The following is a 72,089-nucleotide window of genomic DNA, read 5'->3' as shown; positions in this document are numbered from 1 at the left end:
AAGAGTTTCGTTGTATCTGCATGTGTGAGGTAGCAAAAGAGGCTTGGGACATTCTTGAAACGATTCACGAAGGTACTACTTCTGTCAAAAGGTCAAAACTTCAACGTCTCACCTTCGCCTTTGAAACCCTTTTTATGCGCGATGATGAGACGTTTGATGATTTCTATGCAAAACATAGTGATATCGTGAATTCCTGTTTCACACTCGGTAAAAAAATCCCTGAAGCTAAAGTTGTTGGAAAAATCTTGAGGTCTTTACCCGAGAGGTTCCAATCAAAAGTGACAGCCATTGAGGAGGCTCAGAATGTTGATACCCTCAAGCTTGATCAGTTGGTTGGAAATTTGCAGACTTATGAAGCCCACCAGATTTCAAAGAAAAAACAAAAAGATAATGTGGCTTTCACTAGTGCTCATGCGACTGCAAAAACTCCGGAGACTGAATTTGATTTAGAGTCTGAGATGACGGCTATGTTTACTAAATAGTTTTAAAAAAATTTGAAGAAAAAGAAGCATAATTTCAGATACCCTATTTCAAAAGACAAGAGTAATGAAAAACCCAAAACTTTTCCACTAAAACTTGCTCCAAAAACTGAAAAGAAGATTGTAAAGGAGCAAGGGGTCAAGTGCTATGAATGTCAAGGGTTTGGTCATATTGCCCTTGAATGCCCTTCGAAAAAGAATCGAAAGAAAGTCTACATTGTGACTTGGGATGATGAAAGCGGGTCGGAGCAAGAACTCGAAGAACCTAAATCCGGTGAAGACGGGGATAGTGCTTTCATGGCATTTTGGTCCACTTTCACTCAACTTCTTCCAAAGCCAGCGGAATTAGCTCATGGTCAAAACCTGCATCATGCTCCCATCTTTGATGGGAATAACTACCTGTATTGGAAGATCAAAATGAGGGCGTTTCTGAAAGCGTTTCTGAGAGCTTTTGACCCAGAAAGCTGGCAAGCCATTGAAGAAGATACAGAAAGTGCTAACAATCCGAGCAATCAGAGAGCCTTGATTACTATTTGTGGAGCAATTTCTGATGAAGAACAGCAACGGGTTGCTCATTGCACAAAGGCTAAAGATGCATGGGAAATTATGAGCCAATTTCATGAAAGAGGAGATTCACCTTCACCACTATCCAGCAACTTTCTTGCCTTAGTTGCTAGATTGGATGAGGTCAAGGAGAATGAGGAGCAAAAAGAGGATGATGAAACATCAGAAGACAATGAGGAGATTAATGGTGATGAACTACAACAAGCTTACGAAAAGCTTTTATGAGGAATTTCTGAATTTGTCCAAAATCAATGACAAACTCTCTCTCAAGCTCAAAGCATGTGAAAGTGAGAATGTCAAGCTAAAAGGAGAAAGCAGAATGTCATCAAGATCTCAAGTGACAGGCAAGACTTATATGGAAAACTTCTATCCTGTGAAACTGAAAGGAATGAACTTCTGAAAATGTACTCCACATATGATGAGAAGCTTGAAAGCCTTGAGATGTCACAAGCTACATTGGAAGAGATAATCTGTCAGAAAGATAAAGAACTCCGTATTGCTAGAGCCACAATTGCCATGTGGAACAAAGGTTCCAAATCTTTAGAAGACATCCTCGGGTCTCAACAAATGGGTTGTGACAAAAGTGGCCTAGGCTATGGTGCGACAGCCCACAAGGGACAGGCCTCTACTTCACATGACCTGAAGACTCAAGTAAAGGGAAAGTTGAAGGTAGACCAGGGTGATCCCTCTCTTCATCTACCTAAAGGGGGTAAGATCAACAAAAGGGAGGTAAAACCTATTTTTATTTGTCATCACTGTGGTAGGTATGGCCACATTCGTCCTTATTGCTTTGAATTGTTTGATAAGGTGTCTCAAAAGGGTAGAAATTCGAATACTTTTTGGGTTAGGAGACAACCTTACATGTCTAGGCGGAATACCAAGATTCATGAGGGTGTTCACAACGCCAAGAAATTTACCAAGACCAAAAAGATTTGGGTGAGAAAAGATGATTTGACTTGTTTAGTTGTTCACACTGCTTTAAAAGCACGTGACTCACACATGTGGTATCTTGATAGTGGGTGCTCTCGTCACATGTCCGGTAAAAAATCCTACTTCACCTCCCTTGAAAAATATGAAGGAGAAATTGTTACCTTTGGAGATGGCGACACTTCTAGAGTCATTGGTAAGGGCTCTATAAGTTTTGCTGGTCTTCCCAAGCTGGAAAATGCTCTACTTGTTGATGGTCTTAAAGCAAATCTTTTGAGCATTAGTCAAATGTGTGATTCCCATCATGAAGTATTGTTTTCAAAAAATAAATGTGAAATTTTGGATAAAAAGGGAAATACTGTCTTGCATGGAGTTCGCACATCTGATAACTGCTAATGATCTCACTTGTCACTCAGCCATCATAAGTAACATTGATTTGTGGCATCAAAGATTAGGTCACATGAATTTCAAAGACCTAACTAAGATAGCCAACAAAAAGCTTGTGAGAGGAGTACCTAAATTGGGTAAGAATCTGAATCATATGTGTGAACCATGTCAACTTGGGAAACAAACCCGTGCCCTTCATAAAAAGGTGAACAGCTTTACAACCAAACGTCCTCTTGAATTGGTTCACATGGACTTAATGGGACCTACTCGCACTAAAAGTATTGGAGGTAAAAGATACATTTTTTTAACTGTTGATGATTTTACTCGTTTTTCGTGCATACATTTTTTAAGGGAAAATCTGATACGTTTGATGCTTTCCAGGCCTTAGTCCTTAAAATCCAAAATGAACAGGGTGTTTCCATTGGGCGTATCATAAGAATCCGAACTGATCATGGTCGTGAGTTTGAAAATAGTTCGTTTTCGGATTTTTGTGATATGCATGGAATTAAGCATGAATTTTATGCACCTATTACTCCACAACAAAATGGAGTTGTTGAGAGAAAGAACAGGGTTGTTCAAGAGATGGCTAGGGTCATGCTCCTTAGTAAGAAACTTCCTCCAAAGTTTTGGGCTGAAACCCTAAATACTGTTGTTTGTGTCATAAATTGCATGTATTTAAGGCCCGGCACTTTACAAACTCCATATGAATTGTGGAAGGGATTGAAACCTAATATAAAATACTTCAAACCTTTTGGGAGTAAGTGTTACGTTTTCAAAGATAGAGAGCCTTTGGGCAAATTTGACTCCCGATGTGATGAAGGTATTTTTCTAGGGTATTCAACCACTAGTAGGGCTTTTCGAGTCTATAACCTGCAAACTTCTTCTTTAATGGAATCTATCAATGTGGTTATAGATGACACAGGTTCACCTACTCCAGCAACAAATGAGGATGACAATGGTGAGTCTCCAATCCTGGATACTGAACCACAAAGTCAAAGAGAAGCTGAGGTCCAAGCACAAAAAGTTGAGACAGCACCATCCTCACAGGTAACTCAAAGTCCAAAGAGTGCACAAAGAGACATCACTCCTGATGCTTCTGTCACCGCAAGTCCTGTGTTCAAACCATCAGCAAGGGTGAAACCAAATCATCTAGCTCAACAAGTGATTGGAAGTGTATCGGATCGAATGAAAACCCGAAGACAGATTCGAGATGAGGTATCACATATGTGTTATGTTTCATTAATTGAACCTAAGAATTTCAAAGAGGCCTTGCTAGATGATAGTTGGGTCAATGCTATGCATGAAGAATTAGGTCAATTTGAACGTAACAATGTTTGGACTCTAGTTCCCAGACCTAGAGACATGAATGTGATAGGTACCAAGTGGATCTTTAAAAGGAATAAAGCCAGGTTGGTTGCTCAAGGCTACACACAAGTAGAGGGTGTTGACTATGATGAGATATTTGCCCCAGTTGCACGTCTCGAATCTATTCGTATTTTACTTGGTGTTGCATGTTTTTTTGGTTTCAAATTGTTTCAAATGGATGTGAAAAGTGCTTTTCTGAATGGGTACTTGAAAGAAGAGACATATGTTGAGCAACCAAAAGGGTTTGAGGATCCTAAATGTCCAAACCATGTCTACAAGTTGGACAAGGCATTGTATGGGTTGAAACAAGCCCCTCGGGCTTGGTATGATAGACTTACTACATTTCTTCTTGATAATGATTTTCAAAGGGGTAGTGTGGATAAGACCTTATTTGTGAAACATACTAAGTCTCATATTCTTGTTGCTCAGATTTATGTTGATGATATTGTATTTGGATCCACTGTTGATCATCTTGTGAAATATTTTTCGGATTGCATGACACGAGTTTGAGATGAGCATGATGGAAGAGTTGTCTTATTTTTTGGGTCTTCAAATTAAACAGTCTCCTTCAGGTATGTTTGTTTCTCAGTCTAAGTATGCCAAAAATCTTGTGTCAAAGTTTGGTCTTGAGTCTGCCAAACATGCACGTACTCCCATGAGCACCAGTCTTCACCTTTCCAAAGATTCCTCTGGTACTGATGTTGATCCTACCCTGTATAGGAGTATGATAGGGAGTCTTCTTTACCTCACAGCCAGTCGTCCTGATATTGCTTTCAGTGTAGGTGTTTGTGCCCGTTACCAAGCCAGTCCTAAAGAGTCTCATCTTCTGCAGTCAAACGCATCATCAAATATGTTAATGGGACTTTGGGGTATGGGGTTTGGTTTTCTACTGATACTACAGCTGAAATTACTGGTTTTTCTGATGCCGACTGGGCAGGGTGTGCTGATGATAGGAAGAGTACATCCGGGGGGTGTTTTTACCTTGGGAATAATTTGGTTTCCTAGCATAGTAAAAAGAAAAATGACATCTCGCTTTCGACTGTTGAGGCTGAGTACATTGCTGCAGAGAGTTGTTGTGCACAAATGCTATGGATGAAGCAAATGCTTCATGATTATGGGATAGAACAGAACACTCTCACACTTTTCTGTGATAACACAAGTGCCATAAACATTTCAAAAAATCATGTCCAACACTCTCGCACCAAACACATTGACATTCGTCATCATTTTATTCGAGAGTTAGTGGAAGATGGCCTTGTTGTTCTTGAACATGTTCCCATTGAGCATCAAAAAGTTGATATTTTTACAAAACCCCTTGATCTTCTTCGGTTTGAGTTCCTTAGAAAGACCTTGGGTGTCATGCTCGATCACTAGAGTGTTACTTGTTCCTTGAGTAGGTGTGAGTGTTTGGTTTTATGTGTCCTTGGATGCTATAATCTCATTGTCATCGATATATGTTTTTCTTGCATCCATCTTTATATGTACACTACTCATGCTGCTTACAAAATCACATTGTTCTTTGTTCATAGCTCATTTTGAATGCCCATGCTCATTAACCTCATGATCTCATTCTGTACACATTCTTGAGATAAATTGTTGCAGGGGTTTCCGCACAAGTGATCAAAGTTCTCTATGGACTACTAACAGTGTTTCTTGTACTTTTACAGTGGAATTGACCTATATTAATATATCATGGGTGATGTTGAGTCTCTTAACCATCTATCATCATTTTTCACTTCCACGATTTCTCCCTCAGTTCCTTGAAGTCTAGGCATTAGGAAAGGGCTACCTCAGAGGCACCAACCAGGCCATCCTTTTTTATTTCATTCTTCTCTGGTTTGGTTTCCATACTCTTGAGCGTGAATGCCACCAGTGAGTGCCCACAAGAAAGAAAAAAAAAATTGAAAAAAAATGAAAAATAAAGGACTCATTGATTGAGGGGGATCCTCCGCATTTACTCAACAAATACCCCGTGATTTCTAGTGGTTTGACTTTCCTCTATGATGTTCAGTTACTCTTACCGGAGGTCCAGCCATCCGATCACTACGAGGATTAACTCTAGCTCAGTGGACTCTCATGGATTGCACACACACACCTTCATGTTGTGAGCTCTCATGTTGGATTTTGAGTTGTACATTCTCATGTAGCTTATGATCACTGATATATTTTATCTGCTTTGCTCATGATTTCAGGTGTCATTTTTCAAAATTGTAAGTTTACAGGCTTCATGATGTGCGAATTATTTCATCTTAGTATCAATTTTGGCTAAATGTGATCATCTACTTATGTTCCAGGTCTCACTCCATGATATTAAGTATAGTGTTGTTTGCTTTAAAAAAAAAAAAAACAAACAAACAAACAAACAAACAAACAAAAGTTTTTTTGGGGGTTTTGTTTTTTCTCTTCTTGGCTCGAGCAATGGAGTCCTCGCTCGAGCGTGCTTCTGCTACTGAATTAGACCTGAGAGAGCGTGTGTTTTTGGCTCGAGCGACAAGTTCTTGGCCCGAGCGAACCCTTGTGCATTATTGTACTCACTCGAGCGAGAGAGTCGTCGCTCGAGCGACCTACCGAGGTTCAAATTCTGCAACTATGTCTCTTTAGTTCATTTTTTTCTCACCTCTTTGTGTTTCCCCTCTCTCTCCCCTAGGGTTTTCGTGGTCTTCATTGCTACTTTCTTCAAGTTGTTTCTCTCTTGGTTTTGGGGCATTTTTCCTTTCCTTCATCTGCATTCTCCGAAGTTGGTAAGTTTTTCTTTTCTCTTTGTTTTTTTTTACTTCTTCGTTTGCAATATGATTGTGACTATGCTCTGCTATCATCTAGGGTTCATTCTTGTTGTTTTTTCTTTTTCCTCATGTTTTCGAGTCTCTCTTGCATCTAGGGTTCATGATTTCGCCTATTGTACTCTGCATTTTGCTAGGGTTTACATTCGGGATGTTTTTTAGAGTTTAACATTGGGGATTTCTTTTTCGTATACATATTTTGCCTTGTGAGCATGTAATCTGTTTTCATTATCTTGCTCCATACATTACTGGATTCCATACATTGCTGATTTTTGTTTTTGTTGGACTAATGCGTGCTTGTTGGACTAATGGACTAATGTTTTTACTGTGCTCCTTGGTTTGGATTTGGGGATTTGGGTCTTTTCTGTTGTGGGTTGGTTTTGTTTATGTGTTTGTCTGGATTCTGTGGTTATCTTGCTCTGTTTGGGTTGTTTTAGACATGGCTGAATCATCCAAGCATCGTAAAACTACGGTTTCCCGTCCTTCATTCAACACTGACAAATTCGAGTCTAAAGACAAGTCTAAGTTGTTTAGGGAGTTGTTTGCCACTCGTAAAGTTCATTTAGAGCGCAATGTCCTCCCAAGTGCTTTTGAGGTTCTTACCATTCGGTCTTTATTTGATTCACTAGACGGTAATCAAGTGTTACATTTTTCGGGGCCACAAAATCTAAGTCTTATCCGGGAATTTTATTGCAACATCCATTCCATTCGAAAAGAAATTTCGGCCTCCTTTACCACTTGGGTTAGGAAGAAGTCTCTAGTTATCACTGGTGATGTTTTTCGGATTTTTCTTGATCTTCCTGAAGTTGGTAATTTTCATTTTCTGTTTCTTACTCGATCAGGTGTTTATTTTGATCATGTTGCATTTGAATTATGTGGTGTTGACCGGACTTGGCTTGCTGGGGCACTCATTCAGCAAAATGAGTTGCTTCCTCGGTTCCGTCTTATGAATATCATTGTGTGTGCGAATCTGCATGTCACCACCCATTCCTCGCACATTACCCAGGACCAGGGATATGTGTTGTATTGTATGCATCATAGACTTCCCATTGATCTTTCCGAGATGATCGTTTCCAAAATGATTGGGGTCTTTGAGGGTAGAACTAGGATTACTTTTCAGATCTATTTTGAGGTTTTCTAAGGTTTTCTTCTGAAGGGTTTTTGTGAGTTTTCCTTGATAAAATTGAATGAGTATTAAACTCATGAATTGAGAAGCACATATCAAGGAGGTTGATCGAATACATACAAGAGTATTATTCTTCGGTGGATTCCGAAGATTCAAACGTAGAGTTTCAAAGGCATTTGATTATGTACGTAGTCGTTGATTCGACAAGTGAAGCTGTGGATTCAACTTCAGGTTGATCAGTTCTGAGACGAAGACTTGGTGAAAGAGTTACAGAAGGTTTGAAGACAAATTGACTAAGTTGGGTAATTTGTGTGTTATCTTTGTAATCTTTCTTTCTTCAGTAGTGGATTGATTAGTGGCGTTTCGCCCGTGATTTTTTATTACAATTGAAGGTTCTTCAATTGTGATTTTTCTACGAAAAAATCGTTTGTGTTGATTTATTGTTTATTCCGAAAACAACAATCTAAATCACTTTCGTAAGTGCTTGATGATTTAGATTGTGTGTTTTGAATATTTGGGAATTGGAATATTTTAATCCTGATCTAATCACGAATCACTTAGGATTTTCAATTACATATTTGCCCTCATGCAAGAGAGTCGGAATATGAGAAATGCTAAGTAAACATGATGTTCTATGCTACCATTATAAGCGAGTAAATAAAAGAGAGAAAGAAATGAAAATTGAAAGATATACACAATTATTAAGTATTTGCCATCATGCAAGAGGGTCTAAATAAGTGTCCGAATGTCCGAATCTTAATGCATGTGAGACAAGTAGATGCAAACTCTATTAAATGGATTACCAACAAGGCATATGAGTGTGGAGTCACACACATGTAGAGTTCATATTCATGTGTTGTCTTGATAATTAATTCAATAAGTTTGAGAATATAAAAATTAAATATAAGATTAGACGTAAAAAAATAAATGGATAGATTGATTTTTTTAAAAGTGAGCCCTACGACCAATTTTATAAAATCTTGTTAGTTTATATATTTTTATGTTTGATTTTGTATTTGATTTTTGTGTTCTTAATACTATTATAATTAATTTGAAAATTTTCTCGATATACTTACCTTTTTATTGTTTAAATTTGAATTAATGAATTAGGAGTTGCGCAAAACATGTCAGTATTATTTTGCACACTCATTCAAGATTTGTAAAATGAAAAAAGAAAATATTGAGTGTAATGGCGTGTTACCGATCAATAAAAAGTTGCAAATGAATTAGTTGGACAAACTTTTTTTTCCACTAACTCAACAATATTGCACAAATCAAAATTGATTATTGGATTGATAATATCATTATTACATCTAATATTCACCCTTAAAAAGAGTGATGACAATTTTTAAAATTTGTTAATTATATTGTTGAAGTAGATCTTGGTTTACGTTTTAAAATGTCATTATTGAGTGACAGATCAATTAAAAAAATTAATAAAATTTATTAGTATGCTTATTAATTAATTTCCTTTTTCTCCTCTGTTACTCTAGAAAACGTTTGGTGAGCTTTCCATCATGATGCATGGGGATTTAGCAATTGCATTTTTAAGTAGTTTTTTTTATTTTTATTTTTATTTTTATTTTATCATCTTTAATGTTTATTTTTATTTTTATTTTTTTTAAAAAATTAAAAAAATTTACATTATTAAGTTTTACTAGATTAGATAAACTTGAAAAAAAAAATCAAAGAAATTCATTGAAGACAAAAAATAATATTTGACTTTTTTTTTTCTTTGGTGATATTTTTTGGGATTTTGTTTTTAAATATATTTTTTGATTCTTCTAAATTAGATCAAACTCAAGTAATTTCTTTGACATAAATTTTTAAAAAAACTTAAAAAATGTGATTTTTTTATATTTTTATTATTTATTATTGCCAAAGGGAATAGTTATTGAGGGTAATTATTCAACAATTTCGAAATATGGACACGTAGTATTCTATAGTATTATAATTGGTGAGGAATGTATATAGATGGGATATATAAGAAGACATATTGAATGATAATTAATTAAAAAATATATACACGTGATTCTCCAAAAATATTGAATGATTTCTCTAGTTATTAATGCTCCTCTTATGGGAAAAAACAGGTCAAATTAATATCAACAACGAAGTTACTGTTGTGCATGGTCAACAGTCATTATGCTTTGCTTAATTTTATTACTTATTTTTCTCTCATGGGAAAGAAACAGGTCAAACTGAGTCAAAGAAAGTCTAATATATTATTCACGACAAAATTAATGTTCCATTGATAGTTTTTACATTTAATTTTCCCTGAAATTTTATTTAAAAAACATATATATATAATATGTAATGTTAACAAGTTAATTAAAAATTGGGCCCGGATGTGGACTAAAGGGTATTGTTCATTCGATGATTCAAATTATTCATTTTGTAAGACTTTTTATGTATATTATGCACATAAAAATTAGGTTGATCCGATAATCATAACTTATTCAATTTATAACGTTTGTCACCAAAAAAACGAATGATTTGTTTTCAAACATACTTGCCATTCATTTTTATTGGAAACAAATCAATAAATTAAATATATTATGATTATTTGATCAACTTAATTTTTTTAAAGGTAATATATACACGAATGGTCTTACAAATTAAATGATTCAGATCATCGAAATAGGATTGTGGTGTAGCCTTTTGTCATTATTTTTTATCGTCGTGCTAGGGCTCGCGGCGCCCATCACGAGTCTTGTTTCGATAATCTGAATCATTAATTTTATTGAACCTTCCGTGTATATTAAACACACTACAAAAATAATCGAGCAATATTAATAACATTGTCTTTGTTCTCGTCTGTGTATCATCAGCTCAAATTTAACTTTTTTTTATATGTGATTATTACATAAAATATTTAATAATTGATTTAGAATCCCTAATATTAATATGACGAAGTAGATCCCTCCATATCAATTAGATGAGCGCCAGGCCAGCTTGAGTGTTGTTTTGATATATCCAAATCCCCACACTATTACACCCATTAGGTGGTTTTTGGGTACATCTGTCTGAGTCTCTAGGTTGCTAAGACGGTTGTTGTAAATGGATTGGACTGGGATCTGAAAATGAGAAAATGCGAAAATGCGAGCTCACTACCAATCTTCTTGTAATTTAATGTTCAAATTCAATAGAAAAACCATGTTCTTCCTTCCCCAGCATCAATAGCCCCCATTATTAACTCCCTTTTAAAGACTTCACCACTCATGCATCGCACCCAACTGAATACAACCAAACCCCCCCCCCCCCCCCCCCCCCCCCAGTCTGCAAACCCGCATCAATAATGTATGATGCAATGCTCGACTGACCAAACTTATGTCACCCTATATGTTACATCGATTCGGATATGAGTATTGGACATGGGTATATATCCAAGTGTCAAATTTTCATAAATTTAAATTTTAGGACCTTGGGATCACTACAAGAAATCGCAGTTTTACTGACTAAAAATTTGGTCAGCAAAAGTCCATTTTTAATCGGCAAAAGCTATTCGCGGCCAATTTTTTTGGTCGCCACTTTAATCGTCAATTGAGGGTCAGCAAAAGTAATTAGCGACCAAAACTTTGGTTAATCGAGAAAAAGTTGGATTTGCCAACTAAATTTTTGATCGCTAAATATATTGTTACTGCGACTAATCCATTTAGTCGCTAAAACACTTTAGTTGCAAAAAGTGACATTCCTGACCAAACATGTTAATCGCCAATTGTGACATTCCACGACCAAAAAATTTGGTCGCCAATTGTGACATTCTACGACCTCTAGTTTGGTAGCCAATTGTCACATTCTACGATCAAAAAGTTTGGTTGCCAAAAGGAATGTTTGCGCCAACATGCAACAAAATAAACCTGTACTTCATAATAATCTATCTAATCCATTCAATAAAATCTGTAATTTACAATAATCAATCAGACCAACAATTCACCTAAACCATGAACATTCAACAAAATATATAAATCATTAAATTCTGAACCTGTTTAATTAAAGTTAGCAACTATTATAAGTTTTCATCAACAAATAATTCCAAACTACATATTCCTTCACTTAAAAATCCGCTTGTAATCTATATAATCATCCAATTTACATCCATCTAGCATTAAAATTTAAAACATATTCCTTCAGTGAAGAATGGAACTCTCTTCACAGAGCATCAATAGCTTTCATTGATTGAGCAGAAAGAAAATTCTTCCAGTAGTATTCATATCTAGCTACATCTCTTTCAACTTCTTTTCAGCCCTCATATGCCCGAACAAGAGCAAGGTGATCATTGTAATCATGTGAAAATTGTGCTTTTGCTGCTTTTGCTAGCCGCAAAGAGAAAGACACATAAATCAATTAGTGAACAGATAAGATAATGAGAGGGTAATTTTTGGAGAGAATTGGACCGAGCTGTAAGATGGACTTTATGGCCCAAAGTGTGAAGGACTCAGTAAAAGGCCGTAATGATATTCCGGCCCAGAAGAAGCATAGTTACTCCGGCCCAAGAGAGGTATGGTTACTCCGGGTTAGGAGAGGTGTAATTGCTTCGGCCCAAGATGGTGTAAAGCTACTCCGGTCTGGAGGTAACTTGATGTTAGTCCGGCCTCACGGTTAGTTCATAACTAGAGTTAGTCCGGTCTCGGAGTTAATCCGGTCGCGGTGTATTGTGGTTAGATCGGCCAGAGCTTGCTACTCAGAAGCTTGGTCTAAACGCATCATGGTTGAACCGGGGAAAGCCGAGATAAGGAGTTGGAGGAGAAAACCGAGCTAATGATAGTTCGGTCTTCTCTGTGGCTCAGCATAGCCAGTGTTACTTCGGTCAAATGGTGATTCGGCCATGGAGAAAACCATCCCACTTGGTTTAAGCAGTGGGGGAGGGTGTAAAAGGATAAGCATTATCCTTAGGAGTATGAATCCTAGGAGGACTCTGCATGGAGAAATACAAGTCCTACTAGGATTGTGCCACGGGAAACTTATAAAAGCTCACAAACATCACCTTGGAGGAGGTAATTGAACACAATTCTTTCTGAGAACATAAAACTTTGTCTATTTGTCAAGCTTACTGACTTAGGCATCGGAGAGGTTTCCAGCACACACCCGCCGGCTAGCTCACGTTTGTGTTTTCAGGTGATAAAGCGACGTCGTACGGAGGAGCGTGGACTTGGTCAACAGGATTATACGAGGAGAATTATTTCTTCCCCGTACAATTGGCGCCGTCTGTGGGAAGAAACAGACAAGAACAAAAACCTCTTGACTAAGCTTCTCCTTTTCTCAATCAATGGCACACATTGAAGAACTACCGCAGTCCGCCGTCGACGGGCTAACTCCAGACGGGGGCGCAAGGCGAGAAGTATTACCCTCTGTCCCTCCTATGGCAGATCTGGAGCCCCAACAACATAACTCCAGGATGAGTGGCAGGGGAAGGCGGAATAGCAGCCCTCGTCACTCTCAAAGTCCTGACAGGCAAAGGAGGAGGATTGATCCTCAAGCCCTGGAAGATCGCGTGAAGGAACAAGATGAACTAATTCGGAAGATGGCGGCGGACATGGAAGCATTAAAACGCCAGATGAAGACTAAAGATGTGGCGACAGGAGAGGGGCGCAAGCACAAGACGCCCCCTCGCCACTCAGAGAATCGTAGTAGGAATACCACACCGTCCCAAGGAGAGAGCAGAAGCCTCAGGACAGGCGACACTCATTCCTTATCTTCCAGGACTCGTCACTCCAGGTCTGAGAGGACGAGATCCGAAAGATCATACACTGAAGGAAGCACGTATTGGCCTTCACATTCACACCAAACCAGATCTAGACAAACAGAGCTGCCCAGGTCATCCGACTTACGAACCGTGCTCGAAGAAAAAGCACGATGCAAGGAGGATGCCAGGGCAAGGGATCCACACCGAGTTTCGGCCTTACAACGGTTGGCTCCTCGGACGCATGGAAGCGTCGAGGTTGGAATGCCAATACCGCGACCGGCCTACGAACCAACGGGCAAGGCATTGGCAAGACTACAGACTTCGCCGTTTGTTCCAGCAATCGAAAACGCGCCCCTACCATCAGGCTTCCTTCAGCCGAAATTCACTACATATGAAGGGAAGATGGACCCGTATTCACACCTGAGCCACTTTCGCCAAGTCATGGCTGTGTACAGGTGAAATGAGGCCTTAATGTGCATACTCTTCCCGTCAAGTCTTGGTGACCTAGGCTTGACTTGGTTCGAAAAGCTCCCAGAGGGCATCATAGCCTCCTGGGCCCAATTGGCAGAAGTGTTCGTAACGAGGTTTCGAACAAACACTAAAACACCGGTGGAGATAGACCAGTTACTCTCCATCGACATGGGTGAAAAAGAGACCCTCAGATCTTACAACAGTCGCTACTGGGAGACATTCAACCAGATTGGAGACTGCCCCACCAATCTAGCCATTGCGCAGTATAAAAGAGGCCTTCCAGTCGGAAACAGACTAAGGGACTCTATCACCATGACGCCACCCCTTACCATGGAAGCCCTGATGGAGAGAGTGCATCAGCACATCAGGGTAGAAGAGGATGGCGCACGTGCCAAAGCAAAATCTAGTGCAACCGCAGTACCAGAAAAGAAGACCTCAGCAAAGGTCAATACAGTAGATCGGCAGAATAAAAACGGGCGTGGCAGACGAGATAACGGAGAAGACCCAGACAAAAGATGGTTGAGAATCCGCACTGCCATAACAACGGTGTTCAACAAACCAATATATCGGATTCTGAGCGAAATAAAAGATGAGCCTTTTGTCAAGTGGCCAGCCAAGCTAGGGGAAGCTCAGAATAATTACGACGACAGATCACGGTGCACCTTCCACAAAGAAAAGGGGCACCGAACTGAGAATTGCATGCCACTGAGACAGCACTTGGAAGAATTGGTGGCAGCAGGCCACTTGGACAAATACATTGAAGGCGGGACGCAACCGGCCCCCCAAGATCATAATAACCATCCCAACAGAATGCCAATCGACGCCCCACCACAAGGCATCATCAATGTAATACATGGAGTCTTTGAACCTGAGCGTGTATGTGAGCTCAGGGGATCAATCAAGAAGGCTGAGCACTTCAGAGAAGTATTAAGTGCCCAACCTGCCACCAAGAAGGGGAAGACAGAGGCAACAAATGTCATGTCCTTTTCGGATAAGGACTTGGATCGAATATACTGCCCTCACAATGATGCGCTGGTCGTCACTCTCCGAGTCAAAGATTTTGACGTCAAGCGGATTCTGATTGACCAGGGTAGTTCATGTGAGATCATGTACTACGACACATTCAAGCAACTGAAGCTGCAAGACAAAGACTTGGCGCCTGCAGTTTCTCCCCTGATTGGATTCAACTCCATGCCAGAGTGGCCTGTCGGCAAAATAATCCTTCCAGTCAGAGCAGGGAGTGTAACAAAACAAGTGGAGTTCTGGGTATTGAAGGTCCCCTCCACATACAACATCATCTTGGGCAGAACATGGCTGCATGCCATGCGTTCGGTAGCGTCATCATACCATCAAGTAATGCGGTTCCCCAACGACACCGGCATAATTGAAGAAGTCTATGGCGATCAGATCATGTCAAAACAATGCTTCGCCACAGCGAATGGAAGCCGAGCTGCCAAAGGATACGTTCATTCGGTGAAAGAACCAGAAAGTAATGAACTATTCGCAGACGTCGGCAAAGAGGCTGATCAGAAAGCGGTGGAGGACTTGGTGGAGGTAAAAATAGATGAGAAGAACCCGGATAAGTTCTTCTTGCTTGGCTCATCGTTGTCCAGCACTGAGAGATTAGAGGTCTTGGAATTCTTGACCTCTAATATCGAAGTGTTTGCCTGGACACCCTACGACATGCCAGGTATTGACCCAAACTTCATCAGTCACCAACTCAATGTCCACCCATCCACCAGACCAGTCATCCAACGCACACGCAGATCGGCACTCCACCACGCCGAAATAGTGGCAGAAGAGGTAGGCAACCTGCTGGAGGCAGGAGCAATAAGAGAAGTGCACTACCCAAGATGGATCTCCAACACAGTAGTAGTGCCAAAAAAGAATGGTAAATGGCGTGTCTGCGTCGACTACAAAACAGTCAACAAGGCGTGCCCAAAAGATAGCTTTCCTCTACCAAGGATAGATCAACTAGTGGACCTAACGGCAGGGCATAACCGACTTAGCTTTCTGGATGCATACAGAGGTTACCACCAGATCGCCATGCATGAACCAGACCAGGAGGTCACATCCTTCACAACACCAAGGGGGTTATATTGCTACAAGGTCATGCCCTTTGGCCTAAAGAACGCAGGGGCGACATTCCAACGGATGGTCACCAAGATGTTTGAACCATTGTTAGGCAAAACAATGGAGGCTTACATCGACGACATGGTGGTCAAGAGCAAGGATGAGAATGACCATCTTAAAGATCTAGGCGAGATGTTCCAGATCCTGAAGAAACACAGGTTGCGCCTCAATGCGTCCAAATGCGCATTCGGAGTTGGATCTGGCAAATTCTTGGGCTTCCTGGTGACCAACCGAGGTATAGAAGCAGACCCCTCTCAGATTAAAGCAATCCAGGAATTGGAGAGACCAAACTCAGTCAAAAAAGTGCAGCATCTCACTGGTATGGCAGCTGCGCTCAACCGGTTCATAAGCAGGTCATCAGACAGACTACGACCGTTCTTCCAAGCTTTAAAAGCCAAATTTGAGTGGGATGAAGAATGCGACCGAGCCCTGGAAAGCTTGAAGGAGTACATGTCTTCCCCACCACTACTTGTTACTCCAGTACCTGGTGAAGAACTCTTTTTGTACCTGGCAGTCTCTCAGCACGCAGTCAGCGCAGTGTTGGTTCATGCAGAAGGAATACAACACTTGCCTATCTTTTATGTCAGCAAGACATTGTTGGGAGCCGAAACAAGGTACTTGCCCCTGGAGAAACTAGCATTAGCATTAATGATGGCATCTAGAAAATTGACGCACTACTTTCACGCCCACACCATAGTCGTCCTCACAGCCTTTCCACTAAAAGCTCTGTTTGAAAGGGCGACCTTTAGTGGGCGAATTTTGAAGTGGGCAGTAGAGTTGGGACAATTCGACATCAAGTTCCAACCCAAGACCGCAATAAAAGCCCAGTCTTTGGCAGACTTCGTCGCAGAGTTTACTCCTAGAAGTCATCATATCTGCCCAGTCGACCTAACTGACACAACCGAACTAGGGACGGAAGTTGACGCCGGAATAGCGCAACCCCTAGTAGAAGGTAGTCAATCAAGCACCAAGGCAGACCATACTAAGGACAACAAGGAAGAGACAAACAAAGGCTCACCAACAGTTCAAACAGAGGACGAAGGACAGATAGCCAACATGGACCTTGAAGAAAACACCATTCTAGACCCCACGACATCATCTGATCCTTCCGCTTGCTGGAAGTTATTCGTTGGAGAAATGTGGAAGCTCTTTGTCGATGGAGCATCCAACCGACATGGTGCAGGGCTTGGCATAGTCCTCATCTCTCCAGACGGCCTGGTTGTAGAGCAAGCAATCAACCTTGGCTTCCCAGCATCCAACAATGAAGCGGAGTATGAGGCGCTTCTCGCAGGACTCAAGTCGGCATACTACATGAAGGCCACCGAACTAATGGTATACAGTGACTCTCTGCTGGTGGTAAACCAAATTTCTGGCGAATACGAAGCAAAGGATGACAGAATGGCCAAGTACCAAGAGTTAGTCAGAACAGAGATCAAGAAGTTTGATGTAGTACGGATAGAACAAATTGGCAGGGAGGAAAACTGCCGAGCGGACGAACTAGCAGGCCTGGCCTCAATGGCAGATACATCAATCCCTCATCCATTACTCATCGACTTCTTACCAAGACCAAGCATAGAAGACCCCGAAGCAGAAGAAGTATGCTGCACAGAATTAGGCCCTTCATGGATGGATCCCATCATCCTATTTCTGAAAGACGGCATCCTACCAGAAGAGAAAAAAGAAACCAACAGAATAAGGGCAAAGTCACAGCGATTTTGGCTATCTCCATCCTTGGCATTATACAAGAAGTCATTCTCTGGGCCTTACCTCAAGTGCGTTCATCCCAGCAAAGTAGAAGCATTCTTGTTCGAAATACACAAAGGGGTGTGTGGAAGTCATCAAGGGGGAAGGTCGCTCGCTTACAGGGCCATTTCACAAGGATATTGGTGGCCATATATGCAAGCAGACTCAGAGAAATATGCGAAGAAGTGTGAGAAATGCCAAAAATTCGCGCACCAAATACATCAACCAGCAAGAGAACTCCTACCATTAACTAGCCCATGGCCTTTCGCAATGTGGGGCTTGGACATAGTAGGACCACTTCCAACAGCGCCCGGGGGCAGAAAATTCTTTCTCGCAGCAACAGACTACTTCACAAAATGGGTAGAAGCAGAAGCTTTGGCGTCAATCAAAGAAAAAGACGTGAAGAAGTTTGTTTGGCAGAATATTATCACTCGATTTGGCATACCTAAAGCACTGATCTCAGACAATGGAACTCAGTTCGACGGCAGAATCTTTAGAAGCTTTTGTGAAGAGTACAAGATAGAGTTCTACAATTCTACACTGGCATATTCTCAAGCAAATGGGCAAGCTGAAGCATCAAATAAAGTCGTCTTGGATGGACTAAAGAAAAGGCTAGAGAAAGCAAAAGGCAAGTGGGCAGATGAACTTCCTCACGTCTAATGGGCTTACCGCACCACGCCTCGGCGATCAACTGGAGAAACACCATTCTCCTTAGCCTATGGGATGGAAGCAGTGATCCCACTAGAAGTTGGCCTCCCCACAATTCGAAGCGAAAATTTTGATCCAAACTTAAATAGAGAAGTCATAGCCTTAGAACTCGACCTTGCAGAAGAAAGAAGAGAAAGAGCACTAGTCCACATCGCTTCATACCAACGTGAGTTAATCAGAAAATACAGCAAAAAGGTTCATCCAAGACAATTCAAGATTGGGGATTGGGTACTACGCAAAGTAATGGGAAACACCTTGATCCCAGGAGACGGCAAGTTAGGCCCAAATTGGGAAGGTCTTTATAAGGTGGTTGGGTTAGCAGGCAAAGGGGCATACCACCTAAAAGACAAGGATGGCAAGGCAATCCCTAGGCCATGGAATACGGCCAATCTCAAGTTATTTTACTTTTAGGTTTTCTTTTTCAAACATATGTAATTTTTTCTTCCTTCAATAAAATGAGAAATTCTTTTTAGCAGAAGTTGTTCCTTGTAAAAGTTAGCTTTAGTAAAGATTAGGTATATTGCAAGCATTCTATTCTAAGTTAGCAGGAAAAACTAACTTAGAGGTTGGCTGGATTAAACCAAACACCCTTCCTAAACCCAGGATAAGGATCCAAGCTGCATGACGTTTTGGTCGGAATAACCAAACATTGTTCTAAGTTAGCCGGAAAAACTAACTTAGAGGTTGGCTGGAATAAACCAACACTTGTTACTCTTCAGCTGAAGTAAGGGTATGGCTGAAGAGTGGTTGGCTGGAATAAACCAACACCCCTCCTAAGCCCAGGATAAGGATCCAGGCTGCAGGACATTTGGTTAGAATAACCAAATACTATAAGTTAGCTGGAAAAACTAACTTCACTGGTTGGCTGGTATAAACCAACTGTTGTTACTTTTCAGCCGAAGTAAGTGCAAGGCTGAAGAGTGGTTGGCTGGACTAAACCAACACTTGTTACTCTTCAGCCGAAGTAAGTGCAAGGCTGAAGAGTGGTTGGCTGGACTAAACCAACACTTGTCACTCTTCAGCCGAAGTAAGTGCAAGGCTGAAGAGTGGTTGGCTGGAATAAACCAACACCCCTCCTAAGCCCAGGATAAGGATCCAGGCTGCAGGACATTTGGTCGGAATAACCAAATACTATAAGTTAGCTAGAAAAACTACCTTCAATGGTTGGCTGGTATAAACCAACTCTTGTTACTCTTCAGCCGAAGTAAGTGCAAGGCTGAAGAGTGGTTGGTTGGAATAAACCAAACACTTGTTACTCTTTAGCCGAAGTAAGTGCAAGGCTGAAGAGTGGTTGGCTGGAATAAACCAACTCTTGTTACTCCTCAGCCAAAGTAAGGGTTTGGCTGAAATTGGATTGGCTGGATTAAACACTTTGTACTCCTCAGCCGAATTAAATATATCGGCTAAGGAGTGGTTGGCTGGCAAGCATAGTTTAACCATCTAAAACCGAAATAACAGTTGGAGTAACTGAAGCATTACAAAGTACAGGCATACATATCAGAACCGGAACAAAAGTTGAAGCAAAATTTTTCATTCATTGAAACTATTACAAAGGAGGTTCATAGTTCGGTTACAACGGCAAAAAGCAACAAAGAAAAAATACATAATCAGGAAAAAAGTTCTTCAATCCCGGCGTCAAAAGCCGCGTCACCAGCAACTTGAAGACCGGTTGCAAGAGGAAGTTCACTCTCGGTTGCCAGGATGCTTTCGGTTGGACCCACGGTTTCATTTGGCTGTTCGATAGGCAGGTCATCCACCATGGGCTCCAACCGAAGTGACGGGTCTGCACTAACAACCGGAATGTCTTCAGGAGCAAAGGAGTCATCAGAGTCTGAGTCCTCCAGAAACTCTTGTTGCAAGGCGTCTGCATACTCCGCAAGGGACTTCGGTATAAAGTAAGCTGGAGGGTCGAAGACCTCGGTCTGTTGATCATGACCGAGCTTCTCCACAGCCGCCCTCCAGCCGCACTTGAAGAACAGTTCCTTGGCGGCGTCGCATTGTTTGACATAGGCGTCTTCTGCCTCCTTATAACCTTGCTTGTACCCCACCTTTTCGGCTCCCTCCACGCTCTTTTTTAGTTGGCTTATTTCGGTATCCTTTCTCTTTTCAAGCTTTACCAGCTCGCGCAGATATTTGTCTTTCATAGCGATGGCCGCTTTCTGCCTCTCCGCTTCAGCCGAGCTAACCAGATCGGCAAGTCGACCGTTCTCTGCTTGAAGCTTGGTCATTTTCCTTTTGGCCTCCTCTAGTTCGGCCGCCTTTGCCTCGGCTTCCGCCATTGCTTGCCTTGTGGTTTTTCTTAGTTCTTGGACTTTCTTGTAAGTAATATTGTTCTTTTGTAAGGCCTGGCAAAACAAAGATTTCCTTTGAGCCGAAGTAAAAGTTAGAAAATTTAGGCAGAAAAAACAGACAGAGCTACTTACCAAGATCATGGACTTCGATGTGGACCGGATTGACTTCATTTCGGTGTTTAATTGCTTTAAGTGGTGCTCCATGTCCTTGGGGAGGCACACACTTTTGGCCAGGTTAAAGGCCAATTGGTGATCTTTTTCAGCCACGACCGAGTCAGTAGCTTTGATGTCTCGGTCGTTGAAGGTCAGCGGCGGAGCCCACTTCGGAGATTCAGCTCAGTCAGTTTGCTCCGGTTGGGGGGAAGGTTGAGGACTTTGGGGGATGGATTCAACCTCATCGACAAGTTGCTGTTCGGTCGATGTAGATCGGGCGCGTTTGGAAGGGCGAGATGAAGAAGGCCGTTGAGAAGGGAGGGCCACAACGGCAGGCTGCGCCTCAATAATTGGTGGTACTTCGGCTCTGGTTGTTGCGGTCAGAAGGGCCCTAACTCTGCTTTTCTTTGCCATCTCTTCTTCAGCAGTTAATGGGACAAGTCGTATTTCGGGTAAGGTTGGGTCCGGTTCTGGTGCTTCCTCAAGAAGGAAATCGGTTACTCTTGCTTTTCGGCGACCGCTATACCGATAGGTCGGCTCAAAGTTTAGAAGCTTAGCCCAACTCCTTTCTTGACACCGTAGTGCGGCTCGCAAAATCGCAAGGTTGGGATAGCTATATAGGGAACGGAGGTGGGCGAAATCTGCAAAAGAAGAACTGTTAGTTCGGTTAATCGACTAAAAAAACCGAAATAAAATACAAGGAAGAGGACCGAAGTCATATTACCGGGCTCCCCCTTTTTCCAATTTATAGGCCGACCAGGAATTTGGGCTTGAAAATCCTCAAAGTTCCCAGAGACCCAGAAAAAATCATCATCATTAAGGTCTTTGTCCGGTGTGTGTTTAACTATCTTCTCTCGGCAGCGGCGAATCCTAAGGTAATAGACCCACCCAGCATTTTTTGAGCCGATGGAGTATTGGTGGAAAATTTCGGCCAGACCAAGGTTTAGTCCGGTTTGATGGTTTAGTGCGGCTATTCCCATAATAATGCGGTATGTATTGGTGGACAGTTGGGTGGGGCATAACCTAGTCTGCCTAAGAAATTCACAGATCAACGGTTGGACAGAAAACCGTAGTTCGGTTTCTATTATGGATTGAAGGGTAAAAGGGACGAAGCCTTCTTTTTCCCACGGAATAACATCTTTTTCGGCCAAACTCAGATGAACATCATCAGGAATATGGTTGTACGGGGAAGAAATAATTCTCCTCGTATAATCCTGTTGACCAAGTCCACGCTCCTCCGTACGACGTCGCTTTATCACCTGAAAACACAAACGTGAGCTAGCCGGCGGGTGTGTGCCGGAAACCTCTCCGATGCCTAAGTCAGTAAGCTTGACAAATAGACAAAGTTTTATGTTCTCAGAAAGAATTGTGTTCAATTACCTCCTCCAAGGTGATGTTTGTGAGCTTTTATAAGTTTCCCGTGGCACAATCCTAGTAGGACTTGTATTTCTCCATGCAGAGTCCTCCTAGGATTCATACTCCTAAGGATAATGCTTATCCTTTTACACCCTCCCTCACTGCTTAAACCAAGTGGGATGGTTTTCTCCATGGCCGAATCACCATTTGACCGAAGTAACACTGGCTATGCTGAGCCACAGAGAAGACCGAACTATCATTAGCTCGGTTTTCTCCTCCAACTCCTTATCTCGGCTTTCCCCCGTTCAACCATGATGCGTTTAGACCAAGCTTCTGAGTAGCAAGCTCTGGACGATCTAACCACAATACACCGCGACCGGATTAACTCCGAGACCGGACTAACTCTAGTTATGAACTAACCGTGAGGCCGGACTAACATCAAGTTACCTCCAGACCAGAGTAGTTTTACACCAGCTGCTCCTAGAGGCTTAACTGAAGCAATTTTATTCATACTACAACCGATTTAGGCCTTGGGGGCTAAACCAGCTTTCTTAGTTTTTTAGACCGAACTCAGAAAGCTGCCCAAACCGAGCTACCAAACCTTTTGATGAACCGAGATAGAACCAGTTTTTTGAGGCCGAAGTAGGGCTCTTATACCTTGCTTTTAAATTGTAGCACGGTCCAACGATCAGTGCTTTAACCCCCTCTGTTTTCTACTTTGCAGACTTAGGTTACCCAGGCACTCCTGCATGCGCTCAACCGAGCTACTGAGCACGATTTTTGCACCGATATAAATTATAAGTAAATTATACATCAGATGGGTAAGTATAAGTATCTAGTTGAGACACCTGGTGGCATGGCCGAATTTAGGAAAGATTACCATATTCCTGATGATGTTCATCTGAGTTTGGCCGAAAAAGATGTTATTCCGTGGGAAAAAGAAGGCTTCGTCCCTTTTACCCTTCAATCCATAATAGAAACCGGACTACGGTTTCCTGTCCAACCATTGATCTGTGAATTTCTTAGGCAGACTAGGTTATGCCTCACCCAACTGTCCACCAATACATACCGCATTATTATGGGAATAGCCGCACTAAACCATCAAACCGGACTAAACCTTGGTCTGGCCGAAATTTTCCACCAATACTCCATCGGCTCAAAAGATGCTGGGTGGGTCTATTACCTTAGGATTCGCCACCGCCGAGAGAAGATAGTTAAGCACACACCGGACAAAGACCTTAATGATGATGATTTTTTCTGGGTCTCTGGGAACTTTGAGGATTTTCAAGCCCAAATTCCTGGTCGGCCTATAAATTGGAAAAAGGGGGAGCCCGGTAATATGACTTCGGTCCTCTTCCTTGTATTTTATTTCGGTTTTTTTAGTCGATTAACCGAACTAACAGTTCTTCTTTTGCAGGTTTCGCCCACCTCCGTTCCCTATATAGCTATCCCAACCTTGCGATTTTGCGAGCCGCACTACGGTGTCAAGAAAGGAGTTGGGCTAAGCTTCTAAACTTTGAGCCGACCTATCGGTATAGCGGTCGCCGAAAAGCAAGAGTAACCGATTTCCTTCTTGAGGAAGCACCAGAACCGGACCCAACCTTACCCGAAATACGACTTGTCCCATTAACTGCTGAAGAAGAGATGGCAAAGAAAAGCAGAGTTAGGGCCCTTCTGACCGCAACAACCAGAGCCGAAGTACCACCAATTATTGAGGCGCAGCCTGCCGTTGTGGCCCTCCCTTCTCAACGGCCTTCTTCATCTCGCCCTTCCAAACGCGCCCGATCTACATCGACCGAACAGCAACTTGTCGATGAGGTTGAATCCATCCCCCAAAGTCCTCAACCTTCCCCCCAACCGGAGCAAACTGACCGAGCTGAATCTCCGAAGTGGGCTCCGCCGCTGACCTTTAATGACCGAGACATCAAAGCTACTGACTCGGTCGTGGCTGAAAAAGATCACCAATTGGCCTTTAACCTGGCCAAAAGTGTGTGCCTCTCCAAGGACATGGAGCACCACTTAAAGCAATTAAACACCGAAATGAAGTCAATCCGGTCCACATCGAAGTCCATGATCTTGGTAAGTAGCTCTGTTTGTTTTTTCTGCCTAAATTTTCTAACTTTTACTTCGGCTCAAAGGAAATCTTTGTTTTGCCAGGCCTTACAAAAGAACAATATTACTTACAAGAAAGTCCAAGAACTAAGAAAAACCACAAGGCAAGCAATGGCGGAAGCCGAGGCAAAGGCGGCCGAACTAGAGGAGGCCAAAAGGAAAATGACCAAGCTTCAAGCAGAGAACGGTCGACTTGCCGATCTGGTTAGCTCGGCTGAAGCGAAGAGGCAGAAAGCGGCCATCGCTATGAAAGACAAATATCTGCGCGAGCTGGTAAAGCTTGAAAAGAGAAAGGATACCGAAATAAGCCAACTAAAAAAGAGCGTGGAGGGAGCCGAAAAGGTGGGGTACAAGCAAGGTTATAAGGAGGCAGAAGACGCCTATGTCAAACAATGCGACGCCGCCAAGGAGCTGTTCTTCAAGTGCGGCTGGAGGGCGGCTGTGGAGAAGCTCGGTCATGATCAACAGACCGAGGTCTTCGACCCTCCAGCTTACTTTATACCGAAGTCCCTTGCGGAGTATGCAGACGCCTTGCAACAAGAATTTCTGGAGGACTCAGACTCTGATGACTCCTCTGCTCCTGAAGACATTCCGGTTGTTAGTGCAGACCCGTCACTTCGGTTGGAGCCCATGGTGGATGACCTGCCTATCGAACAGCCAAATGAAACCGTGGGTCCAACCGAAAGCATCCTGGCAACCGAGAGTGAACTTCCTCTTGCAACCGGTCTTCAAGTTGCTGGTGACGCGGCTTTTGACGCCGGGATTGAAGAACTTTTTTCCTGATTGTGTATTTTTTCTTTGTTGCTTTTTGCCGTTGTAACCGAACTATGAACCTCCTTTGTAATAGTTTGAATGAATGAAAAATTTTGCTTCAACTCTTGTTCCGGTTCTGATATGTATGCCTGTACTTTGTAATGCTTCAGTTACTCCAACTGTTATTTCGGTTTTAGATGGTTAAACTATGCTTGCCAGCCAACCACTCCTTAGCCGATATATTTAATTCGGCTGAGGAGTACAAAGTGTTTAATCCAGCCAATCCAATTTCAGCCAAACCCTTACTTTGGCTGAGGAGTAACAAGAGTTGGTTTATTCCAGCCAACCACTCTTCAGCCTTGCACTTACTTCGGCTGAAGAGTAACAAGTGTTTGGTTTATTCCAGCCAACCACTCTTCAGCCTTGCACTTACTTCGGCTGAAGAGTAACAAGAGTTGGTTTATACCAGCCAACCATTGAAGGTAGTTTTTCCAGCTAACTTATAGTATTTGGTTATTCCGACCAAACAGCCTTGCTCTTACTTCGGCTGAAGAGTAACAAGTGTTGGTTTAGTCCAGCCAACCACTCTTCAGCCTTGCACTTACTTCGGTTGAAGAGTAACAAGAGTTGGTTTATACCAGCCAACCAGTGAAGTTAGTTTTTCCAGCTAACTTATAGTATTTGGTTATTCTAACCAAATGTCCTGCAGCCTGGATCCTTATCCTGGGCTTAGTCCTGGGCTTAGGAGGGGTGTTGGTTTATTCCAGCCAACCACTCTTCAGCCATACCCTTACTTCAGCTGAAGAGTAACAAGTGTTGGTTTATTCCAGCCAACCTCTAAGTTAGTTTTTCCGGCTAACTTAGAACAATGTTTGGTTATTCCGACCAAAACGTCCTGCAGCCTGGATCCTTATCCTGGGTTTAGGAAGGGTGTTTGGTTTAATCCAGCCAACCTCTAAGTTAGTTTTTCTTGCTAACTTAGAATAGAATGCTTACAATATACCTAATCTTTACTAAAGCTAACTTTTACAAGGAACAACTTCTGCTAAAAGGAATTTCTCATTTTATTGAAGGAAGAAAAAATTACATATGTTTGAAAAAGAAAACCTAAAAGTAAAATAACTTGAGATTGGCCGTATTCCATGGCCTAGGGATTGCCTTGCCATCCTTGTCTTCTAGGTGGTATGCCCCTTTGCCTGCTAACCCAACCACCTTATAAGGACCTTCCCAATTTGGGCCTAACTTGCCGTCTCCTGGGATCAAGGTGTTTCCCATTACTTTGCGTAGTACCTAATCCCCAATCTTGAATTGTCTTAGATGAACCTTTTTGCTGTATTTTCTGATTAACTCACGTTGGTATGAAGCGATGTGGACTAGTGCTCTTTCTCTTCTTTCTTCTGCAAGGTCGAGTTCTAAGGCTATGGCTTCTCTATTTAAGTTTGGATCAAAATTTTCGCTTCGAATTGTGGGGAGGCCAACTTCTAGTGGGATCACTGCTTCCATCCCATAGGCTAAGGAGAATGGTGTTTCTCCAGTTGATCGCCGAGGCGTGGTGCGGTAAGCCCATAAGACGTGAGGAAGTTCATCTACCCACTTGCCTTTTGCTTTCTCTAGCCTTTTCTTTAGTCCATCCAAGACGACTTTATTTGATGCTTCAGCTTGCCCATTTGCTTGAGGATATGCCGGTGTAGAATTGTAGAACTCTATCTTGTACTCTTCACAAAAGCTTCTAAAGATTCTACCGTCGAACTGAGTTCCATTGTCTGAGATCAGTGCTTTAGGTATGCCAAACCGAGTGATAATATTCTGCCAAACAAACTTCTTCACGTCTTTTTCTTTGATTGACGCCAAAGCTTCTGCTTCTACCCATTTTGTGAAGTAGTCTGTTGCTGCGAGAAAGAATTTTCTGCCCCCGGGCGCTGTTGGAAGTGGTCCTACTATGTCCAAGCCCCACATTGCGAAAGGCCATGGGCTAGTTAATGGTAGGAGTTCTCTTGCTGGTTGATGTATTTGATGCGCGAATTTTTGGCATTTCTCACACTTATTCACATATTTCTCTGAGTCTGCTTGCATATATGGCCACCAATATCCTTGTGAAATGGCCCTGTAAGCGAGCGACCTTCCCCCTTGATGACTTCCACACACCCCTTCGTGTATTTCGAACAAGAATGCTTCTACTTTGCTGGGATGAACGCACTTGAGGTAAGGCCCAGAGAATGACTTCTTGTATAATGCCAAGGATGGAGATAGCCAAAATCGCTGTGACTTTGCCCTTATTCTGTTGGTTTCTTTTTTCTCTTCTGGTAGGATGCCGTCTTTCAGAAATAGGATGATGGGATCCATCCATGAAGGGCCTAATTCTGTGCAGCATACTTCTTCTGCTTCGGGGTCTTCTATGCTTGGTCTTGGTAAGAAGTCGATGAGTAATGGATGAGGGATTGATGTATCTGCCATTGAGGCCAGGCCTGCTAGTTCGTCCGCTCGGCAGTTTTCCTCCCTGCCAATTTGTTCTATCCGTACTACATCAAACTTCTTGATCTCTGTTCTGACTAACTCTTGGTACTTGGCCATTCTGTCATCCTTTGCTTCGTATTCGCCAGAAATTTGGTTTACCACCAGCAGAGAGTCACTGTATACCATTAGTTCGGTGGCCTTCATGTAGTATGCCGACTTGAGTCCTGCGAGAAGCGCCTCATACTCCGCTTCATTGTTGGATGCTGGGAAGCCAAGGTTGATTGCTTGCTCTACAACCAGGCCGTCTGGAGAGATGAGGACTATGCCAAGCCCTGCACCATGTCGGTTGGATGCTCCATCGACAAAGAGCTTCCACATTTCTCCAACGAATAACTTCCAGCAAGCGGAAGGATCAGATGATGTCGTGGGGTCTAGAATGGTGTTTTCTTCAAGGTCCATGTTGGCTATCTGTCCTTCGTCCTCTGTTTGAACTGTTGGTGAGCCTTTGTTTGTCTCTTCCTTGTTGTCCTTAGTATGGTCTGCCTTGGTGCTTGATTGACTACCTTCTACTAGGGGTTGCGCTATTCCGGCGTCAACTTCCGTCCCTAGTTCGGTTGTGTCAGTTAGGTCGACTGGGCAGATATGATGACTTCCAGGAGTAAACTCTGCGACGAAGTCTGCCAAAGACTGGGCTTTTATTGCGGTCTTGGGTTGGAACTTGATGTCGAATTGTCCCAACTCTACTGCCCACTTCAAAATTCGCCCACTAAAGTTCGCCCTTTCAAACAGAGCTTTTAGTGGAAAGGCTGTGAGGACGACTATGGTGTGGGCGTGAAAGTAGTGCGCCAATTTTCTAGATGCCATCATTAATGCTAATGCTAGTTTCTCCAGGGGCAAGTACCTTGTTTCGGCTCCCAACAATGTCTTGCTGACATAAAAGATGGGCAAGTGTTGTATTCCTTCTGCATGAACCAACACTGCGCTGACTGCGTGCTGAGAGACTGCCAGGTACAAAAAGAGTTCTTCACCAGGTACTGGAGTAACAAGTAGTGGTGGGGAAGACATGTACTCCTTCAAGCTTTCCAGGGCTCGGTCGCATTCTTCATCCCACTCAAATTTGGCTTTTAAAGCTTGGAAGAACGGTCGTAGTCTGTCTGATGACCTGCTTATGAACCGGTTGAGCGCAGCTGCCATACCAGTGAGATGCTGCACTTTTTTGACTGAGTTTGGTCTCTCCAATTCCTGGATTGCTTTAATCTGAGAGGGGTCTGCTTCTATACCTCGGTTGGTCACCAGGAAGCCCAAGAATTTGCCAGATCCAACTCCGAATGCGCATTTGGACGCATTGAGGCGCAACCTGTGTTTCTTCAGGATCTGGAACATCTCGCCTAGATCTTTAAGATGGTCATTCTCATCCTTGCTCTTGACCACCATGTCGTCGATGTAAGCCTCCATTGTTCTGCCTAACAATGGTTCAAACATCTTGGTGACCATCCGTTGGAATGTCGCCCCTGCGTTCTTTAGGCCAAAGGGCATGACCTTGTAGCAATATAACCCCCTTGGTGTTGTGAAGGATGTGACCTCCTGGTCTGGTTCATGCATGGCGATCTGGTGGTAACCTCTGTATGCATCCAGAAAGCTAAGTCGGTTATGCCCTGCCGTTAGGTCCACTAGTTGATCTATCCTTGGTAGAGGAAAGCTATCTTTTGGGCACGCCTTGTTGACTGTTTTGTAGTCGACGCAGACACGCCATTTACCATTCTTTTTTGGCACTACTACTGTGTTGGAGATCCATCTTGGGTAGTGCACTTCTCTTATTGCTCCTGCCTCCAGCAGGTTGCCTACCTCTTCTGCAACTATTTCGGCGTGGTGGAGTGCCGATCTGCGTGTGCGTTGGATGACTGGTCTGGCGGATGGGTGGACATTGAGTTGGTGACTGATGAAGTTTGGGTCAATACCTGGCATGTCGTAGGGTGTCCAGGCAAACACTTCGATATTAGAGGTCAAGAATTCCAAGACCTCTAATCTCTCAGTGCTGGACAACGATGAGCCAAGCAAGAAGAACTTATCCGGGTTCTTCTCATCTATTTTTACCTCCACCAAGTCCTCCACCGCTTTCTGATCAGCCTCTTTGCCGACGTCTGCGAATAGTTCATTACTTTCTGGTTCTTTCACCGAATGAACGTATCCTTTGGCAGCTCGGCTTCCATTCGCTGTGGCGAAGCATTGTTTTGACATGATCTGATCGCCATAGACTTCTTCAATTATGCCGGTGTCGTTGGGGAACCGCATTACTTGATGGTATGATGACGCTACCGAACGCATGGCATGCAGCCATGTTCTGCCCAAGATGATGTTGTATGTGGAGGGGACCTTCAATACCCAGAACTCCACTTGTTTTGTTACACTCCCTGCTCTGACTGGAAGGATTATTTTGCCGACAAGCCACTCAGGCATGGAGTTGAATCCAATCAGGGGAGAAACTGCAAGCGCCAAGTCTTTGTCTTGCAGCTTCAGTTGCTTGAATGTGTCGTAGTACATGATCTCACATGAACTACCCTGGTCAATCAGAATCCGCTTGACGTCAAAATCTTTGACTCGGAGAGTGACGACCAGCGCATCATTGTGAGGGCAGTATATTCGATCCAAGTCTTTATCCGAAAAGGACATGACATTTGTTGCCTCTGTCTTCCCCTTCTTGGTGGCAGGTTGGGCACTTAATACTTCTCTGAAGTGCTCAGCCTTCTTGATTGATCCCCTGAGCTCACATACACGCTCAGGTTCAAAGACTCCATGTATTACATTGATGATGCCTTGTGGTGGGGCGTCGATTGGCATTCTGTTGGGATGGTTATTATGATCTTGGGGGGCCGGTTGCGTCCCGCCTTCAATGTATTTGTCCAAGTGGCCTGCTGCCACCAATTCTTCCAAGTGCTGTCTCAGTGGCATGCAATTCTCAGTTCGGTGCCCCTTTTCTTTGTGGAAGGTGCACCGTGATCTGTCGTCGTAATTATTCTGAGCTTCCCCTAGCTTGGCTGGCCACTTGACAAAAGGCTCATCTTTTATTTCGCTCAGAATCCGATATATTGGTTTGTTGAACACCGTTGTTATGGCAGTGCGGATTCTCAACCATCTTTTGTCTGGGTCTTCTCCGTTATCTCGTCTGCCACGCCCGTTTTTATTCTGCCGATCTACTGTATTGACCTTTGCTGAGGTCTTCTTTTCTGGTACTGCGGTTGCACTAGATTTTGCTTTGGCACGTGCGCCATCCTCTTCTACCCTGATGTGCTGATGCACTCTCTCCATCAGGGCTTCCATGGTAAGGGGTGGCGTCATGGTGATCGAGTCCCTTAGTCTGTTTCCGACTGGAAGGCCTCTTTTATACTGCGCAATGGCTAGATTGGTGGGGCAGTATCCAATCTGGTTGAATGTCTCCCAGTAGCGACTGTTGTAAGATCTGAGGGTCTCTTTTTCACCCATGTCGATGGAGAGTAACTGGTCTATCTCCACCGGTGTTTTAGTGTTTGTTCGAAACCTCGTTACGAACACTTCTGCCAATTGGGCCCAGGAGGCTATGATGCCCTCTGGGAGCTTTTCGAACCAAGTCAAGTCTAGGTCACCAAGACTTGACGGGAAGAGTATGCACATTAAGGCCTCGTTTCGCCTGTACACAGCCATGACTTGGCGAAAGTGGCTCAGGTGTGAATACGGGTCCGTCTTCCCTTCATATGTAGTGAATTTCGACTAAAGGAAGCCTGATGGTAGGGGCGCGTTTTCGATTGCTGGAACAAACGGCGAAGTCTGTAGTCTTGCCAATGCCTTGTCCGTTGGTTCGTAGGCCGGTCGCGGTATTGGCATTCCAACCTCGACGCTTCCATGCGTCCGAGGAGCCAACCGTTGTAAGACCGAAACTCGGTGTGGATCCCTTGCCCTGGCATCCTCCTTGCATCGTGCTTTTTCTTCGAGCACGGTTCGTAAGTCGGATGACCTGGGCAGCTCTGTTTGTCTAGATCTGGTTTGATGTGAATGTGAAGGCCAATACGTGCTTCCTTCAGTGTATGATCTTTCGAATCTCGTCCTCTCAGACCTGGAGTGACGAGTCCTGGAAGATAAGGAATGAGTGTTGCCTGTCCTGAGGCTTCTGCTCTCTCCTTGGGAGGGTGTGGTATTCCTACTACGATTCTCTGAGTGGCGAGGGGGCGTCTTGTGCTTGCGCCCCTCTCCTGTCGCCACATCTTTAGTCTTCATCTGGCGTTTTAATGCTTCCATGTCCGCCGCCATCTTCCGAATTAGTTCATCTTGTTCCTTCACGCTATCTTCCAGGGCTTGAGGATCAATCATCCTCCTTTGCCTGTCAGGACTTTGAGAGTGACGAGGGCTGCTATTCCGCCTTCCCCTGCCACTCCTCCTGGAGTTATGTTGTTAGGGCTCCAGATCTGTCATAGGAGGGACAGAGGGTAATCCTTCTCGCCTTGCGCCCCCGTCTGGAGTTAGCCCGTCGACGGCGGACTGCGGTAGTTCTTCAATGTGTGCCATTGATTGAGAAAAGGAGAAGCTTAGTCAAGAGGTTTTTGTTCTTGTCTGTTTCTTCCCACAGACGGCGCCAATTGTACGGGGAAGAAATAATTCTCCTCGTATAATCCTGTTGACCAAGTCCACGCTCCTCCGTACGACGTCGTTTTATCACCTGAAAACACAAACGTGAGCTAGCCGGCGGGTGTGTGCCGGAAACCTCTCCGATGCCTAAGTCAGTAAGCTTGACAAATAGACAAAGTTTTATGTTCTCAGAAAGAATTGTGTTCAATTACCTCCTCCAAGGTGATGTTTGTGAGCTTTTATAAGTTTCCCGTGGCACAATCCTAGTAGGACTTGTATTTCTCCATGCAGAGTCCTCCTAGGATTCATACTCCTAAGGATAATGCTTATCCTTTTACACCCTCCCCCACTGCTTAAACCAAGTGGGATGGTTTTCTCCATGGCCGAATCACCATTTGACCGAAGTAACACTGGCTATGCTGAGCCACAGAGAAGACCGAACTATCATTAGCTCGGTTTTCTCCTCCAACTCCTTATCTCGGCTTTCCCCCGTTCAACCATGATGCGTTTAGACCAAGCTTCTGAGTAGCAAGCTCTGGACGATCTAACCACAATACACCGCGACCGGATTAACTCCGAGACCGGACTAACTCTAGTTATGAACTAACCGTGAGGCCGGACTAACATCAAGTTACCTCCAGACCAGAGTAGTTTTACACCATCTTGGGCCGAAGCAATTACACCTCTCCTAACCCGGAGTAACCATACCTCTCCTGGGCCGGAGTAACTATGCTTCTTCTGGGCCGGAATATCATTACGGCCTTTTACTGAGTCCTTCACACTTTGGGCCATAAAGTCCATCTTACAGCTCGGTCCAATTCTCTCCAAAAATTACCCTCTCAATGGTAATCTTTCCTAAATTCGGCCATGCTACCAGATGTCTCAACTAGATACCTATACTTACCCATCTGATGTATAATTTACTTATAATTTATATCGGTGCAAAAATCGTGCTCAGTAGCTCGGTTGAGCGCACGCAGGAGTGCCTGGGTAACCTAAGTCTGCAAAGTAGAAAACAGAGGGGGTTAAAGCACTGATCGTTGGACCGTGCTACAATTTAAAAGCAAGGTATAAGAGCCCTACATCGGCCTCAAAAAACTGGTTCTATCTCGGTTCATCAAAAGGTTTGGTAGCTCGGTTTGGGCAGGTTGCTCGGTAGACCGGTTTAACGTCTAGGGGCAGCTTTCTGAGTTCGGTCTAAAAAACTAAGAAAGCTGGTTTAGCCCCCAAGGCCTAAATCGGTTGTAGTATGAATAAAATTGGTTCAGTTAAGCCTCTAGGGGCAGCTTTCTGAGTTCGGTTTAGAAACTAAGAAAGCTGGCTTGGCCCCAAAAGACTTAGTTCGGTTGAAAACCAAGGTTCCTAGTTTGATATGTGCGAAACCCGGTGATCTTATTTTAGCTAAAATAAATCAGGCGTTGGTGACTCTTTGAGTCTCTACAAGTTGTAGTTCGGCTATTGACTGGAGTGACCTACCAATATTGGACAAACAGTATCCTAGTTCGGTTGCTATGTGATTTTGGATCTAAGACTGGTTTTTCTACATAATAGTTCATACACACATGAAGTTCTACTGGTTTTTTCATAAAAATACGGAAGCAAAAGCAACAAATGGAAGAAAGTGTTGGCAAAAAACATACAAAACAAGATATACAGTTGCATAAAACGAATGTAAAAGCAAAAACATGAAGGGAAAGTGGATTTGCTTACCAGATTAAAGAAGAAGGGACTGAAGATGAAAACTGTTGCAGTAAAGAAAGAACACGAACAGCAAGAACACAGAGAGAGAAGATGAAGAAATGGCAAAAGTGAAGGGACCTAGCCTCAGGGAATGTTTTTGTTAGAAAGCCCAAAATTTGGGCGGGACTGTTCAAAATTCATGAAGTACGAAAGACGGCGTGACAGCCGTCCTCAGCCTATCAGAATCTGCCACGTGTCATTGGAATGGGAAGCGTTACAGTCGCTGTGATTGAAGAGACGTTTTGACCGAACAGAGTGAAGCCTGACGTAAAATTAGCTCGGCTGGAGAAGCTAAAGGGTTTTTAGCTCGGCTGGAAAGGCTTAATAAACTTCAGCTCGGTTGGTAGACTGGTAATCCCAATCACGCTGTGCAGATGGAATTAAGGGGCAATTGAGAGGGTAATTTTTGGAGAGAATTGGACCGAGCTGTAAGATAGACTTTATGGCCCAAAGTGTGAAGGACTCAGTAAAAGGCCGTAATGATATTTCGGCCTAGAAGAAGCATAGTTACTCCGGCCCAGGAGAGGTATGGTTACTCCGGGTTAGGAGAGGTGTAATTGCTTCGGCCCAAGCTGGTGTAAAGCTACTCCGGTCTGGAGGTAACTTGATGTTAGTCCGGCCTCATGGTTAGTTCATAACTAGAGTTAGTCCGGTCTCGGAGTTAATCCGGTCGCGGTGTATTGTGGTTAGATCGGCCAGAGCTTGCTACTCAGAAGCTTGGTCTAAACGCATCATGGTTGAACCGGGGAAAGCCGAGATAAGGAGTTGGAGGAGAAAACCGAGCTAATGATAGTTCGGTCTTCTCTGTGGCTCAGCATAGCCAGTGTTACTTCGGTCAAATGGTAATTCGGCCATGGAGAAAACCATCCCACCTGGTTTAAGCTGTGGGGGAGGGTGTAAAAGGATAAGCATTATCTTTAGGAGTATGAATCCTAGAAGGACTCTGCATGGAGAAATACAAGTCCTACTAGGATTGTGCCACGGGAAACTTATAAAAGCTCACAAACATCACCTTGGAGGAGGTAATTGAACACAATTCTTTCTGAGAACATAAAACTTTGTCTATTTGTCAAGCTTACTGACTTAGGCATCGGAGAGGTTTCCGGCACACACCCGCCGGCTAGCTCACGTTTGTGTTTTCAGGTGATAAAGCGACGTCGTACGGAGGAGCGTGGACTTGGTCAACAGGATTATACGAGGAGAATTATTTCTTCCCCGTACAGATAAGATACTCAATTTTCTAGCCAAAAGCTATCTATTAGTGAAACCACAATGCCTTGTTACACGTCACTCTGAATAATCTAGACAGGAGTTACAAGTTAAAAACTAGATACACATTAGCTAGTTCACGACGAAATGGCCAATGTTCAAAACCATGGCTAGCACCCTTCGTGAAGACTGCAAAGTGGCCCATTCAGCCACAATAACCACCAACCATCAGCTAAATAGCCAATAGAGTTCTTCATTTCTCAGATTTAGATAGGGAATTAAAAACTATTTGAACAACTATATAGCATATGCTCAACAACTTCCTAAGAAAATAAAAGAAAAAAGAAAAGGGTAAAAAGGAAAATCTTGAGTTTTATCTTGTAATTGGTTTTCAGAAAACTAAAATTCTACTGCACAAAGTTGTAGTAAGCACAGTTGCAGGAATACTTGTAACTCAAGTACTTGTACTACATAATTCAAAACGTGAAGAAGATACGAAGATACAAAATTCTTTCTTTTTGTTCTCTCTCTCTCTCTCTCTTTTATTTTTCTTTTTCTTATGTCTGATTTTCTAACTTATCCTCAGATGGCAAGGTCCTATTGTGAACGAAACCAAAAAAACCCTAGAACTAAAAGAAAACATAGAAATCAATCTAATGTACTAATAATGTTAGCGAATTGAGATAGATGTGAAACCAACAAAAACTAAAACTAAAATTAAAGAAATTGACCAACTTCAATCTAACCACAAACAAATGCACTTCAATACATTATCTTTGTCATTACCTAAAAACCTAAGAAAAGTATAACCCCTGCTCGAATGAGCACAGGTACTACTTTTTTTTTTTTAAAGCTCGAGTTCAATTTTCAAAATCAAAATATATCTTAAAATTGCAATTCCTTCTTCCATTTACTCATCATCCAAACAAACAACAAAATTAAGAATTCAGTTAACTAATGCTATTTACTTCTAGAAGGCTAAGTTGAGCTAGAAAATTTTAAATTCCCAATCCAAGTAATGAGAAACTTAAAAAGTTCAAATTCTTCCTTCATTTCTCTTTACTACATTTACTCAACAACCAAACGGAGTATAATCAAAAACCCAAGAAGTACATAGAGAGAGGATAATAACTAATGCTTCAATTTTCCCATAATCCAAAAAGAATTCAATTAACTAATGCTATCTACTTCTACTGCGCTAAGTTGAGTAAAACTTTTTACATTCCCAATTCAAGTAATGAGAAACCTAATAAATTCAAAATTTTCCTTCTCTTTACTAGATTTTCTTGGAAACCAAATGGAGTATAATCAAAAACCCAAAAAGCAGATAGAGTTAAGAATCCAATTAAAAAATCCTGTCTACTTCTAGGTGGCTGCTAAGTTGAGCATAAACTTTAAAAATCCCAATCCAAGTAATGTGAAAGCGTAATAAATTCAAAATTCTTCATTTGAATTTTGATGTTTCTGCTCAACTAATACATTCAACTTGGTCACTGGCTAGAATTGAAAAAGGTATCTGTTTAAAAGCTTAAAGAACTGATAGAAGTGTCTCACATGTAAAATAGTTCCAGACTAACATCCATGTAGAGGTAGTGCAATGACAGAAGGCTTCAGTGCATCAGCATAATCAGCGGCTGCAATATCATCACCACTGCCTCTTAATCGCTCCTGAAAATAAAACAACTCATGGAATAAATTAATTAATAATTAATAAAGTTCACTTTTGATGACAAATTGTTCAAAGACAGCAAGACATATACCTCCAGTTTACTTTAGCTACATTCAGTTTTGATGAAAGATCTGCAACTGAGAAGCCCATTTGTAGGGCTGTCATTCAATGCAAAACACAAGAATTAACTGCATAACAATGTGTGTGAGAGAGAGAGAGAGAATAAACTGGTCCCCTAATACTAACAATTTCATGAAAGGAGAGCCTGCAAGGGCACAGCACTGAGTACATGTAGCCAAAATATAAGAAAACAAAACCCATATGGATATACAACTCACATGAGAACAAACAAACCAAGTAACAATATATCCTTCCTTCCTCACAGTGTATCCACTGCACGTGAATAGCAAAAGATGATGTTTTGAAGGAGGAGATTTGAATTACAATTTTTTTTTTCTTTTTCATTTTCTTTTTTTTTTATTTTTTTTTCTTCTTTTTCCTTTTCCTGTTTCCATATACTAGGAAAAAAAATGATTGGCAAATGGTAGTAACATTTTGAAATAACAAATAAAGATGTACTGGTTTGAAATGAATGAGTACCAGTTTTTCAAACTATTTTACATAGATTTTATTATTACCCTATTCTTATACCATGCCATTATACAATATTGCTCAAGCATTGCTATGCAGTTCCCTCAAAGAGAGAGAATTGCAAGGGAAGGGAGTAGAATAATCAGGTAAAAGAAAAAGATTTTTCCATGGCCTTTTCTCACACAGATATAGAAGTCCTTAAAGGATTGAGGAGGAGGAAGGAGATGATTCACAGGCAGCCTCTTAAAAAGATTGCTCTCTCAAAACCAAAACCAAAACCAATTTTTTTCCATGATTTCTTTGTAAATCATGAATGGGCATATATATATGATAATGGATGGTCCATTGTGCATATGATATCAGGGAAATGAAAAGAATGAATAGGTGATTACCTTGAGAAGAGAGTACCAGTCTCTAATTTCTATACACAAAATGACCAAGTCCTTGAACATTGAATTAGACTAATCAGACACTTAGACACAAACTCAAACCAAACACCAGTACACGAGTCTATATAAAAATAGTACAAGAGATAATGGTATAGAGGATGTTTATGATACACACGTAACATACCACACTAAGAAGCACGGACACTTCTAAGAAGGTGACGTATCCGTGTCGTGTTCGTGTCAGACACCGACACTCTTTGGACACTCTTAGGACACGTGTTTGACACTCTTCAAAACGTGTCCTATTTTTAATTTTTTTTTAAAGATCCAAACACTCTTTGAACACTTGGAGGACACATATGTCAATCACTTAAACACACGTGTCTATCAATTAGACACATGTGAAACTAATTATAAGCTTGAATACAACAATTTAAGATATAATAATAAAACAAAACCCATATAAATTTATAGAAATTAGTGTCATATTGCATTTTATATTATATTTGAATGATATATTTATATATATAATATATAATAAATATATAAAATTATATATTTCATGCGTGTCCCCCACGTATCGTGTCCTGTATTTTTTGAAAATTAACGTGTCAGCGTGTCCGTGTCGTATCCGTGTCGTGTCACGTGTCCGTGTCCATGCTTCTCAGATACCACACAAGCTCCCACTTACACATGCTCGCACACCACACAAGTCCATGCTGACACCGGTTTGCAGTCATCACCAGAACTTCATCATCCGTTAAATTGGATAGGCAAACATGTAGTTCAGATTCTAGAGTATATGTGACACCTGAACTTAATAAAATTACATAACCGAAAAACATGACCATATATGAACTTAAATTCATAATTTATTAGAGTACGAGTACAACAAAAACAGAATGGGCAGCAAACTGATTGCATGGGGTGACTTGTGACTGCAGCAAAAACATAACAGTACTCAACACTTAACAGCATTTTCCTATCACATGCATTGTTATTTTGTTTTTACCTATTGGACAACCACCACAACGCAATCGTCATGTAACATATTTAAACCGATTTTTGCACACACAGATTAGCTTCACAGCTATTGATGGTCACAATCTGTAAATATCTCTTTTACTAAGCAAAACATCAGAAATTAAATTGAACAGACCTTTGCACAGTCACCGAGCCAACTCATGATACTTCGTGCAGCTTCAAACATCTCACCCAATGCGGTCAAGGTGGTCTGCCATACAATGAATCACAGTTAACTTAAACCTTCCTTAATATATAGAGGGAAAAAAATTGTCAGGCTGAGAATGTGAAAAAGCAGGTATCCCAACATTTATTACAAATTGCTAGTGTGACTTTGTCAACCACTGTGTCGCAATTATAGTTATTTTATTGGAAAAAAAAGCCAAAAACCAACAAAGTTAAAGATTTACTACAGCGGTATGTACTCACTTTTGCTGCATAACAAGATGCTGCAAACAACTCATCATCGTCTTCAATGGCACAACGGTCTTTTAGCCTCTTCTTGATTTGGTCACGGGCACCAATATAAGTCACACCATACACTGATGTCATCACCATTTGTTTAACCAATTTCTTATATACCTGAAGATTTCTAGTTGCGAAGGTAGGAAATCAGTGATAGAACTGAATTAGGTTCAGGAAAAGTAATGAAATTTGGGAAGCACCTATCTGAATTAGCCAAATTCTTAAGAATGGTAGAGAATTATTGTGGCTTTAACAAGTTCAATGCATCTATTTTCAGTACGATATTTTATACATGAATTAAACACCATAAGAATTAAATGAACATGAGAAGCAATCGAACCTGATTAATTAAAAGGCTAGCACGCGATGCATTCGGATCAGTTGCGGGATCTTTTTTTGCATCTCTCCGCGTAATATCAAGAACTCTGCATCACAGCAAGAATATCAATAGTATTTACAGAGGAGATTTTCACAATTGTGATTCAAGAGGATGTCACTAGCCAAGGCATCCTTATCAGATCTGTCTAAGCACCTCCACGTAATACCACAATACAAATTTTCATTCATGAGCTCCACACAAAGACCATGAGGTAACTCCCTTGATCCATCTCCGAGCTAGTCATCCAGTGCACTTAGCACCTGAACAAAGACATGACCTCTATTCTTTTCTGTTTCCAGTTAGTAATTTGTTTTTCAGAATCAGAGAAGAGACCATAAATTACATTGATCAGGGTATGTTCAGACTGGATCCAGACATTTCATTGTTATTGGGGATATTGATTTTCCAGAGTATTTTTTTTGTTGTATGTTTTATGTTATTTTGCATTCAGGATACTATTATCACATTCTATTGTTCTAACTATAAAATATGCTCTAAGGTGGAGGGTTTGACATACACCCAAACCTATTCATCGTATTCTCTTCTCTTCTTTATATCTATCTCTCTCTCTTCGAATCCCAACACTAATTTTTCACACTTTACACCCAACTTATATGTTCCTAGAGAATTTAATCAAGATGGTTCACCTCTGAAGTTTACAGAACTGAAAATTAGCAGCCTCCCAAATATTGGTTAAGGGAAGCTAGTAGTGATGTACATGTCACTTATGAATTTCCTTCTTCCTTTATTAATAGATACACACACACACCAACAAAAAGAGGGAAGAAAAAGAAACTAGAAAAGAAAACATATATATCATCTGAAGATAATTGTGTACCTAGCAGCAATTCCCGAGTAAACATCTGCAGGCTTCTCTCCAGCAACAAGATTGACCGCAGCTGCTCCTAACTGAACGAAAGTAATTTTTTTCACTACAATACAAGAACACGACTACCATGGCCAGAAGTGAACAACTTCATATGAGCTAAGCGATAGAGATTTTATTACCTTATCCCTCTCAAGGGCAGCGTAGTGTTGTAGGCCATTACATGAACCATCCTTGAAGAGGAAAAAATAGAGGGAAAAAATCTTAGATTAAAGTTTGAATAATGGTGTATATTCCAGAATTCAGTATAACAACAAAAAGAAAATGTAACTTGTATTTACGTATCAAAATGTTTAAAAATAAAAATAACAATAAAATTGTAGAATCTGCTTGATGTTTTCTCAATTTCACAAGTAGCGACATTATGTAACAAGAAAACCAGCGAAAATCTATTATCTCCATTACTTGCTGATGTCTTTAGTCTATGATCTGTCAACAGACAGGATGGGACACTCTGTCTCAACATAGACATAAAGCGTATTACATTGAAATTGTAATTGTAAATGTATTTTACAGCACATATGTACAAATTTGTCTGATTGGATGTATGTGTGGGTGTCATAAGCACATATACATGAGAGAGCAAATTAGTAAAACGACTTGCCTTCGATGATCAATCAATACATATTTGGCCACGATATAACTATACAACATGTCATTGAGCATCACTAATCAGAAGCTTTAATATATTGAAGACTTGAAATTATAGTAGGAACCGTGACAAAAGCCAGAATAGATGCTTCTTTTTTCTTTTTTAAATACTATTGATTTCCTCTCTGCAAGCACATTGCTTACAGAATAAAAAACAGGATCTTTTAAAAATGTAATAAATTTATTTAAGAGCAACTTCAATCGATAACTTGGAAGCGAAGCTCAATAAAATTTATGTTCATTTCCTAGATCCAGCTGGCATAAAATTATTCTTTTTTTTTTCTCTGTCCATATCTTGTTTCCATTCTTCTATTTTATAAATCAGAATAAATAGTTGGTACTGAAGGCCTTGTTCAATTTTTGAGCAGACAAATGCACACAAACACAGATACATATTGCTGATGAATTCCCAGATCAATTTTTGTTTATGGTTAGACTACAATACCTGGTGGACAGGCATATACGAAATAGTAGTCTCTGGAGAGGAGCTTCTCAATGCTTCAGCAAGATTAATACATGTTGCCAAGCATTGAAACGGATCCTCTGCGCCCAACCACCAGCGCCTTCCTTCAAGAGGTCTGTCTGCTGAATCGAAGATATCATCCAAATGATTCTCAGTAAATGCAATTCGACCCTCATAGGAAAACTTGTCCACACCACCAGCATACAAATTCGCCATATGTATCTTGAGCCACTGTAAGCCAGACTTGCCAAGAGGGCGTTCCTTGGCAAACTCCAAGATGCCTCGGCACAGATCAGAACCAAGATGCCCAACAGACTAACTCAATGGTCAAAAATATGCAATTTCAAAGAGTCACAAATTTTGGAAAGGCAAACAATTATAAACCAAAAGATCTCTTATCTTAATCTGTCGAGTCATAGAATGATACATCAACTTGCAATCAGGGTTTCAAACACATTCCATTTCAAGATGCCCAACAATGAGTTCCACCACTAAATAAGTTTGGTGGAATGATAAATCAATTGAAATCCCTACTACTATTGTGATAATAACAATAATGATCTTTTGGTAAACTACCACAGCAATAATTTATCATATCTCCAAATAAAATGAATCTGAACCAAATAATCACAGGTCAAATAATTTACAAATAAAAATAAATAAATGAACTTATAGGTTCTTGCTCTTTATTATGTGAATCCTTCCAGAATTTTTTTTGTAATTTTTCCCAAATCTGCTTGAAATTCACAAATAAAAGGGGATACTTAAAGAAAGAGAAGAAATAAAACACTCCAAGGAACATCACAGATTGGGGGACTTCACAAACAACAGATTGAAATCTTATTATCGACATATCCCAGCAGCAAACATCAACAGAAACATTAAGAGTGAGAGGGAGAGACAGAGACTGAGTGAGTGAGAGTGAGAGAGAGGATTTATACCTCAAAATTGTTTTTAGGGAGAGTTGAAGATGCTCCGAAAAATCGCGATGGTGAGGGCCCTGGTGGGTGAGACATTGTAGAACAAGAAGAGTATGAGAAAGAGGAATCAGAAATGGCGAAGACGAATCAGAGAGATATAAACAGAAGACGAATCAAAGAGAGACAGAAGGTTGAAAAAAAATACCTAGATGACGGTGCCAAGCGAAGACGAATCATAAATGGTGAAGCTAAAGGCGGCGCTGACGGTGGAGAGGCAAGGATGGCGGACGGCGACGTTGATGGTGAGGCGAGGTGATTGGCGCGACTGAGGTGTGATTGAATTCGACTGAGAGGCGCCTTTTTTTTCAATATAGGTTTGAATTAGTTCAGTTATCCCCTACAACAGTGTTGGTTGGCCATGGTCCCTCAGTGTATTTAGATATCAAAACGACATCGTTTTGATATCTGCGACTAAATTGTTTTAGTGGGTAAAACTTTATACTGTTCTTGTCCAGATTTTCACCTCCCGTCAATATTTTTGTCGACTAATATTTTCATTTGGTCGCAAAAAAACACTTTTTGCAACAAAATTACTTTTGTTGGTAATAGTATCAACTTTTAGCTACGAAATTTTTTTTGGGTCGCCAAATGTCACTTTTTGCGACCAAAATTTTTTTAGTCGGCAAAAGTGGTCGGGAAATGTGTAATTTCTTGTAGTGTAACTTGATTTTTTACAAGTATATTGTTCTCGATATTTCTTAAAATTTGAACGATTTGGATCATCAAAATATGACCCAAAATGACTTTCACGAGCCGCACAACAATCACTGTTATGCTTCACGTCCAACAATGACACTGGATCCCTTTGTTAGGGGATGAGAGTACTCAACTCATGGTAGTGTTAATTGGCAATCATGGATTTGGAAAATGATGTTTATGCTCCTTTTATTTGGTCTATTAAGGGGTTGTTTGGGATGATCTAAATAAGTGTACTTTTTGACTTTTTATTAAATATGGGTTGGATTTGGGTTGAGTTAGAATTGATGTATTAGAGAAGTGGTGTGACTTAAATAAGATGAAATGACTTAAATAGGATAGTGACTTTTTAACTTTTTGACTTTTTTAAAACTTGCCAAACCAACCCTAAGTAGGTCCGAAAGTACCTAATAATTTTTCATTAAATAGTACCACTCTCGATAAAATTACAAACCATCTTACTAGTTTTGCAATTATTTTTTTCACAATCTCTTTCCCTTTTGCAAAATTATATTTGTTATTGGATTAATTTTAGTTTTTTTTTATTTATTTTTTATTCTCAGTTACACAACAAACATCATGTATACATATTTTTCTTTACCAATGTTAATCGATATATCCAAGAGCCAACGGTCTCATTTGCTATGAAATATAATATTTGATAAAAAAATTATAAAATTGCACTCAATTGTTTGATGGCATACATATATATATATATATATATATGATAAAAAGTAAATATAAGCGTGACTATTAAAAATGAAATTGTAAGCTTTGATCATATATATATATATATATAAAGCAATGGTTCATTCATAATCAACATTGACCATGTGTTGGATCAACCAGGGTAATTTAGGTAGATTCAATCAAATTGAGAGTCCATTTAAGCTCAGCTTCAAATATTAAGGAATCTGTCCAAATTTAAGTTTTAGTCCGTTGCATAGACTGTAATCATTGATTATGGCGTTTTAACGTTTGTATAATGACAATGAGAGCATAAATTAATTTAATTATTAGGGCATGCAAATAGTAGGTCACTAAATTACGATTTGTGATGGTTGTTGTCCGGGTTGTGTACCCAAATGAGCCCATTTCGAAACCCATTTTGATAATCCGAAAGTTCACATTTTAGAATACATCAAGTAGAACATACTTGTAAAAAATTAAGTTAATCGAATATCATTACCCATTCATCCACTCACATTTGTATTTACAAAAATAAATAACTGTAATCTAAAGTATTAAAATAAATACAAATGTGAGTGGATGAATGGGTAAACGATATCCGAATAACTAGTGTATGCTCTACTTGATGTATTCTAAAATGTGAACGGTTCAAACTATCAAAATAGACCTATTTGACTACACAACAGTAGCTGTTGTGCACCTGCACAGCAGCCATCCCAAATCCCACTAATTAACTGCATATAAATGTTCACATGGGGATTCCTGTAGGACATGCCCGCACCCTCCTCTACATATCTTCATTTTTTCGCCTTTGATTACTTATTTTTTTTTATTTTGTCTCATAAGGTGGCCGAAGCCAAATTAGTATAATTTTTTCGCCGCTGATTACTTATTTTTTTATTTTGTGTCATAGGGTGGCCGAAGTCAAATTACTTTTTATACAAGTAATATAACATAAATTAATAATTTTTTTTTTTTTTTGATTAATGTAATATACTTTCAAATTATTATTATAGATCATGTTTTAAATACCAAATTTTATTATTGTATGTCACATTCATAAATAAAAATAATAATTATTAAATCATTAATTTGTATAACATTTCCATCTTATAAAATCATGGCAACTCTAGTGGTCATTACAATGTCAAAACTATAATTGAGCATGTTATAGAGAAACTCCAAACCCACAAGGTTTGGCAGATTCAGCTTCAAATTTGGTAAAGTCAATTTTGCTTTTGAAGTGTAAATCCTATGATATGACCAAAAACTGATATAAGAATCGTGTCAAATCAACATGTGCCGTGGGATGGTATGGTAAAAACAAAATGAATTTTTGCACTATAACAAGTCAAAAAAAATAGAGAAAATTTTCATAAATCTTGATATGGTAATGACAATATTATTCCAATCTCTAACATCTAGAGAAACTTATCCTTTGTTACCAATATTTAGTCAATGCTCACTTAATGGAATCAGCAAAACTTTCACAATAATATATTTTGTTATTTTTACCACATAAACTGGAAGTAGGATACAAAATACAAAAATAGAATGAAGCCATAAGCTACCAGTTCAAAGTGCAACAAACAAAATAAATTGAACACCAAGAGAGAACTTTTGATTTGAGACAGTATATATCCAGTAGTCAATAATCACTCAATGGAAACAAGAAAAGCGACTGTGGTACAGAGCACTAGGTGTAGAGCGCTAAATTGAGCTCTACATAGCTGGCAAGGGTTAAAAAAAAGGGAAAAAGACAAATCATCATGAGGAAAAAGACAAATTATAACTCCCCTAGAGTTCTGAATTTAGAGCTATTAAACATTTTTGTAAGAAAAACTATCACAAACATCACATTGTTCCAACCACTAAACAATTGTGTTGATGATAATAATTTTAGGTCAAAACATGACACCATTACCAACAAAATCAGTTTTAATGGGACTGACTAGAGCAGACACAATGACTCCATCGGACCCACCCCCCCCCCCCCCGCGTCAGGATCCTCTGGAGTAGAAACCCTACAGTGATCTCCTAGAGTGGAAGATCCAACGGTTGACAATAAAACTCATCAAAACGACGTCGTTTTGGTGAGTAAGTTAAAAAAAAAAAGGGGAGAGAGAGAGACAAGAAGAGGGAGAGAAGAAGATCTCCAAATTCTGCCATGGCTGGGTTTTCAAATTTCTGAGTTTTTCTTCCCTCACCCCTTCATCTTCCCTCTCCTCTTCTTCATTCTCTCTTCGGTGATCGTCACCTATGTTCTTCACCGGCGAGCACTTGATGAGTGGTTATATAAGGATTTGAGAAAAGTACATTTTTTTTTAATAATTTCTGCACTTGATGATGATTCAAATCCCCTCCTTCTTCTCTAAAAACTACAAAGCAATCCTACAAAGCAATTCTTCTTCTCTGATTACACCCACATTAAACCCACTTCTGTGATTTTAATTTTTTTTTTTTTGATAAAATCGTTTGTATATTTATTTGTTTTGATTTATATATATAGAGAGAGAGTTTTGCTTTGATTTGGGAGTGATTTTCACTGAGGACAAATAACAAACACCAAAGCTACAAAATCAAAATAATAACGAACAAAAGACATAGACATGTAAGATTAATCTCAAATTTCCCAAGAAACAAACAAGCAGAGCCTAAACCTTAATTATACAGAGCAATGCCACAAAGATCATATAGATATTTATTTGACTCCATTACTTGCTTCTTAACAAGGAGACAGAATCATCAAAGGAAGGCATTGTCTTGAATATTTTGAAATTGTTTTTGGAATCTTCATCTTTATCTAAAAGGCTAAGTTTTGCTTCTTCCTTAGCAAAAACGCAGTCATCATCGTCTGTAATCGACTCCGGAAGGAAAACTCTCATGTATATTGTAGCTATGACCCAGATGAGATATTGACAGTATTAGAGGCAAGAGTTGTAGCCAATATAAATCGGCGGTGTCCGGTGGCGGCGGGGCAGCGAAGAGGAGAGGAAAGATGAAGGGGTAAGGGAAGTAAAACTCAGAAATTTGAAAACCCAGCCATGGCAGAGTTTGTGATCCTCTCTCTCTCTTCTTGTCTCTCTCTCTTTGTTTTTGTTTTTTGTTTTTTGTTTTTTTTTTTGTTTTTTCAACTTACTCACCAAAACGACGTCGTTTTGGTGAGTTTTATTTTCAGCCATTGGATCTTCCACTTTAGGAGATCAATGTAGGGTTTCTACTCTAGAGGATCCTAACGCCCCCCCCCCCCCCCCACACACACAGAGAGATTAAAGGAAATAATATTGCTGCTTAACTGAGCATTATCTAATAATTAGTCCTCTTTCCACCTAAAAAAAAAACAAAATAAGTGAAGATCATAAATTATTGCCTAAAATGCTAAACTAATTTCTGAAAAATAAATACAATTGCACAAATTTCATAAATCAACACAAGTTACTCTACACAACTTACTTGGCCCCTTCCTCAACGAATTCGAAGTGACAGGTAGTTCAATTCAATTCATCGAACGATATTCATGATTCTTCGAAGTCACGAACGCGAACATTCAGTCTTCGAAGCCAGATCGAATGAAGTATCATGTGGAACACGTCAAACCGCTTCAGAGGCAAGTTAACCTCAAAGTGCCTCCTTACTTGCAGCCCTCTCCTCTGCAACCTTATATACTGCCTCTGAGAAATTCCCATTAAAATAGTCTTAAGGTTCGGAATGTCCTTCACCGAAACCTCAACCGAGAACGACTTCCAGTTTAGAACATCACTAAATGGTGCCACGTAATGGTCCTTCATGAGTACTGGAACACAACCCATGTAGAGTGCCTCAACCATTCGTGGGCTTGCTACTTCATAACCGCTTGCGCAAATGCAGTACTTGCTTTTTCGCATCATCCCATGATATGAAACACCCTTGGGAAGGTACTTGTGAACTTGGACATCTTTGTCCTTGTTTTCCCAATGATCGAGAAGAATTGGCCTAATTGGTCCGTGGACCCCTCCAGCAAAGAAAACCAAGATTGGGCGTTGCGAAGGGGATGGACCTCCAAGTAAGCGATTTGTCGTGCCATCCGGGAGAAGGATTTCTGGAAATGATACGTCTTTTGAGGGTTTGAATCCTTCCGAGGTGTTTGCATTACATAGAGCCCGAATGGAATTTTTGTATAGGTAACGAACGGAAGAGGAAAGCTCTGGCCCCTGCAGCACAACATTGCAAAAAATTAAAACATTGTTTTGAGTCATTCGGATACTTTTTTTGGGTACATTAGAGCAAATAGAAAGCGGATTCTTTTTTTGGGTACATTAGAGCAAATAGAAAGTCGAACACATGACCCCCTAATGAGGAACACTAATCCTAGCCATTGGGATAAAACCAGATGGTTGTCCTACTTGTGTACCGTATATAATTTACCAGTATATAGAAAGAATTGATAGTTGCACAAAATCCAGGCACATAAAACACACAAAGTATAATGTGTAACTAAGATTCATATTGAGTATTACATGGGTTATATTTAAAAAAAATCTAAATCACACAGTGCACTTTCTATGCACTTTTGTGTGTTTTAATCATATGCAAGTAGCACTGTTGATAGAGAAATCGTACACAACATATTATTTCGTAATGCAAGAGTAATACAAGCAAAAGAATGATTCCTTACCCAATCATGGCAAGCAAGCATGAAATGATCGGCCCCAAGGCTTCGATTCCAATAGTGGTATTTCTGCGCAATGAGATTGACATAATCATTGACTGTTTGTTTCATCGGAGCCCAATCATGGGACTCACGCACATAAATGAAGTGAACTATCGATGTCACACTGAATGGTAGGAAGAAGACATGGGCTTTGTCAGGATCTCTTGTGCGGAACTTGCTAACCTCCATATGGTTAATAAAATTTCCCTCCATTGCATATGTGCTCTTGCATGGACCGTTGTGAAAAATTGGGGGCTCTCCTTCTTCGTAGACAAATACTTTGAATTGTTTTTCCATTTCCAAGTAGCTCCTTGAGTGGCAAAGAAGAAGCAATGGTAAGAGTTCCAAGTATATATTCAAAACTTGGGAATTTGTAGTTGTTGCATTAACTTTCCATTGTGTACTACTAAAGGTGTAAAAGTATCATTTTCGTTTTCTTTTATTTGGTGCTTGAAAACACTTGGAAATTTTTTTTCCAAATTCTCTTTTTGAGAAAATTTTACGAAATCATCCCTTTAATAGGAAACACAAATTAATTTTGAAAAACTGTTTTCACAAAATGAAAACGATGGATCCTTTCAAACTTTAAATTATTGCTTCATATTAACTTGAAAAATGATCCACATAAGGTGTCTATAATTAATTGAATCCTTTTATTGGAATGACTCACTCCAATGGGTCCCATTCCATGAAATTACTCAGATTATAACAGAAAACTTTTCTCTTTCAGTGTCCAAAGCCATAACAAAAGTAGAGGATTACATGTTTCCTAGAAAAAAAAAACATGGAGAATAGCATGACAATAAAAATAAAAATTTTAAAAAGGGTACCTGTGAAAGGCGTTGGCATTCCAATACATTGGACCTCCGGGAACATACTCAGGATCGTGTGTTTGATTTCCATTATTTCTCGCTTCTCTTATTGCAGCACGAACTCGTCCGAGACTGGCTTCTAGTTTATTTAAATTGCTAGGCTTTCATGTCGATTCCACCTTCAGGGGGATAGTGTGAGACTCATTTGTGGAAGGAACAATTTGAGGTGCACTCATGGTGGTAGCATTCAAGCTCGCTTCATTCTTCTGAACCTGTTGAGTTGATATACAGAAAAAATCATTTTCTTTTTCTATTTTCTTTTCTTTTGACACACAGCAAGATTTGAACACCAGTCTTAGTCATGCCATGCTAACACTTTTTATCACTGTGCAACAGCAGAGATGATATTCTAAATAATAATAAAAAAAAGTAATAATAATGATATATTTTTCTCTGATGATTTCAAAAGCAGAGCAAAGCCCATGTATAATCTAATCAAAGGAATCATCTGTCTAAATATCTCATATATTCTGGTTTCAAAAGCTCCTATTCAGCACACAATCAATCAAATAGAGAGATTAATTTAGAGAGGTCATTGTGAGACAATGAGGATTCAAATAGAGCGTCCCAACCTTCATCCAACCTGCCATTTTTTGTCGTAAAATCCAAAAATAAAATAATAAATAATAAAAGAACACAAAAAGCACTTCACAGTAAATAATAATATTTACTAAATTTGTTTCTAGAAGAATTTTTTTATGGAAATATTACATGTCAGTGGCTATTCTATAAAATAATTACATATTGGTGGAATAGTTTATAATTTTAATTATTAATATTTATAAAATTTATCACTAATTTAATTTTTTTTAAAAGATTAGGCTGAATTATAATTTTTTTTTTTTCAACCATGTCAGTGGCTATTCTAATCTAGCCTAATGACATGGGAGAGACAATAGAGAGATAGAGCGAGGAGTGTGGGCTTACCCCTTCATATGATCCATTTTATGTAATTAGGAGTGAATTGGTGATACTAATTAGTGATGACAGTCTTCCAATCCAAACGCCCTCGTTTTCGCTTCTTCCTTGATCCTTACATTGCCTCACCCAAATTCTTTGCCTTTTGTTTTATTTTATTTTAACTCTTGAACTAAAAATTCTTTGATCCTTATTTTATTTTATTTTATTTTAACTCAGAAAACAATTTTATATAAATTGACTGAATCTCCATGGTTTTTACCCCAATTTTTTTCTTTCAAGAATTTTATCTATACATACATATAGATAGATAGATAGAGAGCACAAAGAAAAATACATATATATATATATATATGTACAAGGGATAGAGTCAGAATTTAATTATCCGTATTTTTCTTCATATACATAAATACATATGGATATATATAATATAATATATAAATTATATATATATACATTAAAAAAATTCAAACACCACAGAACAATCACTAATAAGATTAAAAAGTTTTTTCTGCTACAAAATAAGAAAAGAATGTAAAGGAATGAAATATTTATATTTTTTAAAATATTGTGACAAACAGTTATATTTCACAGTGGAGGCCTTCGCCCCTCATACTCTTCTCTTAATTATATGCACATGAACACAAAAATGAATTCTTGATTTTTTATAATAAAAAAAGCACTGATAAACAAATTACACATACAATAGATAGATAGATAGATAGATAGATAGATATAGAGAGAGAGGGAGGGAATAGGGTCTTACAGGTGGTTGGGTTTTGTGAATGGGATCAATAGGAAGTGGTGGAGGAGAAGAGCGGTAAAGAATGGACTCATCTGATGATGATACTGCATCTAAATGCTCCTTCTTTGCTGAAACTGAATCTCTAGTTGAGTTTGATTTTAGTCCTACAAACATTGCAGAAGAAGATGATGATGATGATGATGATGGAATCACAGAATTCCATGCCCATGGATACAACTTGTTCAAATCAAATACCCAATTGGAGTTCTTCGGACCCACTAAACCCACAAACCCAGAAACCAAAATCAATGGAACAATCAGCCCAAAAAGCTTTAAAGAAGATGATGGTAAACACCACCATGAACACAGCCTTTTCTCCCCCATCCCCCACGTCTCTCTCTCTCCCTCTCTCTCTCTCTCTCCCTCTACAACTCACCCCTTTCTCTCTCTATATAGACATGTAGATAGATAGATACAAACTGTTTTTGTTTTGTTTTGGTTTTTTTAAGGGAGCGTTATGGATTTTCTCTCTCACTTTCTCTCTGTTTTTCTTGGTAAAGTGAAGAGAAAGAGCAACAATTGGTGAAAGATGGTTGCCCCAGCAAGCCAAGCGTCATGTTCCTCTGTTTTTGAGCTCTCTTTTATTACATGCAATATGTGAATCCAATTTTCTTCTTCTTTTGTTAATTTGTTTATTTTCAATTCTGCCCTTTCCAAAAATCTCCTACCGCGGATGATGTCATAAATATGTTTACTTTCCCCACTTATTTTTCGTGAACTCCTCAAGTGCAATTAACAGCTTACTTGCTCCTTTTCATCGTCCACGTAGCGAGTAAGTGTTTGAGAGCGCGAGTATGATCGTTTTGTTTTGTTTGCAAGTGGGTTTTGAAAAATGTTCAATACGGTAATGAAGTCCACGCCTTGTGTTTAATATGGTTATTAGATTAATTTATATTTATTAACTTTTTGTTTGAAAAATATATAAAATCAACCAGACAATTTTAGTATAATTATATTAAATTTTGTTTAAAATTATATTTGATGTCTTTTTTATCAATAATTTATTAATCGTATTAATCAAAAAAATAATATTGTCATATGTTTTATATTAAAATATATATCCTTCTGTGCGGGGAGCAAATATTCAGGCAAGCCCGCACTCCTTTCTTCCAAGCTCCTGCCTGTCCGATCGACCTACGAGCACAACGGCGGTGAGCTACCCGGCGGTGTGTGGCTGGAAAACCCCTCCGACGATCAAGTTAGACACACACACAGGGATAGAGAGAGAGAGAGGACTGAGTTGTGTTCAGTGTTTTTCTCACCAAATTGTGTCATCTCTAGCATGGGGGCGCAGACATGCTTATATACCTTCTGCGCCCCAAATCTACTCCCAGTGATCTCTTGACACGTGGTGCTGCTATCCCATCTGTCAGCACAAATCTTGCTGAGCATCACCTAACCCAACTGCCAGCCACTCTACTGGGAGCACGGCAGCCGAGCTGCAGCATCTCGGCTGTAAACGGTCATGCTGCGCTTCATGCCCAAGTGCTCCATTAACCGAGCTCCTTTCCAGCCGCGCTCGATTGCATTCCGGTGAAACCAAGCTTGAGATTGGTCATACCAGTCAACCAAAGGCTTTCCTGCCGAGCTTCAGGCATGAACCTCAATGCCGAGCTATAGATGCGCGCTTTCCAACCGCGCAACGCATAAACCGTAGAACCCTTACTTGATCGGCCTTCGTGCCGACAAGGTCAAGTAGCTCAATTCCACATGCCCTTGCCATACTCGGGCAAAAATCACTTCTGGGTGGACCCAGGATACCATGGCCCAAATATGTTCGGCCCACAATTTGTCCGGTATTACCATGGCCTAATCCAGATCATATTTCTCCCTTTCAATTGCCCCTTAATTCCGTCCGCGCTAGCGTGACCGGGATTACCTGTTCCGACCGGGATGAACTCTTCATCGGTTCACAATTTGCAAGAGGCAAACCGGGCTAATTTCCGCACTCGGTCCCTTACCTTGCTCGGTCGACGCCTCGCCTGACCTTCCTGTCTCTTGACTTGCTCGGTCGACGCCTCACATGACCTTCTTGTCCCCTCAACTCTGTCGCCGCCATTAATGGGGGCACGTATCATGCGCCGATTGGTCCTCAAGCGGCCAACCAACGCGTCCGTCTGCATTCAAATTTTTGGCAGTTTTTCCACCTTAAAAGCATGCCCAGCTTCCTTCATCCTACTCTTCTTGCCTCTCCATTCTCTTCGACGACCCAGAGCTCGTGCCATTCTTCCATTGCCGTTTCTGAGCTTGTGTTTGAAGGAGGAGCCACTGTCTTCAACTGGTAAGTCCTTCAAGCCCCCCTTTTTACTATTTCACTTGGTATTGCACATATTAGGGCATAAATCTGTAGATTTTAGGACGTATCCTACCCCAAATCCTCACCTGGCCCTTATTCGCGTCGCTGTTCTTGTTGTTCTTCATTTTCCCTGATGAACACTGAAGATCTGGGGCGGATCGGGTTCTAGGTCTTTTTTTGATCCAAAAAATCATTCAGACCCAGCAAATAACCAGTCTGTCAAAACCTTAGGAGAAATCGAGTAGGCAGAGAACTCGGTCGCTAAACTGGGCTAAAATCTGGTCCGCTTAAGCGACCAAGCTCCTTGACTCATCCTATCGACCAAGGTGGTTGGCATCCTCTACGACCGAGCTAAGGCCAAGCTCATTTTGCGCGACTGCGTTCACACTTACAATTGCCATCCTTTTCTTGCAGAGTCCAAGGGGACCACTGACCAAATAGAGGCTCTCAAAGACCGAGCAGCTATCCAGACACCAGTCTTTGCCAAACCACCTCAGCCGAGCTAAACCAGCCGGCTACACATGGGGCGCTTTTTCTTCCTCGTTGACATCCCGGCTGCCTTGGCCGTATTCCGGGAAGACTACGGTATCCCGACAGATGTTCACCTAGAGCTCGCCGAGATCGAGACAACTCCTTGGGGCAGATTAGACTAGTGCCCCTTCACCGTTCTTTCCATCGTTGAGGGAGGCCTTCACTTCCCGGTCAACCCTCTGCTGACCGAATTCCTGCGCCGTATCGGGCTAACACCCACACAAGTATCAACCAACACCTACCAAATAATCAACGGCATTCACAAGCTAAATAACCGGCTAGGGACCAACTTAGGTTTAGCCGAGATACTGCGACAGTACACACTTGGGCATACAGGCGACGGCCTCGCCTATTACTTAAAAATTCGACCGGGCAAAGAAAAAATAGTGACCGACACCCCAGACAAGGACTTACACGATGACGACTTTTTCTGGGTGTCTGGCAACAATGAGACGGCCGATATACTGGGCTGGTTCATTAGCAAGTATTTCGGATCCACATGTAAGCCGTGCCGACTTGCTCGGTCAATTGCCTTTGTTCCATATTCTGTGTTTTAACACTTTTCTTTCCTTTGCAGCAATCCAAGCCTTACAAGCCAACTACCACTATCCCAACGAAGAAGCCATCAGGGCCGTGCTCCGTTATAGCAACCGGGATTGCAACGAGCTGCTCGGCTACACCCCAACCTACGGGTACTCTGCTCCACGCCGGAGTAAAGTCACAGACTTTCTCCGTGCTCCGTCACCTCCTCCAGACCCAACACTACCGGACGTGCCCCTAATCCGGTTAACCGAGGAAGAAGAGATGACAAAACGAAGCCGTATCAAAAACCTCCTCATTGCAACATCTGTCGAGATACCGAGCGTCATCACCCGCGCTCATGCTACTGGTCAATCAAGTGGTGCCGTGGTGGCATTGCCATCCCCAGCCAGCCAAGAAGCCCGCCGAGCTGGGAAAAGGCCTCGCGCAGATCCCTCTACCGAGTTGGTTGAAGAGTTAACAAGCGAGCAACCCACCGTCACCATAGACCCAACACCGACATGGCGACCGCAGCTCAAGCACCGGGGTAAGGAGATCCCGGCAACGACCTCCATGAAGGGCGACAAAGAACATCTCCTCGCCTTTGACCTCTCCAAGGCCCTTCTCCTACCGAGCGACGTGGTCGGAAGCGACCATGTCCCAGACACCCGGCTGGTGAAGTCGGCCGTGAAGTCCATGACCAGGGTAAGAGTATCAAACTTCTACTCAAATTTTCACAAGTGTTTGCACGGTTTCCACTCTAATCAAATTTTCTTTTTGCAGGCTATTCAGAAGCAACACTTGGTCATGGAGCGCATCCATCGACTGCGACAAAAGGCAAACGACACTGCCAGCCAAGTCCAAAGCCTTCAGACTGAGCGTGGCTGAGCAAAGTCCTCACTGCAGATTGCCAACGCTGACAACACCAAGTTGCTCGGCCAACTTGGCGACGCCGAGAAAAAGCGGGATGAGCTCTAGGCCGAGCTAAACGCGCTCAAAGAGTCAAGGGAGAAGGAGTGCGAAGACGCCAACAACGCCGGCTTTAAGGAGGTCGGGGACAGCTATAAGAAGCAGGTCTTCGCCATCCAAGATATCTATTTCAAAGCGGGTTGGAAGTCTGCCTGCGAACAGCTCGGTCAAGGTCCTGATACCGACGTGTTTGCCTCTCCGCCAACTATTTTCCTACCGACCTATCTCGTGCCATATGCCAACGATGTCTTCAACGCGTTGGAGGCTGAGGCCGAGGAAGGACTTGAAGGAGCAACCGAGGCAGATGCTGAGGGAGAGGACCGCCAAGAGTAGGAGCAGCCCAGCCAAACTGCGACCGGTGTCCGAGATCAAAGCCCACCGATCAACCTGGAGGAAGCTGGCGACGAATTCACTAACCTTTCCCCCCTAGTGTAGTTTTCTTAGTTTTTCTTTATTTTTGCTTTGCACATGTAACCGGGCTGCCTGCCCCGCCTCTTGTACATATTTTTCTCATCAATGAAAAAGCTCAATTTTCTTGAAGTGTTGGCACGGTCAGCTGAGTAACCTCAACCGGACAAAATACTTTGGCAACATTAACCATCTTACTTAACTTAACTAACCGGCAAAGGCATCTCGGTAGTAGATACAACTGAGCACGTCAACTCTTTCAACCGAGGTAAATCATCTCAGTTGAGAATACCTAGGTTGAGCAAAACATTAACTCTTTCAACCGGAGTAAATCATCTCGGTTGAAAATACCCAAGTTGAGCAAAACACCAACTCTTTCAACCGTAGTGAATCATCTCGGTTGAGAATACCCAAGTTGAGCAAAACATCAACTCTTTCAACCGGAGTGAATCATCTCGGTTGAGAATATCCAAGTTGAACAAAACATCAACTCTTTCAACCGGAGTGAATCATCTCGGTTGAAAATCTCAAGTTGAGCAAAACATCAACTCTTTCAACCAGAGTGAATCATCTCGGTTGAGAATACCCAAGTTAAGCAAAACATCAACTCTTTCAACCGGAGTGAATCATCTCGGTTGAAAATCTCAAGTTGAGCAAAACATCAACTCTTTCAACCGCAGTAAATCATCTCGGTTGAGAATCTCAAAACTCAAAGCAACATTAAAAATGCTGGGGCAAAGATGAGTCGCTTCTATATATTGACAAAAATGAATATTACATGAAGTGTAAGGCAAAAAATTCCTTTGCACAAAATAAAAGCTAAAGCTAGAAATAATACAGCTTGAGATTGGCTGCATTCCATGGCCGGGGTATGCCTTTACTATCCAAGTCCTCCAAGTGATATGCCTCCTTGCCCGCCAGACCGGTTATCTTGTAGGGTCCTTCCTAATTTGCCCTAGTTTGCCTTCACCTGGCACCAAGGTATTGCCCATAACTTTCCTCAAGACCCAATCACCTACTTTGAATGGTCTGGGATGCACTGTTTTGTTGTATTTCCTTGAGAGCTCTTGTTGGTAGGCAGCGACATGGATGAGAGCCTTTTCCTGACGCTCTTCCACTAGATCTAGTTCAAGGGCAATGGCTTCGGCGTTCAGCTCGGGTTCAAAACTTTCACATATGAGGGTGGGCATGCCGACTTCCAAAGGTATGACTGCCTCCATGCCATAAGCCAATGCAAATGAAATTTCCCCGGTAGACCGCCGCGGGGTTGTTCGGTATGCCCAAAGGATGCTGGGGAGTTCCTCAGCCCACTTTTCTTTGGCCTTTTCCAGCCGCTTCTTCAACCGATCAAGTATGATCTTGTTCGACCTCTCGGCTTGGCCATTGGACTGTGGGTATGCCGAAGTAGAGTTGTAGAATTCAATCTTTAAATCTTCACAAAACCCTCTGAATAGGCGACCGTCAAACTGGGTGCTGTTATCAGAGATCAGAATTTTGGGGACGCCAAACCGCGTGACCACGTTCTGCCAGAAAAACCGCTTCACGCCTTTCTCCTTGATTGTTGCCAAAGGCTCCGCTTCAATCCATTTGGTGAAGTAGTCTGTGGCTGCGATGAAGAACTTCCGGTTGCCTGGTGCTGTTGGGAGCGGCCTCACTATATCTAGCCCCCACATCGCAAAGGGCCAAGGGCTGGTGAGGGGAAGAAGTTCCCTGGCCGGCTGGTGGATCTGGTGGGCAAACTTCTGGCATTTCTCACACTTGCGAACATATTTTTGGGCGTCAGCTTGCATGCACGGCCCCCAGTAGCCTTGCGAAATAGCTCGGTAAGCCAAGGACCTGCCCCTTATATGACTACCACAGATGCCTTCGTGAATTTCATAAAGGAAGACTTCAACGCTGCTCGGATGCACACACTTCAGGTATGGACCGGTGAAAGACTTCTTGTATAAAAGGCTTGATGGAGAGAGCCAAAACCGCTCAGACTTCACCCGCACTTTACGTGCTTCCTTCTTGTCGGCTGGAAGGGTCCGTTCTCTGAGAAAGAGGATGATAGGGTCCATCCAAGAAGGACCTAGCTCGATGCAGAGTACTTCGGTCTACCCGATTTCCTCAATGCTGGGCCTCGAAAGGAATTCAATCAAAAGAGGGTTGGGAGATGTGCTGTCGACCATAGAAGCAAGGCCGGCCAACTCATCTGCTCGGCCGTTTTCTTCTCGGCCAATCTATTGGACCCTGATCGCCTAAAATCGCTTGATGTGGTCTCTGACCAGAGCTTGGTACTTCATCATTCTGTCATCCTTTGCCTCGTAAACCCCAGAAACTTGGTTAACCACAAGCTGGGAATCACTGTAAACCATTAGCTCGGATGCTTGCATCTGAAGCATGCTCTTGAGACCGGCCAATAGCGCCTCGTACTCGGCCTTATTGTTGGATGCGGAGAAGCCAAGGGTGATAGAATGTTCAATAGTCAGTCTGTCTGGCGAAATCAGAACTATACCCAGCCCGGCACCGTGACGGTTCGAGGCTCCATCAACAAAAAGTTTTCACATTTCGCCGACAAAGAGCTTCCAACACTCTGAGGGGTCCTGAGAAGCCTGAAGGTTGAAGGGATCACGGTTGCTCTGCTGTTCGGCTTCCGGTCCCGTGCTGAGCGGTTCCACTTCAGCCCCCCTTGGTGATTCGGCGCCGGACTCAGCAAGTTGTTCCATAATGCCTGAGTCTGTAGGCGAATCGCCAGGTTGCGGTATTATGCCGGCCGCAGGCTCTGTGCTGAGCGGTTCCATTTCTTCCCTCCTCGGTGATGTGGTGTCGGACAAAGCGGGTTGGTCAGTGATACCCAACTCCATTATCGCATCACCGGGCTATAGTATCGTATTAACTGAAGGTGCTTCGGCAGGGCGCGCAAGTTCCACGTCGCCAATGCCGCCGAGTTGTGGTATTTCGGTCAAGCTTGCATTCTCCTCTTCATCTGCCACAGCAATATCGACCGGGCATACCGGATGAGTTCCAGGTGAGAATTCAGCAACGAAGTCGGCCAAAGTCTGGGCTTTATGGTAGTGCGTGGCTGGAACTTCACATCGAACTGTCCCAATTCGACCGCCCACTTAAGAATCCGACCGGAGAAGTCTGCCCGTTCGAACAAAGCTTTGAGAGAGAACTCGGTCAAGACGATGATGGTATGGGCATGGAAATAGTGTGCCAACTTCCTTGAAGCCATCATCAAAACTAACACAAGTTTTTCCAGCGGCAAGTACCTCGACTCTGCCGGTAGCAAGGTTTTGCTGACGTAGAAGATGGGTAGATGTTTGATTCCTTCCGACCGAACAAGCACCGCGCTAACTGCGTGCTGCGATACGGCCAGATAAAGGTAGAGTTCTTCTCCGGGCTTCGGTGTGACCAACAACAGCGCTGAAGACAAATACTCCTTGAGGTCGGCCAAAGCCCGGTCACACTCTTCATCCCATGAGAACTTTGATTTCAAGGCTTGAAAGAAAGGGCGGCAGCAATCTGATGACCGGCTTATAAATCGGTTAAGCATGGCGGGCCATTCCGGCCAGATGCTGCACATCCTTAGCCGAGCTAGGCTGTTTTAACTCTTGCACGGCTCGGATTTGTGTAGGGTCTGCTTCGATACCTCGGTTCGTGACTAGGAAACCCAAAAATTTTCTAGATCCCACGCCGAAGGCACACTTAGACGCATTCAAGCGTAGCTTGTGCTTTTTGAGAATGGCGAACATCTCGGCCAAATCGGACAAATGGTCTTCTTGATGCCGGCTCTTAACCACCATATCATCAATATAAGCCTTCATTGTCCGGCCTAGCAGAGGAGCGAACATCTTGGTCACCATCCTTTGAAAAGTTGTCCCGGCGTTCTTCAAACCAAAAGGCATGACTCGGTAGCAGAAGAATCCCCTTGGTGTTGTAAACGAGGTGATCTCTCGGTTGGACCCATGCATGGCAATCTGATGGTAGCCACGGTAGGCGTCCAAGAAACTGAGCCTGTTATGTCCATCCGTCAAGTCCACAAGCTGGTCTATTCTAGGCAGAGGGAAGCTGTCTTTCGGACAAGCTCGGTTGATGGTCTTGTAGTCAATGCAAACTCGCCACTTCCCATTCTTCTTGGGCACCACGACCGTGTTTGAAATCCACCGAGGGTAGTGCACTTCTTGAATTGCTCGCGCCTCAAGCAAGTTCTTCACTTCCTCCGGGGAAAACATTGAGATGATGGCATATAAAACTCGGATCGAGACCGGGCATGTCGTAAGGTGACCATGCGAAGACTTCGACGTTGGCCATCAAAAACTCAACCATGTCGGTCCTTTCTTGGGCTGTAAAGCTTGAGCCGAGCAAGAAGAACTTGTCTGGATGCTCTGTATCAATGCGCACTTCCACCAATTCCTCGACAGCTTTGTCCTCGGCCTTGGTGCCCACATCGTCAAGGATTTCCCGGTCTTCCGGTCCCTCAATCATTTGAACAAAGCCTTTGGCAGCTCGGCTCCTATTGACCGCCACGAAGCATTGCTTCGACATGACTTGATTGACCCAAATCTCCTCAATTGCCCCCATAACCGAGGGAAGTCTCATTACCTGATGATAGGTCGACGCTACGGCTTGCATAGCGTGAAGCCATCCCCTTCCAAGGATCAAATTATAAGTGGATGGCACCTGCAACACCCAGAACTCCATCTGCTTTACCACAGACCCCGCTTTGACTGGCAGGATAATCTTTCCCAAAGGCCACTCCGGCTGTGAGTTGAAACCAACCAGTGGCGAAGTTGCCGGGGCCAAATCTGTATCCTGGAGCTTGAGCTGTTTGAAAGCGTCGTAGTACATGATCTCGATCGAGCTTCCCTGATCGATCAAGATCTGTTTGACATCAAATTCTTTGACGCGGAGTGTAACCACTAGGGCATCGTTGTGCGGCGTCTGAATGCGCTCTAGGTCTCTTGAGGAGAAACTGATCACATCTTTTTCTTTGGTCTTCCCCCTCTTAATCGCAGGCTGAACCGAAAAAACTTCCCTCATGTGTTCTGCCTTCTTGATCATACCGCGGAGCTCGCATACACGCGCCGGCTCCACTATGCCGTGGATGACATTAACAACCCCTTGTGGAGGTGGATCTCAGTCATCCGGTCCCCGCGAATCAACCGGAGCTTGGTTTGCCTTCACGCCCCCATCAATGTAAAGGTTCAAGTGTTTGGCTAGGACTAGCTCTTCCAAGTGTTGCCTCAAAGGCAAACAATCCTCTGTCTGGTGGCCTTGCTCCCGGTGAAACGTGCAACGGTACCTCGGATTGAAGCCCTTCTGTCCGTCGCCTAACTTAGCAGGAAACCAGACATATTTCTCCTCACGGATTTCATTAAGTATGCGATAGATTGGAATCTTGAAGACCGTGGTGATGCTTGTCCTTGCTTTCAACCTTCTGTTTGCATCGGCTACGTCATCCCGGGGGTAGTCATCCCGGTCATTCCGACGTCCCCTACCCCGATTTTTGCGATTTGAGCCACGGTCCGATTCCTCAGTGCGGTCACTTGATCGACTGGACTCCTGCCCAACCGTGTGCACTTTGCCAGCTGACCTCTTGTCCGCTACTGCTGGAGTTGTTTTCGTGGTAGATGCCGACGCATCATCCTCCACACAGATGTGCTCATTGATGCGCTGCATTAGCTGGCCTATGGATGTCGGCTGGTGCATGGTAAGCGAGTCCCGCAGTCTATGTCTGACCGAGAGACCGCGCTTGTATTGTGTGATTGCAAGGTTGACCGGGCAATCCAAAATCTCGTTGAAGGTCTCCCAATATCTGGAGTTGTATGCCTTCAATGTGTCGCTCGGTTCCATCTTGACACTCAGTAGGTGGTCAACTTCCTTCGGTGTTTTGGTGTTTGTTTTGAAGCGCGTCACAAAGGCTTCGGCCAACTAATGCCACCTTTCTATGCTCCCCTTCGGCAACCTCTCAAACCATTTTAAGCCCCGCTCGCCCAAGCTTGACGGGAAGATTAGGCACATAAGAGCATCATTTCGCCTGTGTCCGGCCATGACCTGTCGGAAGTGGCTTACATGCATATAAGGATCGGTTTTACCGTCATAGAGCGTGAACTTTGGCTGGTGGAACCCTGTCGGAAGCGGTGTTATTTCTATCTCCAGGGAGAAAGCAGTGGCGCTCAACCTAGCCAAGTCTGTGTCTAAAAGGAGAGGTGCAACTAGGCGGGGTGGAGGCATTCCGACCTCTTCACTGGCGTGACCCCCATAGGATAGCCGTTGGAATGCCGGCACCCTCTGAGCCTCCCGCCAGCAAGCCCGTTCCTTCAAGACTGCCTGCAAATCCTCTGAATGAGCAGAATATGAATACCTCGACGTCGTCGCCGGACGTGAGGGTCGGTAGGTACTATCTTGCGCGCTGGACTTCTCTTCGTGCGCGTCGGAATCCCCAACCTTGTAACTTCTGGTGATCGATATGAACGGAGTACGCCGCTGGCTCTGACTACTTGAACGGCCTGGTTAGGTGCGCTCACTGTGGTCACCCACTCCAGCTACACCTTTTCCTTTGACATGCCGCTTAAGATCCTCCGTCTCCGCTGCCATTCGCCGGATGACGGCGTCTTGGTCCCGTAGCTTGTGTTCCAGTCGTCTGGCGTGCGATTCTCTCCGCCGCCGATGACCGTCTGGACTCCGTGAATGACCAAAGCTTCTGCCGCGCTTATCCCGCGCATCTTTTGAATGTCCTCCCGGAGAAGTCTCCAAGTCCGCCATCGGTGGAATGATGATGGGATGTCCTTCTCTCCGTCTGCCTGACTCCGGGGTAACTCCGTCGATGGCAGACAACGGAATCTCGTCGTTGTTCGCCATAGATGGCGATCAGATGAGCCTCGAAGACAAGGTTTTGTCTTGCAAAATTTCCTACTGACGGCGCCAATTGTGCGGGGAGCAAATATTCAGGCAAGCCCGCACTCCTTTCTTCCAAGCTTCTGCCTGTTCGATCGACCTGCGAGCACAACGGCGGTGAGCTACCCGGCGGTGTGTGGCCGGAAAACCCCTCCGACGATCAAGTTAGACACACACACAGGGATAGAGAGAGAGAGGACTGAGTTGTGTTCAGTGTTTTTCTCACCAAATTGTGTCATCTCTAGCATGGGGGGCGCAGACATGCTTATATACCTTCTGCGCCCCAAATCTACTCCCAGTGATCTCTCGACACGTGGTGCTGCTATTCCATCTGTCAGCACAAATCTTGCTGAACATCACCTAACCCAACTGCCAGCCCACTCTACTGGGAGCACGGCAGCCGAGCTGCAGCATCTCGGCTGTAAACGGTCATGCTGCGCTTCATGCCCAAGTGCTCCATTAGCCAAGCTCCTTTCTAGCCGCGCTCGACTGCATTCCGGCGAAGCCAAGCTTGAGATTGGTCATACCGGTCAACCAAAGGCCTTCCTGCCGAGCTTCAGGCATGAGCCTTAATACCGAGCTATGGATGCGCGCTTTCCAACTGCGCAACGCATAAACCGTAGAACCCTTACTTGACCGGCCTTCGTGCCGACAAGGTCAAGTAGCTCGGTTCCACACGCCCTTGCCATAACCGGGCAAAAATCACTTCTGGGTGGACCCAGGATACCACGGCCCAAATATGTTCGGCCCACAATTTGTCCGGTATTACCATGGCCCAATCCAGATCATATTTATCCCTCTCACCTTCTTTATTTATTCTTCTATTTCCACATTATTTGTACTAGTTTTGATTCATTTAATTTTACTAAATAAAGTTAACGTAATTATGTTAATCTTATAAGACTATTTGTATTTTCTCTAAATTTTGGCGAGGTCTCTATATTTATTATTCAATTTATCTGTGTGATTTTTTTATTTTTGTCAATAGGTAAGAGAATAATTATATTATAAAAAATATTTATATCATCGACCACTGATTCATAATAGTTAGAAAGTTAACAAAATTTAATAACCAATTCACCAAGCCCACAAAGCTAGGCCCAACAATCCATAATGGAGGAAAAAGAAACCATTACAAAGAATATCAAACTCATTAGGGGTGCAACTTGGGCGGGCTCAACTCGAGCAACCTAAGCTCAGCCCGAATTTTTTTAGGACTTGGACAAAATATTTTCAAATTTGGTACGGGCTTGGGCAAAAATTTAGAAGCCCAAATTAAATTTGGGCGGGCTTGGACAAAGACGTCAAACAACCCGAGCAACCCGAAGCCTGAATTTTATATATATAGATATATAAAAATATTAAATATATATATATAAATTATTAGCCATTACATGATATTAAAGTAATTTGTATCGTTAAATCATATTGAATATATATTACATATACAAACAACATAAAATCTTACTTTTTTTTCTTTTTTTTTTCACTCATAAATTGCAAGGACTATTATAGTGACATCTCTCTTACATTATATAAATTATTTATTTTGATGGTATTAATGATTTTCTATAAATAAAAAAAATTGTAAATAGAGTCAAATTTAATAATTTAATAATATAGCTGCAAAAAAAAAAAAAAAAAAAAAAACTAAAAATTCATTTACAATCCGAGCAATTCGGCCAACTCAGACAATTCGGGTTTAACTCGTGTCTGGCTTGGGCACACAACCTCGGGTTACAATTCGGGCTTGGGCAGGTCTCAGCACAACTTGGGTTGGGCTTGGACAACCTCCCAACCCGACCGAACCCGCCCGAGTTACACCCCTAAAACTCATCTCTGTATAAGTTAAATCTGAGACTTCACATTACAAACGGTGCTATACAACTAGTAGGCCCAATGCCTGATTATTTATCTTTGTGATATGGTTTTATAAATACATGTTTTTTGAAATGACATAATTGCCCCTGAACTTTGTTGGAAAGCCCTGCTATTGAAGGTTACACGGGTGTGTGAGCAGGTGCCATCAATGGCCTTTAAATACAAGATCTTCACAATGTTTTTCATTAACACAAAGTGCCAACAATGCCAAGTGAGTTGTGATCTTTTGTCCTCTTCCTCTCTTGTAACGGTGTTAATGGATCAGGTCAGATTTCAATATAAATCATGAATAGAATTGATTTTTATGATTCGAAAGAAAATAGAATCATAATTAAATTTCGAGCTCTATCTATAACCTAGAGGCCTCGAAAATTAAAAAAAAATATGGACCAATGAGACATTCAGCAACAAGAAAAAAAAGAAAAAGATTGAATAGAGAAACTTTCGAATATTTGGCATTCTCATATGTTAGTTTGATTCTATAATTTTAAATTATATATATATATATATAACAATATACATAATATATAGTTAATAATAATAAACAAACTTACAACAATTAGTATTAACTGAGTTACATGGACTTTGTCAATTTCAAAGTAAAAACATATTGGTGGCAACTTCTATACTCTCGTTTTTTTAAATTTACATACAAATATATTAAAACAAATATATTAAAATTTAATTTGATTCAAAACATTCATTTGAATCAAATTAGATCAATTTTACCCCTTCTACCAGTTCAAGTACCAAACCATCACCCGTTAAGACAAAGGAAAAAATACACACAAATTTTATGTCCCATATCTCTTTCATCCATCTATTTTAAAATCTAACTTCATTAATTTTAATCGTATAGTAGAAAAATAACTTACGATTTAAAAGAAGGAACTGAAAAAGCTGTCTTGAGCTTGATTTTGCATGTAAATCTAGATAATACCTATCATTACACATTTTATGATATTTTATGAACAACTACCAGAATAAATAAAAGTTCAGTTGACATATTTAAATTACTTTTATTTTTTCATTATTTTATTAGCTTTAAACCGGTATAATGCATGCAAGGAAAAAAAAAAATTATGTTTGCTTAAACAAAAAAAGCAAAATAATTATTCATGCGTGTGCATTTGTACAATTAACTTACGGAACATGTTTCATTAATTATGTCTGTCATGTTCTTGGAAATATAATCTTTACCAAATAGATTGAAAAGGAAACAAATAAGAAATTAATCTTTACCAAATAATTGCATTCTAAATTTGTAATTCATTAACGTTTTAGACTTCCTTTATCGAGAGAAAGAGAGAGAGAGCCCTGTGGTATTTGACAACCAATACAAGGTTTCAAGTAGGATAAAAAGTTGAGTCCGGATCGTCTGCCGTGGTTGTCTGCGGTGCTTTCTGCAGTGGTCCAAAACGTCGTTTTGGACCTTTTTTTTTTTTTTCTTCTTCTTCTTTTTCCTTCTTTTTCGTCTTTTCAGCCTCTCTTTCACTTTTACTTCTTCATTTTTACTTCACAAGAAGCCAAAACACGAACAGGGAAGAAGTGGTTCAGGATGTTTGATCGGGATAGCAACAGGTACATCACGACGGCAAAGTTGACGGGAATGATCGGAGAAGCCGATAAACTTGGTCATTTTCCTCCGATCTGTTCCGATCTGCATCACCGTGAAGAGATCGACCTCCGACAACGAATCTTCTTGAAACATCTTTATAGAGCATCAAAGATCCTTCGTCGCAAAAACATATCGAGTGGGTTTGATTCATGAAGTGTGATCTGTGTTTTTTTTGGAACACACAAAGTGGATTTGATTCATGAAGTTTTTTTTTTTTTGGGAACACATCTAGTGGGTTTGATTCGTGAATTTTTTTTTATTTTTTTTTGGAACACAGTGGGTTTAATTTATGAAGTTGTTTTCAAATATTGTATCAAATAGTTCTGCAAATGACTTCTGGTAAAATAAATCTTACATATACATATATATATTTTTTGATTGAGATCTGGTTCGTATCTGCAATTTGCAATGCTAGTGCTTGTGTGTGTGTGTGTGTGTGTGTGTGTGTGTGTGTGAGAGAGAGAGAGAGAGAGATGGATAACAGAGGAGGAGATGTAGATAATTTGCAAATTTTGGTGATGGTGGTGAGTTGAATACACCAATTGGAAGGAATAATTCTAGTCAAAATCAGAATCATAGAATGAGATGAAGCAAATAAGTAAACAAATTGATTCTTTGGAATGAGTGGTGCGGTGATTGCATTCTCTTGCCATCCATTTTCGTCTCTGTGTGTTTGGATTGTGGTTTCTCAGACATGTGAGAGATGAGAGAGACGAAAAAAAAGAAAGAAGAAAAAAAAAAAAAAAAAAAGGGTCCAAAACGACGTGGTTTTGGACCACTGCAGGAAGCACCGCAGACAACCACAGCAGACGATCCGGACAGGCTCTATATTCCTAGAAATTAATTATTTTAATTGACAGATAATAAAAGCAGCTTCTCATTTACGTGTCCTCACAACATAAAATTTTCAAAGTGAAAATGGATATACACTACGGGATTTGTTTAGATAGGTTGGATAAAAAGGATTGTAATATATTGGATTATTAGTTTTGAGATAATTAATTTATGAATTATTTTGCTAGAAATTATGTGTATTCAACTATTTATGTGACTTTTATTTTTTTAACCAAACAATAGATTAGTAAATCTATTGATCATAAAATCTAACTCATATCACAATCTCATAAAACAAACGCTTCCTACAACGCAATAACTATCCTAAATTTAAAAATAAATAAACTATTTATGAGAATTGCTTTATCGTATAGAAAGCCTATATATATCAATGAATTTTAGTTTTTTTAAAAATCAAAATTGAGGAGTGAAAAAGGGCAATTATGACATTTCAATAGTATCTATACTTTAACACTATATATATCACCTTGAGGCCTCCCGTGCATGCCACCTCTTCATATTACAACGTTGATAAATTTTCCACTTTGAAAGCCAAAAAACATGGGCAAAACTACAACAGTTTCTTTATTTAATACACTTCTTTTTAACCAACCTCTATTCAATTCTGTCACTATTTGTAAGAGGGGCTAATTTGAGCCCACTAAATTATTTAGGCCCAATAGCCCAAGATTAGTGGGCCCGAATTTATCGCAAGTCCAAGAATCGGTGGGCCCAGATTTATTGCCATCAAACGGATTGAATCGCCGTAAGCCTCGAAAGGGTTCGGGTCCACGAACCTAGAGACTTACTCGGGCCCGGACTCGAAAGGGTATTAAGCAAGCCTAGAGATCCGAGGCACTCGGACTCGAAAGGATTCGGACCCACGAATCTAGAGATCCGAAGTACTTGGCTTCGAACGGATTCAGACGCAATCTAGAAGTCGCTCCGTTAATGAGTCCCAGAACACTTGCGGGCTCGGAGCTTTCCGGGATCTACGCACCAGAACCATGGGCGTAATGGAGTTCGAACAAAGGACCCGATCCCGAGGACGGTGAGTGGAGATAAATTCACTCTTCGGTTAAACTAGCCTATACCCGGGTCGAGGTGGCACGACCCCGGGGGGTCCATGAGACTCGGCAATATTTTGCGGCAGGACGTCCTCTGGGACTACCCCTGACCCTTTGGGATGATTGGGGATCATTGGTTAGGTGTGGCTAAGAAGAAGGGTTCGCCGAGGGAGTGATCTCCTCTTCGGGGTTTTCTCATCCTCGGAGAAGTCACCTCCTCGGAGAGGTCACCTCCTCGGACAAGGTGGTTAGAGAGAATATCTCCCATGTGCCTTGCACATGGGCTCCATCCTACATCATGAGGTGCCTATAAATAGCACCCACCCATAGCTTTACAAGGGATGGATTTTGGAGCTTTTTAACTCTTGGGAAAGAACTAATTTCCCTTCTCCATTATCAACCTTGAGAGTGAAAGTGGGAGATCAATGGGAGAGCCTTGCCATTATTCTATTCTCTAGCCATTTTGCCTTCTTCTTCACCCAATCTCTTATCTCCATCATCTCCTTTACTCTTGTGTTCTTGAGTTGAGACCATTGAAGAATCTAAGCCTCTCACATTTCTTCTAGAGAATTCGAAGTTGTTCTTCAAGGATCTTCGAAGATTTTCGAATTTTCCAACTCCTTTCTTGAACCCTCTCCTACATTTTGGCGACTCCACTGGGGAGGCGGATTGGTTAATGGTCTCAACGAGATCTGGAATCCACACAACTCCAACAAGGATGGCGGGAGAAGATGAAGTTCACCAACAAGGATCCTCTAATGGTGGTGATGACAGAACCACGGCTCTAGATCAACCACTTTTGCTTGAAGCCATTCAAGGACTTCAAAATACTCAGCAGGAGATTCTTACCACTCTTCAGAATCTCACTCACACCATGTTGGTGATGAGTTCTAACTTTGCACCGGCGCCAAACGGAAATCAAACTGGTGGTGGAGTTATTCCCGCCGGAGCGCAAAATCAAATCCAAGGAGAAGTAAGCCCCAATCAGCCTATGGCTCATGGCAACACGGTCACAGTAACACATGCTCAAACCACAGTAGGAGGCAGCAGTTTGCCCATGCCCGGGCTCCATGGCGTGCCAAGCCAAGATCCAATGGTGACTAGGGGAGTTTCTGGTGTAATGAATGGCGTTCCGGCGACTGTTGGTGTCCAGGAAAACATAAGGAGCATGATGGCGCAAAAGGGAGCTCTACCCGTACCTAATCTTGTTACGCCACCAATAAATGTTACCCAAGCACCAAGCGGGCCTCTTTTGGTGCCGACAACAAATCTGCAAGCACAACCCGGTATAGCGGCACCGTGTGGTGGACTCTACGGGCCTCAATTCAATATCTCATCACCAACTGGCTTGTCTATAGGCGCTGATGGCCAGTATCGTCAAATGTCCTCACCAATGACGAATTCGCAGCACCAGAATGGCCAAGTCGCCCCTAGCTCAGTCTTCGGGTCCACAAGCCAAGTCCCGGGAATACCACCATCAAACTCTCTCCCTCAGCAGTTTCTCACTCTCGCCGATGTGCAGGCCATGTTCGATCTCGAACGGGGCAAGAGGACCTTACCCTCTTTGCCTGATCCAGACATCAAGCCGCCTTACCCCATTGAGATGCTGAGCTATCCATACCCTGACGGGTATACAGTGCCGAAGTTCATCAAGTTCGACGGCAAACAAGGAAATGCCCGAGAACATGTTGTGCGATTCATCGAGACTCTGGGTATTCATGGTTCAAACCACGTCCTCCGACTGAGAGAATTCTCTAAGTCCCTCACCGACCGAGCATATAGTTGGTATGTTAATTTGGCCCCAAACTCTGTCCGAAGTTGGGAGGAAATGGTTAACAAATTCCACTCCAAGTTCTTTCAAGTGGCGGAGAAGGTGACCACACTTACATTGTGTAAAGAGAAGCAACAAGAAAGTGAAGACATCCTTGACTACGTCAAAAGGTTTCAGGACAAGGCCGTAGATTGTCATGAAGCAGTTGAGGAGAGTTATCTGGTTCAAATCTGTCTAGAAGGGGCATTGAGCAGGTACAAAATGTTTCTAGTTAATCACAAGCTACCCACCTTCTCGGCATTAATAGAAGCAGCTCGGAACATTAGCATTCCTTAGGCTCACGAGTCCGGATTTGAGGCCAGTTACGAGACTAGCTTCAGATCGTCTCGTGGACCTATTGTTGCTGCTGCCTCTACCCCAGATACTCGAAAGTCACAAGGAGGAGGTCATAAAGGCCAGAAGAGAAAGCAATATAATGGTGAAAAGGGAAATGTTTCTTATCCATGTGGAATCGAGGAAGTGAAAGCTCTAGTTAAGGAATGGGTGGCTGACGGAGAGCTAAAATTGCCTTATGTTGAAGAAATGCCATCAAAAAAGGACCGTGAGAGCCTTGAATTCTGTGTCTACCATCGTACATTGAAACATCCGACAGAGAAGTGTTGGACTCTCAGGAAAATCTTCAGAGATAAAGTCGAGGCAGACGAATTAAGGTTCAAAAAGCAAGGGACTCAAGACATCCGAGAACAACCATATCCTCAACACCGAGACAAGGGCAAGAATGTTGCTATGATAGCTTATGAAGGCCCGATGATCGAGGCTATCGCCAATCTTGATGACGATGATTGTTATCTTGACGACATCCTCGAGCCAGAGGGTGAGCAAGTTTACTATGGAAGTGCTCTCGATCCAGAGGGCAGAACATTTATGACTCATGGCGAAGATCCCTTTGATCCAGAAGGAGGAGAAGAGTACTATGGAAGAGGAGGACACCATGTTTATGTGGCATCTTATTTTGAGGAGACCGAGGAGATGGTTAACTACGAGCCTCCAAGAGTGGAAAAAGATCCGGATCACTATGCCAAAACCCTGCAAGACTGTGTAAAGTTCAAGCAGTTCTTTGACCAACTTGGACTTTCCAGGGAGGCAAGAACAGAAATCACCAAGTCCATCATTAATATAGCCGAGGCACACCATGAGGAATGCATGTCGACTGAGGGATCTATCCCGAGGAAGGCAAAAGAGCAATCTAGTGCCATTACTTTCTCCGAGACTGATCGGAAGTATCCTTTTTCTCACAACCGCGCGCTTTATGTGACTGCTTTTATTAACGGGGTTGAGTTCAAAAGGGCCTTTCTAGATAGTGGAGCCTCTATCAACATTATGACTCGCGCTACTCTAGAAAAGGCCGGAATCTCTGAAGAGCGCATTGTGAAGCAGCCGATAGTCATCACTGGCTTCGGTGGAGAAAGGAGAGTTACTGTCGGATGCGTAACAGTTGATTTAGCCGTCGGAGAGATTCGCTCGGCCACCAAGTTCCATATTATCGATTCTGAGGCAAATTATCACATCATTCTAGGGAGGACCTGGATGCATAGATATGGGGCTGTACCATCAAGTTATCATCAGTGTGTTAAGGCCAAATGGGGAAAGAAGACGGTGACAATTCAGGCTACAGAAAGGCCATTCGAGATCCATGAAGCTCATTATTCTGATGCCATCTACTTCACCGAACTGGCTGTCGAAGAAGTTCCCACCACCTCTAAGCCTCGAGGGGTCAAAATTCCTCGTTGGGAGGATATCAAAGATGACAAGGAGCCGATGGCAGAATCAAGTAAGCGGGCGATGTCTAGACCAGAAAGTTCGCCTATTCCTCGGAAGGTGATGAAAGTCCGAGAAGGAGGCAAGATGGTGTACTATTTATGAAGGTGCGGGGAGTCGGTTTCTTCAGTCACCGACTCCGAGTCAAAAGAAGAGCCTCATGACAATGATATAGTAATAAAGCCTGAAGTAGCTCCAGAATGCATGCAAGATGGACCGAAGCCTCAGCCCGAACAACTTATTGAAATAGATCCGAGTGATAGACAAGATGCACCGAGGCCGATATTCGTAAGTT

The 72,089-nt window shown here is 42.0% G+C and overlaps 2 protein-coding genes across 2 annotated transcripts; both read right to left on the bottom strand.

Annotated features, from left to right (window-relative positions):
- Nucleotides 1–36,225: 36,225 nt before the first annotated feature.
- On the bottom strand, nucleotides 36,226–42,711 carry LOC145798691 (DNA-directed RNA polymerase 1B, mitochondrial-like). The gene is made up of 8 exons (XM_082887296.1): nucleotides 41,532–42,711; nucleotides 40,558–40,608; nucleotides 40,388–40,458; nucleotides 39,511–39,595; nucleotides 39,135–39,287; nucleotides 38,842–38,916; nucleotides 36,794–36,890; nucleotides 36,226–36,701 (listed from the first exon to the last, which is right to left on the bottom strand). The coding sequence occupies exons 1-7, from the start codon at nucleotides 41,763–41,765 to the stop codon at nucleotides 36,864–36,866; spliced, it is 696 nt and encodes a 231-aa protein (XP_082743422.1). The 5' UTR covers nucleotides 41,766–42,711; the 3' UTR covers nucleotides 36,226–36,701; nucleotides 36,794–36,863.
- A 4,470-nt stretch (nucleotides 42,712–47,181) lies between these two features.
- LOC145799145 (putative glycosyltransferase At5g03795) lies at nucleotides 47,182–51,794 on the bottom strand. The gene is made up of 4 exons (XM_082888693.1): nucleotides 51,162–51,794; nucleotides 49,436–49,689; nucleotides 48,570–48,915; nucleotides 47,182–48,105 (listed from the first exon to the last, which is right to left on the bottom strand). Exons 2-4 carry the CDS (start codon nucleotides 49,462–49,464, stop codon nucleotides 47,431–47,433), a joined length of 1,050 nt encoding a protein of 349 aa, XP_082744819.1. The 5' UTR covers nucleotides 49,465–49,689; nucleotides 51,162–51,794; the 3' UTR covers nucleotides 47,182–47,430.
- Between the last annotated feature and the right edge of the window lie 20,295 nt (nucleotides 51,795–72,089).

Source organism: Camellia sinensis, chromosome 9, assembly GCF_055761805.1.
Source record: "Camellia sinensis isolate YWXY chromosome 9, ASM5576180v1, whole genome shotgun sequence".
NCBI lineage: Eukaryota > Viridiplantae > Streptophyta > Magnoliopsida > Ericales > Theaceae > Camellia > Camellia sinensis.
The sequence above is the reverse complement of the archived record's forward strand: the minus strand, read 5'-3'. Positions and strand labels throughout refer to the sequence as shown.

Excerpts from the sequence above, each read along its gene's own strand:
- LOC145798691 (XM_082887296.1), bottom strand. The coding sequence starts at position 41,765 with ATGGCGAATTTGTATGCTGGTGGTGTGGACAAGTTTTCCTATGAGGGT. Across the intron at positions 40,609-41,531 it reads CGTATATGCCTGTCCACCAG|GATGGTTCATGTAATGGCCT; the intron begins GTATTGTAGTCT and ends TTCCTCTTCAAG. Across the intron at positions 39,288-39,510 it reads CTAGCCTTTTAATTAATCAG|GTATATAAGAAATTGGTTAA; the intron begins GTTCGATTGCTT and ends AGAAATCTTCAG.
- LOC145799145 (XM_082888693.1), bottom strand. The coding sequence starts at position 49,464 with ATGTATTGGAATGCCAACGCCTTTCACAG. Across the intron at positions 48,916-49,435 it reads AATGCCAACGCCTTTCACAG|GAGCTACTTGGAAATGGAAA; the intron begins GTACCCTTTTTA and ends TTGCCACTCAAG. Across the intron at positions 48,106-48,569 it reads TGCTTGCTTGCCATGATTGG|GGGCCAGAGCTTTCCTCTTC; the intron begins GTAAGGAATCAT and ends GTTGTGCTGCAG.